The sequence below is a fragment of the Gossypium arboreum genome, chromosome 4 (genome assembly GCF_025698485.1).
Source record: "Gossypium arboreum isolate Shixiya-1 chromosome 4, ASM2569848v2, whole genome shotgun sequence".
Classification (NCBI taxonomy): Eukaryota; Viridiplantae; Streptophyta; class Magnoliopsida; order Malvales; family Malvaceae; genus Gossypium; species Gossypium arboreum.
In genome coordinates, this window is record NC_069073.1 from 6,168,080 (window position 1) to 6,240,168 (window position 72,089).

A 72,089-nucleotide genomic window follows, 5' to 3' on the forward strand; every position below is an offset into this window, starting at 1 on the left:
CGATCGGATTCGGGATCATAGAAGTTGAAGTCAACCACACTATCAAAGCCCTTTTTGGTACTCCTTTAGTTGAGTTTTGGATATGGCATGTATAGGACTACCCTCGGTTATTTTTAAGTACTTGTGATGTATATGTGTACGGCCATGCGAAAATGGTTCGTAATAGTGGAGTATGGAATTAGACCATTTGTGGTTTGTAATTATATATGATTTCATGATGTGATTATGGATTGGAATGGGAGTGTTGGTCACATGATCAGCCATTGGAATGGCTAAATATGATCATATGTGGACCCATGTATGGCAAGACCATAGTTGGCCCATGGAGACTACAAATTAGGTAAAGCCTACCTTAAAAACAGATGCTGCCAGCTGCAGTGACGTGGATGGGGAAAATCACCAAAATTTGTAGGAATGGTGTTAAATAGTGAATAAATTATGTGATCGAACCTTGACGAGCCTATTTTCATATGAAAGTAACGAAACAATCATATGATCAGTATACCGAGAGATATTAAAGTTCTCGTGAGACAGGGCCAGAACGGTTTCTGGGTCCCCTGTCGCGACTTTGAAAATTTGCCATAAATTATCCAGAATGAATTAGAAGTCATGCCTTATATGTGAAGATTCATTTTTGAGTCCAGTTTCATTAGAAATAAACGGAATCAGTATTGAAACCCTGTACAGAGAGATATTCAAGTTGTAACGCGCGAAGGTCAGTGTAGTCGACCCCTGTAACATGGGCGACTTTAACTAATAAACTGTACCAATTGGCCCGACCAAAAATTCTGGAAATAAATCCAGGGATGGATATATGAGTCTAAATTCAGGGAAAATTTACGGAATCAGTTTCTGAGTTTTGTAACTTGAGATATACTTTTTAAGGCAACAGTGACGCAGTTTTTCTAGCTTGCCTGGGAATGTCAAGTTGGTCGGTGCTATAAGTGGTTTTGGCTTGTTAACCCCTCGTGTCCGACACCGGCAACGGTCTCGGGTTCGGGGTGTTACACATAGCGCATAGGGGTAGGCCACACGGGCGTGTGTACTTTCCGTGTCTAAAAGATAGTGTTGTCCACGGGCAAGCAGCACGGGAGTGTGCTTTGGCCGTGTTGATAAGTCAGTGTTGCCCAGGGCTGAAGGGCATGGGCGTGTCCCAAGTCACACGGGCGTGTGTGACCACACGGCCCATTTACACGGGCCTGTGACACTTTAAGATAAGAAAAATTTTCTAAGGAGCCTAAGGTTTATCAAATGTGCACGAATTAGTCCCGCATTGCCTCTAAGGCCTATATAAGGGGCGAGATATTCATGGTTGAATGGTTTTAAATTTGAGCAAAAGTTTGAGATCCCAAATAGTGTGATACAAATGTAAAGTCCCAGTAACGTCTCGAACCCTATCCCGGCGTCGGATACAGGTGAGGGGTGTTACAACAATCCTATACATGCCATATAACCAAAACATAAGCTTAAAAGTACTAAATTGATAGTTGGATAGAATGATGAAGTCTCTGACGATGCCCAGAATCCGAGCTAGCTTTTAAATCACTATAAAACACGATAAAATAAACAAAGTAAGCTATAAAGCTTAGTAAGGTCGTATGAAAAGAATGAGCAAGTCTCACCATTCATTTACATTTAAAAATAAATGACATAAAATTGCATCAAAGCATTAATCACGTTAACATGAAATTTAATCACATAATTGATCATAAGCTCACAATTTCCTTTGACTCATTGCTTGAATAGTTTTCCATACATACCTGTACCGATACATACCTATTTATCATCAATTCACATCTTCAATATACCCGTTGAACCATTCAGAATAAAATTTGGATACTCGAGAGTTTCGCCCCCTAAGTGTCGAATCTTCAAAGTCGGGATTTTCAAAGCCGAATATTCATCGAATGCATCCATAATTTCGTAACTCACAATTGATCCAATATCAAAGCATTTAAAACACAAATATATCAATGCTTATTACATACGAACTTACCTCGGATGTAAAAACGACAACACGAGTCAACTAATCCGAGACCTTGTTTTTTCCCCGATCTAAGTTTCATATTTCGCTTTTCTTGATCTTATAATATCAAATTCAGCTTATTTAATCATCACTCTATTCAATTTAATCTAAAATTCACATTAAGTGATTTTTACATATTTTCCCGTTATGTTTCACTTTTTTATAATTTAGTCCTTATTTTATTAAAACACAAATTCATGCAATTTTACCACAACCCATGCTAGCCGAATTATAATTAGGTCCCTAGCAGCTCATATTTTCCATTTATTTCACATTTTAACCATAAAGTTTCCACATTTCACAATTTAATCCTTAATTTGCATTTTCACTAAAAAATCACTTAACAAAACTTGTATAACTATCATCAAACATTCATAATATATCATCAAATATCAAAACACATGCTTATTCATCAATGGAAACATTCAAAATCTTTAAAAATTTTGCAAAATAGTCCCTGGATTAGCTAGACCTAGCTGCAACGATATCAAAAAAGTAGAAATTATTAAAAACGGACTTACAATTGAGATAAGAAGCTTGGCCGAATGAAAAAGCTCAACAATGGTTTCCAAAAACCTAATTTTTGGTTGAATATGGAGAAATAAAGATGATAATTGGCTTTGTTTTATTTAATTAACCTTCATTTACCAAATTACAAAATTAACCTTATTATTAATTCAAAATTTCAATTATGCCAAACCATTATCATCCACTATCTAATTAATGATCTAATTACCACATAAGAACCTCCACTTTAAAGTTCTATAGCTATTAGACACTTTTAGCTAATAGAACACATGTTTTATACTTTACGCGATTTAGTCCTTTTTATCAAATTGACTAATTAAACGAGAAAATTTCTAAACAAAACTTTCACACAATCACTCAATCATGCTATAAACATTAAAATAATAATAAAATAAATATTTTAACTTTGGTTTTTTGGTCCCAAAACTACTGTTCTGATTTGACTAAAAACGGGCTATTACAACTCTCCCCTACTAGGGATTTTCGTCCTCACAAATCTTACCAAAAAAAGGTTAGGGTACTGTTTTCTCATAGCTTCCTCAGATTCTTATGTAGCCTCTTCAACACCATGTCGTTGCCACAAAACCTTCACCAAAAAGCTATGCTTTTATTTCTCAACTCTTTAACCTCTCGAGCTAAAATTCTGATCGGTTTTCCGTTGTATGTCCTATCGAGTTGAATTTCAATCTCTGCAGGAGAAATTATGTGTAATGGATCCGATCTATATTGACGCAACATCGACACATAAAACACATTGTGAATCTTTTCCAATTTTGACGGTAAAGCTAGCCGATATGCCATTGACCCTATTTTTTCAATGATCTCGTATGGCTTAATGAAACACGGACTTAGTTTACCTTTACGACCAAAACAGAGTATTTTCTTCTATGGTGATACTTTTAGAAATACTTTGTAACCGATCTGAAATTCAATGCCTTTTCATTTCAAATCCGCATACGATTTCTGTCGATCTGAAGCTGTTTTCAAACAATCACGAATTATTTTCACTTTATCTTCGGTTTCTCAAACCAAATCAACCTCGTGAATCTTTTTCTCACTCAGCTCGGTCCAGTACAATGGAGTTCGACATTTGCGACCATACAAAGCTTCATACGGTGCCATCTTTATGCTTAATTGAAAACTATTGTTATACGCAAATTCAACCAACGGCAAATATTTCTCCCAACTACTTTCGAACTCCAACACACAACAACGAATCATATTTTCGAGAATCTGAATTACTCTCTCAGACTGACCGTCGGTTTGCTGGTGAAATGTTGTACTAAAATTCAACCTCATACCCAAAGGTTCTTGCAATTTCTTCTAAAATCGCAATGTAAACCTCAGATCTCTATCCGAAATAATCAAAGCTGGTACCCCATACAATCTAACAATTTTAGAAACGTACAACTCATCCAATTTATTAAGCGAATAATCAGTACGTACTGGGATGAAATGTACAGATTTCGTCAGTCGATCAATGACAACCCATATATTATCTTTCTTCTTTGGAGACAGGGGTAAGCCCGATATGAAATCCATCGAACTCTATCCCATTTCCATTCTGGTATCATCACAGGCTATGGTAATCCCGAAGGTACTTGATGTTTAGCTTTAACTTGATGTTTAGCTTTAACTTGCTGACAAATCAAACACTTCGATACAAACTCTGAAATGTCTCGTTTCATGCCTGACCACCAATACAACTGTTTTAAATTATTGTACATTTTGGTGCTCTCTGGGTGAATAGATAAATAACCACTGTGTGCTTTGTGCAAAATCTTCTGAATAAGTTCAGAATTCTTTTGTACGCAAATTCTATCTTAGAACATTAAACAATTATCGGATCCGATCTGATAGTCAGAATCACTAGTCGACTCACAGTGCACTCTTTTAGCTTGCAACTCTTTGTCACACTTTTGAGCTTCATAAATTTGCTGAAGAAAAACAGGTTTAGCTTTAAACTCTGCTAGAATCGAACCATCATCAGACAAAGATAATTGTGTATTCATCGCTCTCAAAGCAAATAGATATTTTCTAATCAGAACATCCGCGACTACGTTCGCTTCACCCAGATGATAATCAATCACTAACTCATAGTTTTTCAACAGCTTGAGCTATCTCCGTTGTCGCAAATTCAAATCTTTCTGAGTCATTATATACTTTAAACTTTTGTGGTCGGTAAATATATGACACTTCTCCCCGTATAAATGATGTCGCCAAATTTTCAATGCAAATATAATAGCGGTGAACTCTAAATCGTGTGTTGAATAATTTTTTTCATGCGACTTTAACTGTCTAAAGGCATAAGCTATCATTTTTCCTTCTTGCATCAAAATGCAACCCAAACCATTGAATGACGCGTCGTTAAAAATCACAAATTCTTTACCCGACTTAGGTTGAACCAACACTGGTGCTTCGGTTAGCAATGCTTTCAACTAATCAAAACTCTGTTGACATTTCTCAGACCACTCAAACTTCACATCTTTCTGTAGCAATCTAGACATCAGTGTAGCAATCATCGAAAATTCTTTAACAAAATGTCGATAATAGCCATCTAACCTTAAAAAACTTCTGACTTCGGATATATTTCTCAATGGTTTCCAATCAACAACAGATGAAATCTTGCTCGAATCAACTCGTATACTTTCACTGAAACAATATACCCCAAAAATCTAACTTCTCTGAGCCAAAACTTGCATATACTGAACTTAGCAAATAGTTGCTTATCTCTCAATGTTTGTAACACAATTCTCAAATGCTCGGCATGCTTAGACTCATCTCGAGAATAGATCAGAATGTCGTCAATGAACACAACAACGAATTTGTCTAAATACGGTCTAAAAATTTGATTCATCAAATCCATAAAAATTGCAGGAGCATTAGCCAATCCGAAAGGCATAATAAGAAAGTCATAATGTCTGTACCTCGTTTTGAACGCAGTTTTTGGCACATCTAAATCTTTAACTCGCAACTGATAATAACCAAACCGCAAATCAATCTTTGAAAACACTGTTGCTCCTTTCAATTGATCAAATAAATCATCTATTCTTGGCAACAGATACTTGTTCATTATCTTAACCTTATTAAGCTGACGATAGTCAATACATATTCTCATTGATCCATCTTTCTTCTTTACGAACAAGACTGGCGCACCCAGGGTGAAAAACTAGGTTTTGCAAAACCTCTATCTGTTAACTCTTGCAATTGAGATTTCAACTCATTCAGTTCTGTCGGAGCCATTCTGTACGGAACTATCGATATCTGTGAAGTTCCCGGTACTAATTCAGTAGCAAATTTAACCTCTCTTATCGGTGGTAACCCTGGTAATTCTTTTGGAAATACATCTGAATATTCATAGACTACTGTCACTGGTTCAATTTTCGATTCAAACACTTTTGCATCCAGCACATACGCAAGGTAAACTTCGCAACCTTTTCTCACATTTCTAAGCTGATATAGACGAAATCACAACACGCAATTCACTCAATTCATCTAATTTAATTCGAATAATTTACTATTCTGACATTTCAATTCAATAGTCTTTCGTCTACAATTCACAATAGCATCATGTAGCATCAACCAATCTACACTCAGAATTACATCGAACTCATCAAATGGAAAAAGCATCAAATCAGTCGGAAAATAGTAACCCCTAATCATTAAAGGACAATTCTTGCAAACTTTATAAACTAGAATATACTTGCCTAAGGGGTTCGATACTTTAATCACAAACTCAATAGACTCAACAGATAAACTCTTACTAAACACTAAATTCATACAGATATATGAATGAGTTGATCCAGGATCAATCAATGTAATCATATTAGTGTTATAAAGAGAAAATGTACCGGTAATAACATCTGGTGATGACGCATCTTCACGAGCGCAAATAGCGTACGCTCTGGCTGGTGCTCTAGCCTCGTATCTCATAGCAGAGTCTTTTGTCGTACTTTTTCCACTAGACACATTTTTTGCATTTTTAGGTGGTCTTCCTCTAGCGGTTGTATTGCTCGGTCTTGCACTATGAAATTTGTCTTTCTCGGATAACCTAGGACAATCCCGAATAAAATGATCTGGCAAATCACATTTGTAACAAGCTTTATGACTTTTATTCCAACATTCTCTAAAATGTCATCTCCCACACTGTTAACACTCGGGTTTATTGTTTCTCACACTGCCAACACTCGATACTGATATGGCTTGAGTTTTAGGACATGAGTATTGTTTTCCATGATCTTTACTCGAATACCCGATTGAAGCATTTGGACGATTGAACGAATCTCTAGATTTCTTTGACAAAGATTGATATGGTTTATTCATCGGTCTTTTTCTCGAGTCTAGAGTCTCTAGCCTCTGAATTTGTTTTTCTTTTTTCTTTGTTAAGCTCCTCGGCTTTGCAAGCTCTATCAACCAAGACAACAAATTCTTTCAATTCTAGAATTCCAACTAGAAGTTTAATATCTTCGTTCAACCCATCGATGAACCGTTTGCACATGATTTCTTCAGTAGAAACATACTTCCGAGCATACTTACTTAATCTTACAAATTCTCTTTCATATTCGGCCACAGTCATACAGCCCTGTTTCAATTCTAAAAACTCTTTGTGCTTTTGATCGAGAATTTCTAACTTATTTATTTCTTTCGGAACTCAGTCTGAAAGAATTCCCAAGTCACTCTTTCTCTTAGTACCATTGATACTAGAGTATTCCACTGTTGATACGCAGTGACCCTCAGAAGTGATACAAAACATTTTAAACACTCATCAGATGTGCAAGAAAGTTCATCTAATTCTCAAATAATGTTTTCAAGCCAAAATTCAGCTCTCTCGGGATTGTCCTCAATGGTAGCTCTGTACTCTTCTGCTTCATATTTTCGAATCTTATTAACTGACGGCTTATTTAATATTAGAAGTTCCACAACTAGAAGAGCTACGGGAATCGGTTGGGGATTAGGTGGTGGTGGAAGTTGTTGATCAGCCAGATTTGTCCGAACAAACTCTGTGAACCACTCGCTTATCATTTGGAAAAAAGGCTTCTTTAGCCTCTCCTCCATGACTACTCGATACATGTCTAGATTCAGACGGCGCTGGCCCTTGAGTGGGAGCTGGTGCATTACTCTCTACATCGTCAGCTACAGCTCGACTAGGATCCATTTACTATACGAAAACACATTTTAAATTGTCAGGGGTCATCACACTATCACAGGTTATATATGGCATGTATAGCTAGACTCTTACACACACTTTGTTAGTCCGAGAATCGACTAAACTGTAGCTTTAATACCAATAAATGTAACATCCCTCACCCATATTCAAAGCCGGAATAGGATTACGGAGCATCACCGAACATAATAAACAATTTCACATACATTTCACATACTTTATCAAATTTATTTCAGATATCAATCAACAACATCCATATTGTCCCTAATACGAGCCTACGAAGCTCCAAAATATGCATTTGATATGGTTTGGGACTGAACCGATAGCTTTGGAAACTTTTCAAACACTTAGAAAATTTTCTCAAAAACAGGGGACACACGCCCATGTGGCCCAGCCGTGTGTCTCACACGGCCAAAGACACGATCGTTTCACAGGCCGTGTGAACATTCGAAATGGGATCACATGGCTGTGTCCCAGCCTGTGTCCGACTCCGTGTAACTCTTTAACTTGGGTTACATGGTCAATACACACACCCGTGTGGCTAGCCCGTGTGCCCTAAAAATGGCCATACACGCCCGTGTACCAGGCCGTGTGCTAGGCTGTGCCAAACCTATAGGGTATACTAACTTATGCCACATGACAGAGTCATAAGCCTGTGTATGAGGTCGTGTGGAGCATATTGACTTAATTTCTATTTTAACACCAGAGGACACACACTCGTAATCTGACCGTGCGTCACACATGGCTAAGACACACGCCCGTGTCTCTGCCTGTATGGACAAAAATAGGCTATTTACCAAGTCATTTTGCCACCCCAAACTTGTTCACACCTACACAACCCAAATGACACAAATCATAGCATATAAAAGCATCCAATACAATCACAACCAAGACTAAAACATGTCATTTCAATACCAACAACTAACATGCTTATAATATCATGTTTTACTCATTCAAATCAAACCAATTTCACATTCACAAAGTATTTATATGCACAATTTAATCTAAGCATTTCTTTGCTTAAAACCACAAACATATCAATGTCAAACTCTCCACCATTAGCTACCTTCACTACCATATCTCATCTGAGCATTCAAATAGCAAATATAAACCTTATCACCAAATAGCATTAACATATATATATATACATCACCATATTTTCCAAAATAAGCCATCACTCATGGCTATATATATATATACAAAACAAAATATAAACATTTACAAGCCAACTTAAATGGCAAAATTCACTACCAAACTACATATCAAAATGGCCATAATCCTATACATGTCAAATAACCAAAACATAAGCTTAAAAGTACCAAATTGATAATTGGATACTGTGACAAAGTCTCTGATGATCCTCGAATCCGAGCTAGCTTTGAAATCACTATAAAACACGATAAAATAAACAAAGTAAGCTATAAAGCTTAGTAAACTTGTATGAAAAGAATAAACAAGTCTTACCATTCATTTACATTTCAAAATAAATGACATAAATTTGCATCAAAGCATTAATCACAAAGTTAACATGAAATTGAATCACATAATTGATCATAAGCTCACAACTTCCTTGGACTCATTGTTCGAATAGTTTTTCGTACATACCGGTACTGATACGTATCTATTTCTCATCAATTTAGATCTTCAATATACTCGTTGAACCATTCGGAATAAAATTTGGATACTCGAGAGTCTCGTACCCTAAGTGTCAATATCATGGCTCGAAGCCAAATCAATGTAGCTCGCACCCGAAGGGCTAATATTATGGCCCGAAGCCAAATCAATGAAGCTCGCACCAGAAGTGCCAATATCATGGCCCGAAGCCAAATCAATGAAGCTCACACCCGAAGTGCCAATATCAGGTCTTGAAGCCAAATCAATAAATTCCCTAATGACATGTCATTCGTATCCTAATCTATTCCTAAAGTTCAACCGGGATTTTCAACGCCGAATCTTCATTGAATGTATCCACAATTTTGTAACTCACAATTGATGCAATATCAAAGCATTTAAAACACAAATATTGCAATGCTTATTACATACGAACTTACCTCGAATGTAAAAACGGCAACACGAGTCAACTAATCCGAGACTTTGTTCTTTCCTCAATCTAAGTCTGTATTTGGCTTTTCTTGATCTATATAATATTAAATTCAGCTTATCTAATCATCAATCTATTCAATTTAATCCAAAATTCACATTAAGTCACTTTTACATATTTTTCCCCTAATGTTTCACATTTTTACAATTTAGTCATTATTTCATTAAAACACAAATTCATGCAATTTAACCACAACCCACGCTAGCTGAATTATAATTAGGTCCCTAGCAGCCCATATTTTCTATTTATTTCACATTTTAACCACAAAGTTTCCACCTTTCACAATTTAATCCCCAATTTGCATTTTCACTAAAAAATCACTTAACAAAACTTGTATAACTATCATCAAACATTCATATGCTATCATCAAACATCAAAACACATGCTTATTCATCAATGGAAACATTCAAAATCTTTAACAGTTTTGCAAAATAGTCCCTGGGTTAGTTAGACCTAGCTGTAACAATCTCAAAAACGTAGAAATCATTAAAAACAGACTTACAATTAAGCTATGAAGGTTGGCCGAATGAAAAAGCTCAACAATGGCTTCCAAAAACCTAATTTTTGGTTGAAGATGGAGAAATAAAGATGATAATTGGCTTTGTTTTATTTACTTAATCTTTATTTACCAAATTACAAAATTAACCTTATTATTAATTCAAAATTTCAATTATGCCAAACCATTATCATCAACTGTCTAATTAATTGTCTAATTATCACATAAGGACCTCCAATTTAAGGTTTTATAGCTATTAGACACCTTTAGCTAATAGAACACAAGTTTTACACTTTACGCGATTTAGTCCTTTTTATCAAATTAACTAATCAAACGATAAAATTTCTAAACAAAACTTTCACACAATCACTCAATCATGCTGTAAATATTAAAATAATAATAAAATAAATATTTTGACTTCGATTTTGTGGTCCCAAAATTACTGTTCCGATTTGACTAAAAACGGGCTTTTACATGTACTATTTTTTCTCCGTTAAGAGTTTTTTCCATAGGATTTTTATCTTAATAAGATTTTAATGAGGTATATTATTTATCGACGAATATCTAATTAGAGTATTATAAATATTTTATTATTATAAAAGTTTATGTCCATTAAAATACAAGTTTTGTATCATTTATCTTTCTTTATGTCTATAAATACAATTTTTTTGATGACAGAAAAAAAAAAAGTTAAACTAATTACATAGCGACATTCTGAACAGAAGGAGCACTCTTAGACTTATCGATATCAATAAAGGTGCAAACCATTGTAGGGGAGATCAAACACTAGCAAGTTATCTTTTTCGATCAAGGCTTGTTTAATTAAGTAATCTGCAGCTTGATTCTGCTCTCTCGAGATATAACGCAAAAACCACTGATTATCCTGAAATTAAGCAATTTTCAACTTGAATCTTTTCATTATTTATTTTATTTTATTATTATATACTTGAATCATTGGTAATTTTATCACTATCATCATTTTTAATTTTATCAAAACTAAAGTAGAGATAAATCTAGGAAATTTGGCGAGGGCCCGTCCCCTAAAATGTAAAATTATTATTTAGACCATTAAAATTTTTAAAAAATTTTAAATTAATAAAGATAAAATTATACTTTAATCTCTTAAAATTATAAAAATTTGAATTAATTTTTTAAAAATTATAAAAACATAAACTATAAAAAAAATTAAAATTTCATCAAATGCTTTAAAAAATTATTCATAGTTACCCTCAACTAAAGGCACGTCTCATAAGAAGAGGTGTTGGTTCAGCTGCTTGGTCGCTCTATCGTGATATCTAACTATTCGCTTTCACAAACTTAATGACGAAGAAAAAGGGCAAAAAAGGTAAGGTATAAATGTGTAAAGCTGTAATTGGTGGAAAAAAAACATGTAATTGTTTCATTTGGGTTGAATGGCAGAAAGTAAAGTTCCCGCCTCCAATTCCAACGGCTGCTCGGATACTGCTGTTTTCTTCTTCTTTCTTTCTCGACAAAAAGCTTACCCTTGATTTGTTTATACCAAAAGCAAAACAAAGGAACAAAGCCAATCATCCAAACCCATTTCCCTATAAAGCAAAAGCACCCACATTTCTCAATTTTATTTCTCATCGACACATCATTCTTTTCTTCTCCTAAGAGCAACTTCTCTGCCTTTGCCCCACCCTGCACTCAAAGTATCCCTTTTTCATCCCCACAGATAAAAGGGAAAAAATATTTAAGCAAAGAAGAAATTATGAGAGCAAATTTGGTTTGCTTTGCTCTGTTACTGATACTACAGCCATTACCCAAAGGAGAAAAAAAACCCAGAAAAAGAAAAACAAAACAGTAACTTTGTTTAGTGAAGAAGAAGAAGAAGAAGAAGAAGAAGTTATTGGTTGGGGTTCATGGCGAGCTCCAGCGGGCTGGCTCGGACGCCTTCAAAGAGGATGTCTCGAGCTCAAACTATGATGGTGGAAATTCCCAACGAGGATAACACCACTGCTGATAGTGAGCTGGTCCCTTCCAGCTTGGCTTCCATTGCCCCTATTCTTCGTGTTGCCAATGAAATAGAAAAGGATAACCCCAGAGTCGCTTATCTCTGTAATTCTTTCTCTTTCCCCACTTCCCCTTTTTCTTTGCTTTTTTTTTTAAAAAAATATATTTCTAATTGATTTACTGTCAGTCACTTTGAAGAATACAATTTCTGTTGGTTCAGAATAAGGTTAATGGAGCTGTCCATAGTGATCATATTGGTAGTTATATGTTCTATGCTGTGACCCTTGTTTACGGTTTTATTTGATTAGGCCGTTTCCATGCGTTCGAGAAGGCTCACCAAATGGATCCAACGTCAAGTGGACGTGGTGTTCGCCAGTTTAAGACTTATCTGTTGCATAGACTTGAGAGGGTAGGCTTTAACGTTTATTATTGCTTTTACAGTTTACTGGTTTCCTTGGATACTTGTTAAGACAATGAATTCTGTAAGCTCCTTTCACAATAGCAAGACTAACATGTTTAACCTAGTGAAAAAGAAGATATATCATCATGGCACATATTTATCTAAATGCTGTAGCAATTAAGGAACAAAATTAATTGAATTCTGTGACTCAAGTTGAGGATATATCTTCCTGGCAATACATATTCCTGCTAAACTTAGATGTTTGTCCTGAAATTCTAAGATACAAAAAACTGAATACTTCTTGCACTTTCTATTTTTTCTCTGCATCACCAATGAGGGTACAAAATATATTTAAAGTATGACTTGTTTCATAATGAAGAAAGAAAATGATATGGGATTGTTTTCCATTCACAAGATTTTCATCACTTTATTGGGGAACTTTTACATGGAAGGCTTATGAGCCTATATCAATTTTCAACTTCGACTGTTTCTCCAAATAACTTGAAGTATAAATTTAGGGATAATCTTTACATCATAGGTTTCCAGTGATAAGGTTACTATGACATTATTTTACTGCTACTAGATATTGGTTTTGCTTTCTAAGTGAAGTTCATGAATTTATTCACTAGATTTTCTGATATTTTCTTTAGATACTTCTCTGTTGGTGAACATGTAAATCATTGGGTTAGACAACGTCAGATAGCCCTCTTTCAGTCCACCAATTCCAAGACCGAGCCTTAATCTCTAACCATCGGGGTGTCCCCTCAAGGATATACCCTTTAGAATTTACATTCTATTTTAGAAATTTCAAAATTAAGAGCAAATAATTTTTTCTTTCTTTCAGGAGGAAGAAGAGACAATACCTAAGCTTGCGAGAAACGATCCAAGAGAAATTCAGATGTATTATCAGCAGTTTTATTTGAAAAACATCGCAGATGGACAATATACAAAGAAACCGTGAGATCTTTAGTTTCACTTCAGCTAGGCTTGCTATTCATTTTGATTTAGCCTTTTGATTTTTGCTTGCTCTTGAAGGGAGGAGATGGCGAAAATTTATCAAATTGCTTCAGTCTTGTTTGATGTGCTGAGAACAGTTGTGCCTGTTGGAAGAGTTGATGATCAGGTTTGATCTGTATATTATTTGTGTTCCAATACAAATTTATGAAGGACATGTTTCATGTGAAGTATATTTACTTTTAAGTTATTTTGTTATTCCAGACTCAGAGATTTGCAGAAGAGGTTGAGAAGAAAAAGGAGCAATTTGAACACTATAACATTCTTCCATTGTATGCTGTTGGAGTTAAACCAGCTATTATGGAACTTCCTGAGGTTGTATACATAATATATAGTATTAATACATAATATTAGTTAACTTGAATGTAGAATAATCTTTTTAGTCAATTTTCACCATGGTCATGGTCTCTGAAAAATTCTACAGATTCAAGCAGCACTTCGTGCTATACAAAATGTGGAAGGTCTCCCTGTGGCCAGAGACACTTCTGATGATACCCGTCGAGAGAGGGGTAAACCAGTAAATGATGTACTCGATTGGCTTTCTTTCCACTTTGGATTTCAGGTAATAACCTAAATTACTAATTATATTGCAGTTATTTTGCACAGCATTGTACTACTGGTTCTGGCCAGTTGTGAAGTTGGCTGTGTTTTTGTAAACCCACAAAACTTTAATGTCTAAAAGGAGCTAGACTTTGATTTGGATCTCCAAAGGACAGTTTGCTATTTCCACCAGGCCATCACATCCCTCAAATTTGATTTTGCATTTATTTAGAACATTTTAAGGTCTGGATGAAAGTATGGAGCTTTATGAACGTGCTTGAAAATAGTTATAATCATGAGATTGGGGAAGGAAAGCTATAACCTCCAACAGTGAATGGTCCAACTGTCCTGAAAATTTACACATAGGTTTGATTTTTTTCCCTTTTTATAAACCTTAATCTGTAAAAGAAAATAGTTTTTGTTTCTTTTAATTTTTTTTTAAAGCAATGTCATCTTCTATAAATTCTTTCTCAATGAAGTCTAAGAAAACTAATAAGGCCTGGAACCTTTTTGTTTTAGAGTTTGGCTCAAATTTGTGTGCTTAGCCAAAAAGCTTGTTTAGATCTAAGCGACTTTTCTGTATAAGTTAAGTTATCAATAGAATATATTGGCAGGCCATCTATCCTAGTATTTTTACAGCCATAATCTTTCTAAAGCCTCATCTGATCAATTACAAAAATCTCTAGCCAACTTCTAATGACCATTTTTAGCAATATTCTGAAATACTATAGTTCAGTCTGTTTTATGCATCCAACTTCAGGTATCTAGTTGGCTCCATAAGTTCACAGATATTTTAGGGGGGAATATTTCTTTCATGTTGTTTAGCCATACTCTTTTATATATCACATGTTATTCTTATTTCTTCATGGAAAATCTGTTAAACTGACTGATATCATTTATATACATGTATGCACTTCTAAATTTGAAGAAAGGAAATGTAGCAAATCAAAGAGAGCATTTGATATTGTTACTAGCCAACATGGATGTTAGGAAAAAGGAGAATCTTGAAGGTTACACTGAGGTAAATATTTATTCCCCTGAGCTTCTTTATACTTATTTAATTATTCTACGTTAGTAGCAGACCTAAGTTTCATTTATGTCATATTTGTTCAAGCCTGACTTGAAGTTTAATACAGTTAAATGCTAACACTATACGGAAGTTGGTTGATAAAGTTTTCAAGAATTATCGTTCATGGTGCAATTATTTGCGTTGCAAGTCACATTTGAGGTTAGTCTATTAGTTATTGCAGATCAGTAACTACGTAACTGTAGTTGAACACCAAGATTTTACATAAGGGGCATGTATTGTTTTTTACTTTGCAGGTTTCAACAAGGTTGTAATAGACAACAGCTGGAGCTTATCTACATTTCACTATATCTTCTTATCTGGGGTGAAGCTTCAAATATCCGATTCATGCCTGAATGCCTTTGCTACATATTCCATAATGTATGTTGTTTTCTTTACATTTTGAGGAAGCATTGTCCATATTTGGAATTTTATTATTTGTGGATGGTGCTAGTTTTTCATTTATTCCTTTAACATTTTCTCTCTTATATTCAGTGAACTAAAAATGGATTTCATGTTTTTCTCCTTGATCTTATCAATTTAGCATCATTAAAAATCATTGTATTCTTATAGTTTCTCATCTTTAAGTTCTTCCCAGGTTGATTTTATTTTATGTCATTTTCATTTATCTGTCTAACTAGTTAAGTTGATGATGACGAGTGCCTCATTGCAAAATTCAGATAAAGTTTAGGAACTAATAGGAAGGATGAGTAACTGTGTTGGTTTGTTAAGAAGTAACCATTAAGTAGAAAGAGAAAAATCTAACTGATTAGCTTATGAGTAATGTCTATCAATCCCCTCCAAACTAGGTATAATCTTTTGAATGCTGATTCACACATTCTAGTGAAAACTTTGAGCTTATATTATGTTACTCAGCTGATTAAATTAATTATGGAAGAAAAAAAGTGATTCACATTGTGCATAATAATGCAGACCTGGAATTTCCTCTGATCAGACAAACGCTATTTCCAGAAACCCCAATTTGACATTCAAGTTAGGTCTTTGTACTTATAGCTGAATGGTTCTAGGTTAAATGGCTTGTGATTTGCTATTTGTTGTTTCTCACCCCAGATTGTTGTCAATGCCATGCCTGTTTGTTTCAGTTGTTAGTCTTTAGCCCACTTGAGGGGAAGTGTTTAATGGTTTCACCCTCATGTTGTTTAAGTTTGGGGTTTGTTGTGGCTATATATTCAGGTAGGGACTTGGACCTCTCCATCTATTGCTCATTAGTGTGAGGTTGGATACCATTAATGACCTAAGCAACTATTATTTACTGATTATATAACTGTTAAGCAAAATATCTTCCACTTCCTTTGTTTTCCTGTTATTTCTCATTGTTAGAACAATCCTGGTTCAGTTTAATTAGTGAAGCAGCAATTAAATCTGACAATCAAATTAGACATTGTGAATGCTAACAAAAACACTGTATCATACTGATATGACTGTGATGAGTTGTCCTCCTACTTGATATTGGTCAGCTACTGCATATTTTTAATCTATCTTGTTCTCTCATTCTATAAGATGGCAAATGAGGTCTATGGAATTCTATTTAGCAATGCACGTCCTGTGAGCGGGGAAACATACCAGAATGCTCCACCTGATGATGAAGCATTTTTAAGGAATGTTATAACCCCTATTTATAAAGTTCTCCAACGGGTAATTATTATTTGGTTGCACCTCCATACTTTTCTTTGTTATTTATTCATAGCTTTCTAGCTGAAAATTGATTTTATTTTAATTAAAAGGAAGTCAAGAGAAACAAAGGAGGCAAGGCAAGCCACTCAAAATGGAGAAACTATGATGACCTAAATGAGTACTTTTGGTGAGTTTCTTAGATGGTAAAGGAGGTTTTCTAAATAAAGTTGGACAAATAGATAAAACCTCATTTTTCCAGGTCAGGGAGGTGTTTTCAATTGAAGTGGCCTATGAACGTAAAAGCAGATTTTTTTGCGCACTCGGATGATCCACCACCTGCAAATGAGGTATGTATTTGCTGCTTATTTTTTTGGCAATTTTTGTTAAAGTATTTTGGTTAGGGCATCAATATTCTTTTTCCTCTGAAATATTATTTGTTTATCTTTATTTTTTCCCTTAATAAAATAAGGCTAGCGTGTTTGATAAGCATCTAATAATTGAAATAGACATATGTAGTTCATTCAAATTAGAAAGAATGAACAAGAACAAGACCTCAAGGAAGACATAAGTAAATGAAGAGAACATATGATAAAGAGAAAGGTAAGAGGAAAAAAACAAAAATAAAAAAGAATGAAACGGACCAATTAACTCCTTTGCTTATAATTTTGCTTCTTTTACAACCTTGACATTGAACGCTCAACATTTAGGGCCTTTTGCTTATGAATTTTCCTTCCTTTTCAGCTACAGCTATAGTGTGCTATAGAGTTTTAGGATGTGTCTTTTTCAGATTAAATTCTAGATGTTAGGTGAAAATAGTATAGTGAAACAAAGAGATTTATTGCTAAAATGTTTTGGTTAGATCAACTGTTGCAGGGGTCTAGTGTTTCAAGGTGGCTAGAGTTAAAAACAAATATAAAATGTATGAATAATAATTATGGAGTTTGTTATGGATTTACAAGAGAATAAAGCCATCCCAAGTCAGGATAATGCATAGAATTATATAAAGATGAAAGTGCTGCTAGGTCAAAACTTGAATGGTTTTGATTCAAGGGGAGCGAATAGAAGGAAACCTCCCATTTTATGGCTTTAACCATGAGAGGTTCCTTGAAGACTAGGAAAAGCACGAAACTTGAAGGCATTAAGATTCTTTGCTTATGGTTTTGCAACTCTGCTTGATATCGAGTTGCATATTATTGTTTACAAATTGCTCCTCGATTATGAGTATATTTGGCATCTCACTCTTTCAGGATTTATGTATAGAAGGGATGCTTTTACAAACATGATTACAAAGTTTTCATTATTGTGTTTTAGCAGTAGAACTGTTTTGCAAGAAGTTGCTTTCAGCATCAATGATGTCTATTCTGTTAGTTTTGTTGTAATTATGCAGCACCTCCAGGGGTTTAATTGAAAGTTTTCAAGAGAGCATTTAATAAAACTGTTCCGTCTTTTATTAACTAAACAACTGAATTTAAATAGAGAAAAGAGTCATAACCTAATTGGGAAAATAATTTCCTTATTCTAATAAACTACTAAAAGATAAAAAATAATTCCTTTATTCTACTAAAGATAAAAAATAATTCCTTATTCTAATAAACTACTAAAAGATAAAAAATAATTCCTTTATTCTATTCAACTACTAAAAGATAAAATAAAATATTCTAGAATATTTCAAATAATTTATTCTAAAATTTATCTACCTAAATAACTTTAAAATATATCCCAAAATATATGGGTTTCACATATTTCAACACCCTCCCTCAAGTTGGTGCATATATATCAATCATGCCTAACTTGCTTACAAGAAAATCAAAGCTTGTCTTAGAGAGCCCTTTGGTGAGTATGTCAGCAATCTGTTGTTTTGAAGGAACAAACGGCATGCACATTTAGCCTTCTTCAATCTTCCCCTTGATAAAGTGTCTATCAATCTCAACATGTTTAGTTCTATCATGTTGGACTGGGTTGTGAGCAATACTAATAGCAGCTTTGCTATCACAGTACAACTTCATTGGTGAAGTTATTGGTTTCCTCAGCTCTTCCATAATTCCTTTTAACCATATCATTTCACAAATTCTTTGAGCCATTGATCTAAACTCAGCCTCTGCATTACTTCTTGCTACAACATTTTGTTTTTTGCTTCGCCAAGTCACAAGGTTTCCCCAAACAAATGTACAGTATCCTGATGTAGATCTTCTATCTGTTATTGAGCCTGCCTAGTTTGAATCTGTATAAGCTTCAGTTCCTTTTTGTTTGTATTTCTAGAAAAATAAGCCCTTTCCAGGTGAACTCTTCAAGTATCTCAGAATCCGAAACACTGCTTCTTCATGTTCCTCCATTGGGGAGTGCATAAATTGACTCACTAAGCTCACTGCAAAAGCTATGTCTGGCCTTGTATATGATAAGTAAATTAACTTACCGACTAATCTTTGATACTGTCCTTTATCAACTAATCGACCTTCTTTATTTCCGAATTTTACATTTGGATCAATTGGTGTGTCAGCTGGGCGGCAACCGCTCATCCTAGCCTCTTTTAAAAGATTAATCACATATTTTTTCTGAGAGACCACAAGACCCTTCTTTGATCGAGCAACTTTCATTCCAAGAAAGTATTTCAAAGGACCCAAGTCTTTGATCTCAAACTCCAATGCTAGATTCTCATTGAGACGCCTTATTTCATCCACATCATCTCCTGTAAGAATGATACCATCGACATAAACTATAATAATTGCTATTCTACCTCTTTGTGAGTGTCGATAGAACATTGTGTGATCAGCTTGCCCTTGTGAGTAACCTTGTTTTTTCACAACTTGAGTGAACCGTTCAAACCAAGCTCGAGGAGATTGCTTTAGATCATACAAAGATTTCCTGAACTTACATACTCGAGTTCTAAATTTTTCTTCAAAACCTGGAGGAGAATTCATGTAAATTTCTTGTTCAAGTATCCCATTTAAGAAAGCATTCTTCAGATCTAGTTGCTGTAAGGACCAATTAAGATTAACAACAATTGATAAAAGAACTGTAACAGAATTTAGTTTGGCTACTAGAGCAAATGTTTCAAGATAATTTATCCCGTATGTTTGAGTGTACCCTTTAGCCACCAGTCAGGTTTTGTATCTATCTAAAGATCCATCCGGTTTGAATTTGGTTGTGAACACCCATTTACAGCCCACAGTTTTTTTCCCTACAGGTAATTCCATTATTTCCCATGTACTTTTTTTTTTCAAAAGCACGCATCTCCTCTAAAGTAGCCTCCTTCTGCTCAGGTACTTGTAGAGCATTTTTCACATTTTTGGGTATTTTCACAGTATCGAGACACGAAACAAAGGTTGAGAATGTTGAAAACAAGGCTTTATAGGATGCAAAGTTAGACATGAGATTTTTGACAACATTTCTAACACTTTTTTTTTAGCAATTGGAATATCTAAATTAGAAAATTCATTGGTTGGATTATGAGCTTTACCTGGACTTTTGACAAGATCTTGCGGGTCGGATTCTTGGTGATGAATCTGGTGGATTCCACTTCCTTGATTTCGATATCTTCTTGAGTAAACAATTAACTCCTTTGTTTATTCTTTATTCTTATGATCAGACTCTACATCTTCAAACTCCTTTTAATTAACAACATTAACATTATTAATTTCTGTGTTAATTATAAATTCACCTTCCTCATTATTAGAATCCCTATGTTGTATATTCCTAATGTTTTCTTGATCAATTATAGAATCTTCCTTACTATAATTTTCTCCTTGAAGATTAGAATCAAAGTAAGATTGCGTTTCAATAAATGTGACATCCATGGTAACAATAATCTTCCTATCAATTGGATCGTAACATTTGTAACCCTTTTTATGAGAAACATAGCCAACAAAGACGCATTTTTTTGCTCTAGAATCTAGTTTACCTTGGTTGTGAAGATGAATAAAAACACTACACCCAAAAATTCGGAGGGATAAATCTGTGATCAATTTAGAGTTAGGAAAGTTATCTTTAAAGAGACTGAAAGGAGTTCTATAGTTTAGAGTTTTATTAGGCATTCTATTAATAAGATATGTAATTGTTAACAAGGCTTCGCCCCAAAGATAATGTGGTACCTGACTAGTGAACATCAAGGCTCTAGTTACTTCTAAAAGATGTCGATTTTTTCTTCTTGTAACCCCATTTTGTTGTGGTGTATTTATACAAGAGTTTTGGTGAACTATACCATGTTTGGTTAAGAAAACACCTAATTGGTCACTAAAAAATTCCACACCATTGTCATTCCGAAGTACTTCTATTCTCACACTAAATTGTGTATTCACCATAGCATAAAAAGACTGAAACACATTTTTAACTTCAGACTTATCTTTTAATAAAAACACCTAACAAATGCGAGTATGATCATTAATAAATGTGACAAACCAACGTTTTCTTGAAAAAGTTGAGACTCTTGAAGGTCCCCAAATATCACTATGAATTAACAAAAAAGGTTTGGAAGCTTTATATTTTTGAGGAAGAAGGATTTTTATTTTTAAATAGATTAGGTAACAAATATCTTAAATAGTAAAAATTAGGATGTCCAAGCCTATAATGCCAAATCATAACCTTATCAAAACTAGAAGTAGAATTTAAACATAAAGTAGTTGTTGGTTGACTTAGACGGTCGTCGTCAAGAAAGTAAATTCCACCAGATTCTTTAGCATTGCCAATCATCCTCCCCGAGACTATGTCTTGAAATTTACACATAGAGGAGTCAAATATGACATGACAATTCGAGGACTGGGATAATTTACTGATCGATATGAGATTACAAGCTAGATTTGGCACATGTAAAATATCATGTAAAACCAAGGAAGGTGAAATTTTAACAGTGCCTTTCCCGGCTATTGTCGAGAACGACCCATCTGCTACTTTAATTTTTTTGTTTCCTGCATAAGGTGTGTAAGTTGAAAAAAGAAAATGACTACTAATCATGTGATCACTAGCTCCAGAATCAACGATCCACGTGTTTGTTTTACAAGGCTTGACACTGAAAAAAGCAGAAAAATCAGTACCTGATTGGGTAAAGGAGGAAGAAGGATTATTGGATGAGTTAGGAAGATAAGAATTCATCCGAAATTGTGGTGATTGAAAAAGCTTGTGTAGATGCTTTAGTTGTTCCTTAGTGAATAGAGACTCTTCTAGAGAACTTTGGGCTTCATAATTTTCATTAGTTGTTTCAACGGTAAAACTTTCTTCCTCTGTTTGATTGCTGGATCTCTTATCTCCAAGGAAGGCTGTTTTAACCATGATGCTACTAGAGCTAACCTAGCTCAGATGCCATGAAAGTTTTCAAGAGAGCATTTAATAAAATTGTTTTGTCTATTATTAACTAAACAACTGAATTTAAATAGAGAAAGGAGTCATAACCTAATTGGGAAAATAATTTCCTTATTCTAATAAACTACTAAAATATTATTCTAAGATTTATCTACCTAAATAACTTTAAAATATATCCCAAAATACAAAATATATGGGTTTCACATATTTCAACATTGATATTATGTTAAACGAAGGTGAGCAGAACACCTTTCGTCAATTCTCATAGTTATTTAGTGCTAGGCAAACACAACTTGAATTCCATTATTCTTGGCTAACAGATGCAATGTTTCTTTTTGACCAACTTTTAATAGTCATGACTTAGTAAAAAATTTCAACAGTACTTGACTTGGTAAAACTTTTTACTGTCATGTACTGTTAACTGTCTCCTAGATATTGAGAATGCTTTGTATAATTTTCATTCAGTCTCCTATTCTGCATTGTCTTTGGGAAATGTGAAAATTTTATAAACAGCACATGTAATTCTTAGCATTATTTTCTTTTTCTCTCTTTCCACTTCCCACCCTCTCAGCTGTCTTTTGGAAGGTACGTCAGCCACCTTTGCTGATATAGGAAAACAAAATTGTATGTGCCCATTATCGGAAACTCTTGTTGCTTCTCTGGTGTAGAAGTATAGTGGATTAGGTTTGGAAACCCTTTGGATCACTTTCTAAGGGTTAGGATTTATTTGTTTTCTTTATTTATTTTCCATATGGAGGAAAAAAACATTATTGTATTAGTTTCTTGGCATATGCATAACAAATCTGCCTATAAAGCTTGAAGTTGGCTTTGAATTTACAAAAGTAAGAGATTTAGGGTTATTATTTATGAGTTTTGATGTCAAGTCTGGAAGTCAAAAGATTTATTACTGAGATCCTAAGACAGCAATCAAAAGTAGAGACATTGGGTTGGGGTTGGATTTATTCAAAATTTTTATTGTGAAGATGCTGGAAAATGCCCCAATTTTCTCTTTGTGTGTGTGTGAGAGAGAGAGCATACAACTTATGATACTATCCGTTACAAGACTACCAAATTATGCACAGTAAATGTAAACAACTAGAAAACTAGAGTTGATCAGGTAACAAAAACACTATGCCTAATTTACTTAAAGTTATAGAAGTCAGAGAAAGACCTTCATTTCATGATTGTGTCTCCTTTTTATTTGGGTTAAATCTCATCACATTCTTTTGTTGTCTATTTCTGGTTTTCACATTCTACTGTTGCCGGCTACTGTTGAATTTGGCTCTTTCATCTTTATAAAGATCTAAGTTGATTTTTTTTTTTGTTTGCTTACAGACAAATAATCAAATCACTGCTGGAAAGAGAAAGCCCAAAACGAATTTTGTTGAAGCCCGAACATTTTGGCATCTTTACAGAAGTTTCGATCGAATGTGGATATTCTTTATAATGGCTTTTCAGGTGAATTAATGTCTGAACATGCAGTTTTTGTTCCTTTCTATTCGCCTGAAAGAATTTACTCCATCACATGATCTTGTGGTTTTCAGGCTATGCTAATTGTTGCATGGAACTCTGGGTCTCTTCTTGGCTTTTTTGACGAAGATGTGTTCAGAAAGGTGTTGACTATTTTCATTACTGCTGCTTTTCTCAATTTCCTGCAAGGTACTAGGTTGTTCTTGGCTTGTTGAATTTCTTTTTATTAATATTTGGTTACATAGAAGCAAATGCAGTTAATCATCCTCAAAACGATGTATAATCAAGTGGTTGCTTTGCTTCAGAAATTTGTTAATTAATAAGTCATTGCTATTATAGTTTGAAGTTTTAGATATTTCCTATTTTAGTACCAGATTTAAGATTTTTGTGATTCAATATCACTTTTCATGCAGCTACTCTGGATATAATTCTTAGTTTCAATGCCTGGAGAAGCTTAAACTTTTCCCAAATACTCCGGTACCTTGCAAAATTTGCCATAGCGGCTTTCTGGGCAGTGGTTTTACCACTTGCTTATTCTAGCTCTGTACAAAATCCAACGGGTCTTGTAAGGTTCTTCAGCAGTTGGATTAATGATTGGCAGAATGAGTCATTGTATAATTATTGTCTTGCAATATATTTGATACCCAATATACTGGCTGCTATAATATTTCTACTTCCACCTTTACGGAGAGGGATGGAGCGCTCAAACTGGCGAATAGTCACTCTTTTTATGTGGTGGGCTCAGGCAAGTATAACTTATATATTTAGTTTTCAGTGAATTTCTTTCTCTAGTTGACATCGGTATGCCTCTTTTCCTGTACCTAGTTACTTGGTTTTTAGAAGGTTCAGCTCCTTATCTAATTTGTGCCACAATGCAGCCAAAGTTGTATGTTGGTAGAGGCATGCATGAGGATTTCTTCTCACTTCTGAAGTAAGATAACGAGTTTTCTTTTCCCTCCTTATTCAGTGTTGAGAATACTTTCTAACAGGTGGTTGGGGAAGGGGGGGGGAGGTTTTGAGATAATTTCTTTCTATTTACTAGTCATTGTATTTGTAATCATGTTTGTATTTCCCTTCCAAAATTCAAGATCGATACATTTGTGCTATGACATGCACAAGCCTTTTCTCCAGTGAATGGATTCCATTTTTTCATATTTTCAGGTATACAATGTTTTGGATTCTGCTACTAATCAGCAAACTAGCATTCAGCTACTATGTGGAGGTGATTTCTCCTGTTTCACTTTATGCGTAATTTGCCTTAAAGTGGAAAGCTAATAATCAAGCACTTGTTTTAACACACGTGTTTTAAAGAATGCAAATTTCAGTTTGAACAGATCTTCCGAAACCTGAGAAAACTTTTGGTGTATGTGTTTGCTTAGACATATTTATGTATGTATATTGACTCCTAAACTAGGTACAATAGAGTTTCAGTGACTTAAAACTCTCTAATTGTTTAGCAAAAATATACATTTGATAGGCTTATGAAAATTCATTAGTTCTATCCCATGAAAAATATCATCATCCACTCGTAGCTGTCCGATTTCATTAAAGATCACAAGATTGTCATGACGTCCCTTATGATTCAGTTGTTATTTACATTTTAGCTAAATGCATGAGTTCAAAGTTTCTTAATTCCTTTTCCTTCATTGCAAAATTTGCGAGTAAAGGCAGTAGGAAGAGCAACAACCAAAGGGAGCCTCAATGTTTTCATGTTTGAAATGTTCTTGCTATCTTTGCCTGTGGTTTTTTCCCATATATTTGGAGTTAGATGTGCATATGCATTTTCTGCATCTGTATCAGTCATTATTTAAAAAAAAGTATTTTATGCATGTGCTGACAGCCCTGTGCAAGACTGAACATTTAAAGATGCTAGTTACCATATTTCTAGAAGAATTGAAAAAAGTTTAAAATCTTCTCAACTACCTTAAAGTACAGGAATTTCTCAACTACCTTAAAGTACAGGAATCTGAGAGTGGAGGTCTGCAGCAACAATAGCAAGAACATATTGGATTTTTTGAATTTGAGTTAATTGTTAACAAAATATTGCACTTGTGAACACATTTAAAGAAGTTGCTTTTTGCCTTTTTCTTTCTTTCCCTAAAGGATATGTGAAATTTTTTGAGGGTGTTTTTTACGTTATGTGCTGATAGATACTGCCACTAGTTCAACCGACCAAGATAATCATGGAATTGCATGTGGATAATTATCAGTGGCATGAATTCTTTTCAGAGGGTATGACCTTCAACAACACCTTGAACCACCTCTTCCCTCTTTCTGCATCTACTATTCTTTACTTTGTCTTTGTTTTATTTATTTATCCTTTATGTGGCTATGGTCCGTACTAAGTCGTGTTTAATCTTCTGCAGTAAAAACTCACAACATTGGAGTCGTTATTGCTATTTGGTCTCCAATTGTCCTGGTAAGTTAGCATGTAGAAACTTTTGGGAATGACAAAAGTTATGCTGTTTTGAGGTACTTAAAATTATTAAACAGGTTCTTTGTAAATTAACTACTATCGTTTTATTTTCCTATAGGTATATTTTATGGATGCCCAAATATGGTATGCTATATTTTCCACTCTTTTTGGTGGGATTCGTGGTGCTTTCAGCCATTTGGGTGAGGTTAGTGGCCAACTTATTCTTGTACCTTCAAGGCATGTCTGAATAAAAAATTTTAGTTGCCTTATGTGATCTATATTTGATTTTGGTGAAAAGAAATGAATTGATTTCTGTATTTCTGGGGGCTAGACAATACTGATTATCTTTTACTGTTGTTTTCCTTCATTTGGCATTTCCAGATACGGACATTGGGAATGTTGCGGTCTAGATTTGAATCTGTTCCTAGAGCCTTCTGTCGTCGTCTTGTTCCATCACCAAATCAGCATAACAGAAAAAGGACTCCGGTAGTGCTCAAGTGATACAGTACTGTTTATGTGATTACTCATGATTGTCTCAATTATCATCAAAGTCAAAATGTTGTTCTTTTGAGCATAAGGAAGCCAATATCTGGATTTTTTTATGCATAATGTATACATTATGGAGCCTGTACTTCATTTTGTTGTTTCTTTGCTAAAAATGATCATTTCCACATGACAGGATGAGGCAACTGAAAGAAAGAATATTGCAAGTTTTTCTCTTGTTTGGAATAAGTTTATACATTCTATGCGGATGCAGGATCTGATCAGCGATAGGTTGGGCAATTCCTCGCTAAATTGTCTGTCAATGAAGCTTATTCAATCTTAAATGTATTAGATAGGGAATTCTGATATATTCTTTTGCCGTTGTTGTCCAGGGATAGAGATTTGCTACTTGTACCATCTTCATCAAGTGATGTCTCTGTTGTCCAGTGGCCTCCTTTCTTGCTTGCTAGCAAGGTTGGTAGATGTAGTTTTTTATATTAATTTTGATCTCAATGCAAGATCCTGTATCTTATTTTCTGGTTTATAACACGACAGATTCCTATTGCATTGGACATGGCAAAAGATTTTAAAAAGAAGGATGATGCAGGGTTGTTTAAGAAGATAGAGACAGATGATTATATGCATTCAGCAGTGATAGAATGTTATGAGACTCTCAGAGATATACTATATAACCTCCTGGATGATGACGCAGATAGGCTGTAAGGCTGAAGCAGCATATCATGAACTTGAACTACTTTTAAAACATGATCTTAAATAGCATCATGGCTTGTTTAGCAATGAGAATATCCCCTTTATAAAAAAAGTCTAATAAATTCTTTTCTCTTCTCTTTACTTTTAGGATTGTTAAAGAGATTTGTTATGAAGTGGACATGAGCATACGTCAGCGGAGATTTTTGACCGACTTTCGGATGAGTGGGCTGCCTGCACTCAGTAATAGGTTGGAGAAGTTTCTAGGGATCTTGGTAAGATTCTTTCTTCACATTTCTTAACTTCTCTATGGTGTTATAAAACTTATTAATAATGTGGTCTTTTCCCATGCTAAACTCTCTCTATGTGGCAGCTTTCTAATGTAGAAGATGTTGATACATTCAGATCTCAGATAATCAATGTCCTACAGGATATCATGGAAATTATTACACAGGATGTTATGGTCAATGGAAGTGGGTAAGTGCTGTAAAATAAAAACTTCTTTGTAGTTGATGTTGTGTCAATTTTATTGGGAGAAACTAACCTATAAGTTTTCCTTTGTAGAATCATCGCAAGAGCTCACCGTCATCATGAAGGCGATCAAAAGAAAGAGCAGAGATTCGAAAAGATAAATATTAATCTTATACAAATGAAGACGTGGAGGGAGAAGGTCAATTTAAGATGAACTCATATTGGTTTTTCATCATGTAACAATTTTCACACCAATGTTTTGTTCCTAGTCTACTTATATATATATGTCTTTTTTGCAGATCATTAGGCTATATTTGCTTTTGACTGTTAAAGAATCAGCTATAAATGTGCCTCCAAATTTGGAGGCTCGGCGACGCATCACATTTTTTGCGAATTCCTTATTTATGAATATGCCTAGCGCTCCAAAAGTTCGTGACATGCTTTCCTTTAGGTCAGTCATTGAAAACATCAAATTACCGAAATATCACTGCTTGCTTATTGTTGTAAAGATTGAAATTTTGTCTTGTTTTGTTTTGTTCCCTTAGTTACACAATCTGTTTTATAGACTAGAAGTACAAGAGATAAAAGAAGGAAATAAACTCTACCTAAAAATAAATGTTCTAATCCTTAAGCTTTACGAACAAGATATATACAAGAAATGGAAAGATAATATAAAACATGGTATTTTTCATACTCCCCCTCAAGCTGGTGAGTAGGTATCTTCCATTCCTAGCTTGGTGATAATTCAATGGAAAGTGTCATTGTCAAGCCCTTTTGTAGAGACATTTGCTAGTTGCCCCTTCGAAGGGATATATGGAGTACAAATTAACCCATTCTCTAGCTTCTCTTGGATAAAATGTCTATCTTCCTCAATATTCTTAATCCAATCATGTTGCACTGGGTTATGTGCGATTCTAATGGTTGATTTGTTATCACAATATAACCTTATTGGTCCATCTTCAATCTTCCAATATAACCTTCAGCCATAACGACTCACAAATGCCTTTTGCCATTGCTCTAAACTCATCTTTTGCACTTGATCTAACCACAATGTTCTGTTTCTCACTCTGCCATGTCACTAAGTTGCTTCCAAGAAGCATACAATGGCCTAAGGCAGACCTTCGATCTATAGGAGACCTAGCATAATCTACATCGATGTAGGCTTCAAGGATAAGTTTAGAATTTCTCTTGGATAATGTTCCTTTTCCAGGATTAGCTTTTCAGTAATGTAGAACAAGATAGACATTTTGAAGATGAATTCTCTCAGAAACATGCATGAATTGACTTATAACACTTACAGTGTAGGCTATGTCTAGTTGAGTGTGAGTAATATAGATGAGTTTTCCAATCAACCTTTGATACATTTCCTTGTCTATGGTTTGGTCTTCAATAGCCTCGACAAGTTTATGATTAGGCTCGATTGGTGTTGAAACAGAGTTTCTCTCAAGTATTTTTGTTTCCTTAAGAAGATTTGTGACATACTTTTGCTGTGAAACAACGATCCCTTGTTTAGAATGAGCAACCTCAATCCCAAGGAAATATTTTAATCTTCCTAAGGCCTTGATCTCAAATTCTCTGGTCTGACATTGTTGTAGGATTTTCTTCTCTTTTTCATCATTCCCTGTCCCAATAATGTCATTTACGTAGACTATCAAAGTCGTGACTCCCCCTGAAGTCAAGTGTTTGATGAACAGGGTGGGCTCTCCTTGGTTTTTGTCTATATCCCATAACTAGCATCACCTTGGTAAACCTTCCAAACTAAGTAAGAGGTGATTGTTTAAAGCCATATAAGGCTTTCTTTAATTTGCATACCTTGTTCCCTTTGACTCCTCCAAACCTAGGTGGAATGCTCATATATATTTCTTTCTCAAAGTCTCTATAAAGAAAATCGTTCTTTACATCATACAGATGACAACAAGATTCTCACTGTATTCAATGTTCATTTTAGCAACATGTCTTGCTTTGTAACGTTCCAACGACCTATCAGTTTTAAATTTCAAAGAAAACACCCATTTACGCCAATTGTTCTCTTTTCATTTGGTAGATAAACTACTTCCCATGTCTCATTCTTTTCTAAGGCATCCATTTCTTTCTTAGACAATGATTCCAATTAAGTGTTTGGAATAGCAATTTCGTTTAGACTGGTAAGCAAGTTCTTATGGTATGGTGAGAATCTCTGAAAGGATACACAGTGGGATAATGGGTATAAAGGTCTTTTTGTGCATTCTTGGATTCTTTTTCTCGTAGCTATAGGTAAATCATGATTACCAGGTTGAGTTTTAGGAAGTTGTTCAACAATTAAAGGTGGAATAGGTTCAGGTTTGGTGGTGTTATCTCAGTCTCAAAAGTCAGGTTAGAGGATTGAGCCTATGCTAGATCAAAGTGTGAGCCTTTTTCCTTGAGTACTCCTCATATTTGTTATCCTATATTGGATGTATAGTTGGGAAAGATATTAGGTTATCAACTAGAGGTTCAACAATCGAAGTTTAAGGTACTAACATTAGATTGATAATAAGAGACTCAGACTGAGCCATAGATTGATCAAGTGGTGATTGAGATTGAGACTGACTAGGTGGTGACTATGACACAAATTGATTGAAAATTTCGGGTAGAAAGAAATCCTTATCTTCCATAATAGACAACCCCCTTAAAGATAAGACTATGTATGGTTTGTCTTCTACAAATGTGACATTAGCAGAAACATACAGTTTTCTAGTTAGTGGAAGAAAATACTTGTAGCCCTTTGAGTAGAAAGTAACCAAGAAACACACATTTAATGGCTTTAGGGTCTAATTTTCCTCGATTATGGACATGAACAAAGGAAATGCAACCAAATATCCTAGGAGTAAGATTATTAGAGGGACAAATGTCGGAAAAAAAAGGTAGAAAATAAGTCCATTGGACTTACCCTAGACTCTTTGAAGGAAGTCTATTTATAATATAAGTAGAAGTAAGAATTGTCTCTCCTTAATATTATTTTGGTATGTTATGATGAAATAAGAGGGGCCCAGTGAGATGATAATTTTTTCGCTCAACAACACCATTTTGATGGAGTGTGTTAACACAAGAAGACTCATGAATAGTTTCCTCTTTTTAGAAGAAGGGAGATAGAACATGATTAAAAGTAGACATTGGCATTGTCAGATCTAAACCACTTTATTTGGGTACCAAATTGATTTTGAATCATTATATGAAAGGTGGGAAAGACATGATTAACATTGGATTTGTTTTTTACAAGAAAATCCAAGAGACTCGAGTACAATCGCTAATAAACAGAACATACCTGCTAGAAGCAAAAATGTCTTGAACAGGCGATGGTCCCCAGATATCATCGTGAATTTAAAAAAAGATATTTTATTGCTAATGGAAAATGAGACACAAGTATGTTTGACATACTCACAAATTACAAGTGGAAATTACTAATATTGAACCCCTTAAACAAATATGGAAACATAGTTTCTAAAATGGAAAAAGAAGGGTGTTGTAGACGAGAATGATGCAATCAAATGGCATCCTTATTTGTAGAAGAAAGGAAAGATGAAGATAAAGTAGGCTGTGACATTGGGGTTGGTGGATGTCTTAAGGAAATAAAATTCATCCTTTGCTCTAGCACATCCAATTCTCCTAGGATCCTGGTCTTGAAATTCACAGGAAGAGGGGTAAAATGTAACATGACAGTGTAAGTCTCTTGTAACTTCTGAATAGAAACAAGATTAGTAGCTAAGGTAGGAACATGGGGAACATTTTGAAGGACAAGAGTGGATGTGATAGAAATATTTCCTATGTCAGTTGCGATGGTTTCAATACCATCGACGACAATAACTTTTTTTATTACTAGGGCAGGGTGTGTAAGTGGTAAACAAGTTTGAGATAGGGTTCATATGATCAGTTGCTCCAGAGTGTAAAATCCATGAATTCACAAAAAAATTATATGTAGAATCAGAACAAGTGATTGTTGAGATTCGCATGGTGGCAAGGCCCTAATTTTCAGGATTTTTTATGTCCCTATTTGTAATCCTATCCCTCTTTTCTAACTCGAATAAATGAATTAGTAGATCCATTCCACCCAAAATGGGAATGGGCTGGGGTTAGAAACGTGAAAGCCAACAGGTGTGTACCTAAGTAAGCCAATGAACATGTACTTGGAGAAGGTTGCTCAAGATAATTTCAACTATTGAGTCGATGGGCTGCTAGTATATTTTGGAGCTTACTAGTAGGGCGAGAAAGCTATTCTTGTATGATCTGTGTTTGCATAGGAGAGGCAGAAGTAGTTTCCAACATAATGGTAGACGATGAAGGACCCCAAAAAACTGTATGGAAAGGATTGATTTACTGTTGAAAAAGAGATTAGGGTTGTGGTAAAAAAGATGGTTGTCAAAAAAAATAGTGTTGTGGCAATGAAGGAAGGCCTTGGAAAAAATGTTACTAGCACAAGGAAAAAACTGATGGAGAAGAAGAAAAAAGAGCTAGCAGTGAATTTAGAAGGAAGGAGAAAAAATTTCCAGGAAGATCGATTAGTTTGATACCATGTTGTAAAAATTCTGTCTTGTTTTATTCCTTTAGTTTCACATCTATTTTATAGACTAGAAGTTTAAGAGATAAAAGAGATAAAAGGAGGAAAGTAAACTCTACCTAGAACTAAGTGATCTAATCCCTAAACTTTAGGAACAGGATATTTACAAGTTATATACAAGAAATGGAAAGATAATACATGGTATTTCCACACTTATTTGAAACAAGGCCTGGGAAAGGGCAAGTTTTCTTTTAATGATCTATGATGGTAGTGTGCTAAAAAACAGTTTTGCAACCGACAGCGGGAGCTTGTTGCTTTAATTGGATCATAACTGAGGTTTTTAACTTGTTTAAACTACATTACTTTTTTTCTTTTCCTTATAAGTATTGTCATGATCAGCTACTGTGATTTCAATTTTTTTTTTAATATGAACATGGGCACTGTGGTTGTCTCTTTTAGAAGATGTATTATTTAGATGGATGCTCTACTGTCACTTATACTGCTGCTCTGATTCAGTGTTTTGACTCCATACTACAAAGAGGATGTTCTTTATTCAGACGAGGAACTCACCAAGGAAAATGAGGATGGAATATCAATTTTGTTTTACTTGCAGAGAATATATCCAGGTAATTTGTGATGTCTTTCTATTTTATGCCTTTTGCTGTATTAAAAACATATGACCAAAGGACATTTGCAACTGTAAACTAGATGAGTGGAACAACTTTCTAGAGCGAGTGCAACCTTTTGGAAACAAAGATGAGAGTGAGGAAGCTCATCTGAAAGAGGAAATCCGAAAGTGGGTATCTTATAGAGGACAGACACTCTCCAAAACAGGTCTCGAAACGTCAAAAATATCATTTTATTTTCACTAGCTTTAACTACATAGATTCTTACTTGAGCTATGCCATTCTTTCTGCCAGTGAGAGGGATGATGTACTACAGGCAGGCTCTAGAACTCCAATACTGTTTAGAGTTTTCAGATGACTCTGGTTTGTTTTTCCCCTTTGATAATTGCAATTTCAAATAAATATCTTTTGCATGTCCAATTTCTTTTAAAAGATGATATGATGAAACTATCTTTAAGTATTCATTTGTTCCCTTGTAGAAATTTTGGGAGGCTTCCAGGCCTTTGAGAATGATCAAAGATACATGGAGCAAGCACAAGCGTTGGCCAATATGAAGTTCACCTATGTTGTTTCCTGTCAAGTCTATGGGGCTCAGAAAAAATCTTCTGATCAGCGAGACCGCAGTTGTTACCTTAACATTCTAAATCTCATGTTAACGTAAGTGCTCACTATTTCAGTCTCGTAGTTCTCGATGTAGAATAGAAATCTGATTTCATCTTTACATATTTTGAAACTACAAAGGTATCCATCTCTGCGTGTTGCTTATATCGATGAAAGAGAGGAGACAGTTGAGGAAAAATCTCAGAAGGTTTATTATTCTGTTCTTGTCAAGGGAGGTGAAAAGTTGGACGAGGTAGGAAACGACACTTGTCTAATACGGATTTAGCTTACAATATGAGTGTGTGTTTTATCACATCCTATTGTACAAATAACTTTTTGAACTGTGCTTAAGGATGAGAATTTAAGCTGTCTTAACCTAATCATGTTTCAAGTTCTGCATATTGCAAAAAGAATAGTTGGTACAGCATCTCGCATTAATTAACAATGTCACAGGATACCATAGACGATAACCTGTTTCATTGGATGAAATGTATTAATGTTTAGGTAAATATATTAAAATATAACAAACGGTAAGTACATTAATTTTAAATGCTTATTATTTTTTGTAAGAGTATAAATGTGTTAGATGAACTGAATTTGTGTTAAAAGTAGCCTATTTACACAATCAATAGGAGTCAATGTATGTCACTTTTGCTTATGTTGGCCAACTTACATTAGATGGAGGATCGCGATGCATTACCAAGGTGTTACAAGCATGTGAATTCAAGCACGTGAAATTACCTGGGCTGTGTCCATTGTATTATCGGGTTGTCTAACAGATAGTCAGCCCTAGACCTTTACCTTTAGCAGCCTATTCTACGCAGATTTTATTTGGTTGGATGTTTCTAATTGTCACGCTAATGTAGCATGTCAGTGAAGGTTTGAGTATGTAATTTGCTTATATTAGATGGGTGATATGTCCCGTTTATACATGTCCATCTCACAATATGCATGCCTTGATCTTCTTGTCCTTTATGTTATTAAATCCATGGCTTAAGGTACGGAGTACATTTTAAAGCGAATAGGACTGCTTTTTCTAGTTTTATACACTAGTAGTAGTACTTCAAGTCTAATATAAGACAGAAATGTAGTTAAATAAGGTACTAGAGATGTTGAAGAGTGGCCATTTTAATATTGATAATTATCAAAAAGGAAAGAGCACTAGAAATGGTGAAGATTTTAGTCTGAATTAGTCCTCATTTGTGTAAAAAGTTCAAATAACTCCTGAATTCATCTTTGTGAATCAGTGAATACTTTCAAACTTTTACGTAATTAGCTTCATTTGTTATCATGTTATTAATAAATAAATGGGAAATGATAATATTCCTAGGAAATATATCGCATCAGACTGCCAGGTCCCCCGACAGAAATTGGTGAAGGAAAGCCTGAAAATCAAAATCATGCAATTATTTTTACTCGTGGAGAAGCCCTTCAGACGATAGACATGAATCAGGTAGCTTTTTGTTTTACCTATTTTAAGATGCATTCAGAAGTTTTCATTTTTTTCAATGTTTGCAGAGGGTTTATTACTTTGATAATAACTACAAAAATGAGAAATAATTTCTAGGAATTTAACCTCATTTACCAATTTCAAAGATGTCTTAGCAAAATTACACACTGTTTTTCCATGCTTTGTTCTCAGGACAATTATTTTGAAGAGGCTTATAAAATGAGAAATGTTTTGGAGGAATTTCTAAAAGCTCGCCACAAGGAGAGAAAGCCATCAATATTGGGTTTAAGGGAGCATATATTCACTGGAAGGTGAGTTTACTAATACCTTTGCCTTGTTGAACTAGCTTGATATGTTTGGGAATAATAACTGCGATTAAGCTGGTGAAAATGTGACAAGATGTTACACATAACTGTTTGATGGTATTAATATATGTATTTGCTTTTATTTATTTGACAGTGTTTCTTCTCTAGCTTGGTTCATGTCCAATCAAGAGACTAGTTTTGTTACAATTGGGCAACGCATTCTGGCAAATCCTTTGAGGTAGGCCTAAACTTTCTTCCTTAAATCCTTGAAGTTATGTGATATTACATGTAATGATTGACAGTCATATTTAATCCTTATCATTTATACAATAAAGGAGCCAAATGAGACAGAAGAATTCATGAACAAATTCAATTACATGGCTAGTTAGGGGTTCTAGTGGGGTCAGGTTCGATGGGTGAGGTCAGTTTCAGACTTGACTTTGTAATATTGATTCTAATATAATATGCTTCTGGAAATTTGAAGAGGCCCGCTCATCTCAACTTTGGGACACCTCTGTAAATAGAACTGTGGTTACCAACTTTCAGTTAGAACTGTGGAGGCTCAAGGTGGTTTTGGGCTTATTCAAACCAGATTTAAACCACTTTCATAGAGTCATTTAAGTAATAGAAGAATGGATATAGGATGATAATTAAGTAAAGGTTAATGGATTGAGTTTGATGGCAAAAGGTTGGGTTGAATCAAAGAACAAGTTGTCAACTTTTCTGCTGATGACCATAATCAATATGATTTAAGAGTTAATTTAGTGAAGATCTTCACTGATCAAAGGGTGGTTAAGCTGAAAGAATTTGGGTTTATGTTTTGGAAAGGAATGAATCAAATGATTTTGCCATTAGTAAATTGTGCAAAGGGGCAAATATTATCAGGAGAAGAAGAGCAATTGGGGCTGTAGATGGTTCCTTTTGATGGGATGGGGAAACATTAAAAACCAGTAAAACAGGATGTGGTAGGGTGATAACAAAGAGGAAGATTGGAGACTGTTTTAAATATACAGGGTTTTTGGTAGAGAAAGAAACATTGCAAACAAGTGAAAGAGGATGTATGGAGAGACGGTAGTAAAACTGGAGTAGACCTTGAATGCTGAGCATAGCAGTAGGTGTAAGAAGTGGAGAGATGGTGAAATAAGGTTGAATAGTAGAATAAGTCCCCCATTTATGGATGACGGAGAATAGGGGAGAGAATTGCAGAAATAACTGTATAGAGTTTGTGAAATGCCAAGTCCCCCAAAATGAGTTGTGGGCACTCGTATTTATAGGTTTCAAGAGAGAGGAATTACATATCATAGGTATTAAATAGGAATAATAACAATAGAATTTGTTGGTTACTGAGGAACAATAATACGAATAAAACTTTGAGAGCTGCTTGGGTTTATATTGTGCTTTTTTTTGGAAGATGTAGAAAAATGTAGAAATGAAGGCAGCTGGGAATATCCGTCTGTTGCAATATATTAATTGGAAAGAAATCACTGAGAATTTTTCATGAGATATTATATGTTCAGTATGGTATTTAGTACTTATTTTTTGATGATTGTCTTTTATATATGAATCAGTTAAGCCATTAAACATGGCACGATTGCACAAAGTCCAAATTTTATGGCCTTGCAAGGTTTTGGTTGAGCTTGAGCTGCCTTGTTTGTGTTGCTTTATCAGAAGAGTTTCTTTTAACTGTTTATATCTTATCATTCCAGGGTGAGATTCCATTATGGTCATCCAGATATATTTGACAGAATCTTCCATTTAACAAGAGGTGGCATAAGCAAAGCTTCAAAAATTATTAACTTGAGCGAGGATATATTTGCTGGTAATCTTCAGTCAGCCAAAAACCCAACTTAAAGCTATATTGCGCTTGTTAATTATTTTATCTTGTTCAGGATTCAATTCTACTTTGCGTGGGGGTTATGTAACGCATCATGAATATATCCAAGTTGGCAAAGGGCGTGATGTTGGTATGAATCAGATATCTGCTTTTGAGGCTAAGGTTGCCAATGGAAATGGAGAGCAGACACTTAGCCGGGATGTTTATCGGCTTGGGCGTCGGTTTGATTTCTATAGAATGCTATCTTTCTACTTTACAACCGTGGGCTTCTATTTCAGTAGCATGGTATGTTACCTAGAGTAAACTGGAGTTCTCCAAATATTTTGGTGACAAAGTTACTTTGCTAAGAATTTTATATAGCCTAATAAGTTTTCAAGATGAACCTCCGTTTCTTAAATGCTTTAACATTCTTTTTGTAGTATTTGAAGTCTGATCACTTTGTTGTTGAATAGTCATATATCTCTTAAATGCATGGGATGGATTCTCATGTCACCATAAATTTACTTCGGTAATTAAGCAGCAGTAACTGGAAGTATATTAAATTTAGAGTCTTTAATTGTGAAAGAAAACACCCACCCAGCTGTCCTTTATGTAGGTATGGAGATAAATACTGACAGCATTTTGGGAACTACAATGTTTCAGGTTACAGTGCTTATCGTATATGTATTCTTATATGGACGTTTGTACATGGTTATGAGTGGATTGGAACAAGAAATTATTGAGAATGCAACCATACATCAAAGCAAGGCCCTTGAAGAAGCTTTGGCAACACAGTCTGTCTTCCAGCTGGGCTTGTTGCTTGTGCTTCCCATGGTTATGGAAATTGGCCTGGAAAAAGGGTTCCGTACTGCTCTGGGTGACTTTATCATCATGCAACTACAACTTGCCTCTGTGTTCTTTACTTTCCAGCTTGGTACAAAAGCACATTATTATGGAAGAACTATCTTGCATGGAGGTTCTAAATATCGAGCTACTGGTCGTGGCTTTGTGGTTTTTCATGCAAAGTTCGCAGATAACTACAGACTGTACTCCAGAAGTCATTTTGTAAAAGGGTTGGAGCTTCTCATTCTCTTGGTCCTCTATGAAGTTTATGGGCAATCCTATCGCAGTTCAAGCCTTTATATGTTCATAACAGTCTCCATGTGGTTCCTTGTTGGATCCTGGTTGTTTGCCCCTTTTGTGTTCAATCCATCTGGTTTTGACTGGCAAAAAACAGTGGATGACTGGACAGATTGGAAGAGGTGGATGGGAAATCGCGGTGGTATCGGTATCAACCCTGATAAAAGTTGGGAATCATGGTGGGAAGAAGAACAAGAACACCTCAAATTCACAAATATTAGGGGAAGGCTGCTTGAGATTATCCTTGTATTTCGCTTCTTTATTTACCAATATGGGATTGTCTACCACCTTGATATAGCTCATCATAGCAAGAAGATTTTGGTATAATTTTCATACTTCATTTTCCTACACTTTGCTTTTGCCTATGAATAGTTGTGTATCATCGTGGGAATTTTTCTTTGTTCTGGCAGTTCATACCTCCCTCTCCTTATCTTCTAACTTGTTATTTTTGTAGGTTTACGGACTTTCTTGGCTAGTTATGCTAACGGGGCTGCTGGTGTTAAAGGTATGCAATGAATCTGTAAGCAAATTCGTTTAAACACAAATGAGAAACATGGTTAGAGTAGCTTCATGTTTAAAGAACTGGCTATATGCTCCACTGGCACTGGCTACTCATCTCATGTTTTTCTAATATTTTTCAAGTATCATGTATATTAATATTTAACCTTTTCTCTTCCTGCTTATTTGTTCCCGTGTTTATAGATGGTATCCATGGGTAGGCGAAGATTTGGTACCGACTTTCAGCTCATGTTCAGGATTCTTAAGGCACTTCTATTCCTTGGGTTTTTGTCAGTCATGACTGTGCTATTTGTAGTATGTGGCCTCACAATATCGGATTTGTTTGCTGCCATCCTTGCCTTCTTGCCGACTGGATGGGCAATTCTTCTCGTAAGTTTAAAACTTGAGAGATTACGTTGCCACTTATTTTCCATGGCATACAGTAGCAGCTGCTCAGTTTACATGTTGCACATTTAATATTCTTTTAATTAACATGCTCAATATATGACACCAACACTAAAAAGCTTTTGGAATCTCTTATGACGAACAAGTATGACTAGTGCTTTAATTATATGTGCGTCAAACATAATTTTCGTAAATAAATGAAGAGTACAAGCAACATAGTATGCCACTGATTAATTGCAATATTCTCATGAAAGTCCAATGTTGTTTTTCTTGTTTGTTTTCCATTGTGGCATCCCTAGATTGGACAAGCAATGAGGCCAGTGTTGAAAAGCTTAAAGTTCTGGGACTCAATAAAGGAGCTAGCAAGGGGATATGAGTATATCATGGGTCTGATATTGTTCATGCCCATAGCTATCTTGTCATGGTTCCCGTTCGTATCCGAGTTTCAAACTCGATTGCTCTTCAACCAAGCATTTAGCAGAGGACTCCAGATTTCCATGATCCTTGCTGGCAGAAAAGAGAAAGACATTACTTCCCCAGTTAAGTATGCTTGAAAATTCTTTTGCTGTTAACAACCTTAATCAGCAGCCATTTTTATCCTTTTTGTAATCTCTCCATTGAGCCCCTTTTTAGCCTTTCTTATGACAGACTTTGTATTTATTAGATCTTTGTTCTTTAAATCTTTAGGTTCTCCATAAATTAATCGAAAAGAACCTTTCATGTAATCTGTAAAATGCATACATGTGTAGGGATTCCAAGTTCTGGAGTATTTCACCTACAATTTCTTTCCTTTTTTCACTACGACCTATTTTGTTGAATTGATGAATGGGAAACTAGTTCAATTTTCAAATGCAAGGTTAACAATTGTAGCATATTAAATGTGAAAATGAGGGGTAGTTGGGAATTACAATTAGAAAAGGAATGGTTGGAAAGTATTGAATGAGACATGGTGATCTGACTATTATTCCAACAAATATCAGGAGACAGTGAGCAGCATCCATATAAGGGTAACATCTTCATGCCATATAATTATGAGATATGGGCATGGCAATAGTGTTGCATGCAGGTGCCTTCTGAATACGATGGTTTTGAATGAATGGAAGGATGAACCAGAAACTTCATTCTAAACAGACTGTATTTACTGCCTGCTAACTAATGAAAATGGTGGATATATGTGCCTAGTATTGTAACACACACAACGGTGGATATATGAAATTGGGAAGTAGACTTTTATTTATTTATTGTTTTTACATTAGAGAATATTATTATAGTTTTTGGTTAAAATATCTCTATTTTTCATAAATTTAAAATTTAATTCCTTTATTTTTATTTTTAAGAATTTAGTTCTTTACTTTTTCAAATTTTAAATTTAGGTTAATGCTTAATATTCTTAAATTTATTTTTGTTAAATCTGTTAGTTTCACCTTTTGAAATAAAAAAATAAATCAAAATATTCCATAAGTTCCTATACTTTACAAAAATTTAGAATTTAGTTTTTGTGTTTTTATTTTCAAAATTTAGTCTTTCTACTTTTTAAATTTTAAGATTCAGTCTAATTGTTAACATTTTTTTGTTAAATGCAAGTTAATTATTACGTTATTTTTTAATTACATGGCTATTAAGTACGTATTTTTTATTTTAAAATGTCATATCAATAAATTTAACAAAACAAATCAATAATGTTAACAGTTAAATCTTAATTTTGAAATTTGAAAAATAAAACACTAAATTCTTAAAAAAAAAAAGAATAGGGATTTAATTTCAACTTTTGAAAAGTATAAAATTTATAACATATTTTAATGTTAAAGAAATACTCTAAAAATAAAGTTATAATGAATTTTAATTTAATAAAATAATTTTAATCCATTAATGTGAATTTTGAATTTCGGAAAGAATAAATATTTTAAGGCATATATATTATTAGGGAGGGGTGGTTTTTAAAAGGACCTGCAATCCAATTCTTCACAAAGAAACTCTGAAAGCCAAAGGGAGGGCGAGAGTAGTGGAAATAGGAAGGAAAAATGAGCTTAAAACATCACCATAACTCCAACTCCACAGCAGCTGCTCAATCTCTCTCTTTTGATGACATTGCCGACTTCTTCTCTCTTCCCCTTGACGACGCCGCTTCCACTCTTGGTATTTTATTTCTAAGCATTTTATTGGACAATTCAGTTACTTTGGTGTTTTTTAATTTATGATTTCTATATTCAATCTTCATCCCTCAGGCGTTTGCACCTCTGTTCTCAAGAAAATCTGCCGTGAAAATGGTCTCGACAGATGGCCTCACCGCAAGGTAACTTTCTACCCCTTTCTTCGCTCCATCCTTTTGCGTCCCTTGTCTTTTATCCCATGTCTCAAATTCCTATCGAATCGTTAGATATTGTCATCTTCTTTGATGGGTGGTTTAGATTTTTAGTATACAACAGGAAATTTCGACTTTATACCTGCTTTACAGTCTCTACAGTTAAAAAGGCATGGTTTTTTTTTTTCATTCTATTTTCCCCTTTTGTTTGGGAAATCTTTTAATTTTGTATTTTTGAAATTGATATTCTGTTTCAATTTGTGTGATTTTTAAATCTGAGGTTTAGTTTTTAGCTGGAAAGAGCGTCGAAGAAATCAAGAGGCATGCAGCTAGAGAAAGAAGAAGGGAAATCGCTGAGCTTTCAAAGGCTCATCGGCAGAGGTATAACCCCAAAAGAGTTGTTCGATTTGATTGTCTTTGGGATAACTTGGAAGTATTTATGTTAGTTGGGGTTCAAGTTGGTGTTTTTTGTGTGAGATAGTAACCTGTGTGTTTTGTGCTTTTTATGAATTTTGTAAACAAATAATTCACCATAAGTAGTGCTAGCATGCTTTAGAGTTTTTGTTTTTATCAATCAATTATGTAGAAGGGAGAACTCTTTAGTTAAATACTAACAAAAACTATTGAAGATAATGCTAAATAAACCTGTCGATGCCTTTTGTATATCTTGTCATAGGAAAAAATGTATATCATGATTATGTTCCTTGGACTAGGGTGAGGGTCGGATGTATGTTTATAACATGGTTATGTTCAATTTTTTTAAGTTTTTCTATGTACTGAAGGGTTCTTGGAGGGTCATATTCTTGTACCTATGCTTGGATATGTGTTGGCTACTAGTGTTATACGTGAGTATTTCAAGAAAAATCAAGAGTGGGAGCAACATGGCCATAGCCAGCTAGGAGTAGAAAAACATGGAGCCTAGAAAATTTTAAGTTTGAGCTTTTTCTTCTTTTTATTGTTTTCTTTTAAGAAAACAAATCGATGAAAATTATCCAGTGTAAACGAGGATAGACCTGCTATTTTGGCAAATGGATCTTTTGGCCATACTGCTTGAGTAGGCTCCATCTTAGTGCTTTTTTGGAAGTTGAGCTCTAAAAGAAGATTTTGTGCATATTGTTTTTGTTTGTAATATGTTGGGTTCCTTGTAATTTCATGCCTGTTTTCCCTTCAAAAAGATCTCAATAGGATTCCCTAAATGTTGTAGATTAAATGTTCAAACAGATGATGAAATGAGATAATACAAGTATCTTACCATATCATCTCTGTTAAGACTCGGGAATCTCACTTTGTGTGTGTTAAAGATGGTGCTATTTGAGTCCTTCACCTCTTTATTTTACCGAAATCAAAAAGACCTTTTAGAGTATTGATCGTATGGCCGCTCATCCGCTGACCTGCTCCCAGCTTCAAGATGGAAGATTAAAAGTTTAAAGGCCATTCATTGTTGCAAAAACAAAAAAATCACTTTGCTTGGTTGATTCTTCACCCTTGATTGCTGCTCTTCAAACCTTCAGTTGGTTACTGCTTTGCAGTCATTAAGATCGTGTAAAGACTTTCTTTCATGAGAAACCTATGCTTTTCATGCTTCTTTGCAAATGATTACTGTTGTTGAACCACAATTTTCCTCTTCTATTGTTGATAGTTTGAGACTTGTACAAACTGGTATTTCATGGATCTGCATGCTGCAGCTCTCAACCTCAACCACAAAACAATGAACAACCCAAATTACAAGGTGGCTCAGCATTACCGAACTTACAGCAGCAAGGGATAAGAAACATACAAACAGCTCAGGCCCTGAATTTTAGCCATCAAAGCTTGATGACGGGAGCGGCAATGTCAGATGAATTTAAGTTTGGATTCCCATCCGATGGCTTATCGGTCATTACAAACAAATGGTGGGGCAGTAGCAAGTCTGACTGTAATGAAGTCAGTGATGCTGATGGAGCTGAAACTGAGGGAGAAGACAAGCATCAAACTATTGAAGAGCCTGATGACATGGCTAATGACAAACCCGGCCAAAATGGAAAAATAGAGGATGGCATTAGCCGTCAAGGTTCATCTCTGCTAGCAGCTGTTAGAAAAAGGTCAATGGAAGAAGGACGAGAAGCACTTGAACTTGGTGTCTACAAGGGCCGTGGAATGAAAAGGCAAGGTAGCAGAAAGGCATCATTGCTGCTTCGAATATTCAAATCTTCATTACCTGATGTTTGGATCCACGACCCTTCCTAATTTTATCAAGAACAAGAAGATCCAGATATAAACAACTACAGTGAAAGGTAAGACTGAAAAGCCGGATACCGACTTAATCAGCTTTTATTTATGTCCTTTTAAAATTACTGGCTAACATCATCTGCTTTTCTTTTTGGTTGAACAATGGTGCATTAACTGTTAGAGGTTGTATTTTAGACACAAACTAAGCAAGTGATAGGTTCAGTGCTTTAGGTTTACCTAGTCATGGTGCCAAGGTATTATTAGTTTTGGTCCATTGGATCTCACGGTGTCTTAGGTTGAAGACGGTATATGCATGCACAGCCAAGTGATCTTAATTGGTATGTGTGGGACTTTGATGAATGAGTTAGGTCCATATTGGTTGATGTATAATGGTAGCTAAGCAGTTGACAGTGAAGAAATTTTTGTCATATTGCTTTGATCTTTTGATTTCATGTAATGCGATCACAATACTGTTTTAACTTTGTTATTATTGCATTGAATAGTATTTAAGGAGAGATTAACTTGTAAAACGATATATATATAATATTGGTCCTTAAACTATAACCATCATTCTAAATTGGTCCCAAAACTTTTAAACATTTTAATTATTACCTTAATCTATCAATGTTATATCAATAAGGTACTTTTTACTAAAATTGTTAATTTAACGAGATTTGACATAATTTAAAATGAAAAATTAAAGAAAAATGGATGTAAAAATCTTGGTTTAATGTTTTTATAGAAACTATTGTTAACTATAGTATTTTACTTTTTTAAAAACTTATATTGCATAAAGATTTTATATGTGATTTAGTAGTTAAATTGATGGAAAGAGCATGTAATTTAAAATGTGAGTCATGAAACGTTTGGAGCAATCTAACTCTTTAATAAATTTTATTAAAGGGAATGAAAAACAAAAAGCAAAAGGTAAATAAATAATAAAATATAAGACTAAAATGATATTAAAAGTAAACTCATGGATTTTAGTTGAAAAAAAAGAAATTTCAGTTGCATTTTCCTTTATATTTGTACCTGCCTTTTGCTTTTATATAAAAATATTATCCAAATTCAAAGCTTACATAATAACAATATTTAGATTGATTAGCAAGAAAACTTTTGCATTAACAAAGTATGAAATAGGAAATATTTAGTATTCATAAAATAAGGGGTCTTTTTATGTATAGAAAAAAATACTGAAAAAGGGAGTGAAATTCAGCTGCATTGCACGTGACTCGTGAGGTTTCTGATGCACAAAAACACATGAAACCCATATGATGTGAGTAATTCTAGACTTTAGATTTGACAACACAAAGTTGAAGATCACATGATTTATAATTATCACATTCATCCTTTACTTTGCCTTAATCTCCTATTTTCACCTTTATTAATTTCCTAATTACAAATGCTCCATTAATTGTGTTTATTATATTATTTTCATATCTATAACATATCATCTTTATTCATATTTAGTATGTTTTTCCTTTTTAAAAAAATTAACCAAAATATACATTTCTTTTGGTTTATAAAATATATATATAAACTCAAGGAATAGTAATTAAAATATGGATTATTGTTTATATATAATGGCTGATAAATAAGCAAGCGAAGAAGATCGTATTCAAATTGTTCAATTTGAGAAAGAAAAATTAAATCGACTTGAAAGAAGAAAATAAATAGATTTAAGAAAACAAATAAAAATAAATAAAATAATGAATTTAAGAATAAAAATAAATATTCAAAATAATAACTAAATAAAGAAAATATAGAATAAAAAGTGAAAGATGGATCTAATCAACCCAACAAATTCAATTAATGGCTCTAATCAACTTTTTAAAAAATCGAGAAAAAATTGCTTCTAAAAATCACAAGAAAGCAATCTTGCAAAAAAAAATTCCAAAATTTGGAATAAATAAATAGTAAAACCTAATAAATACAATAAAAATTAAACTTAAAAATCAAAGCCAATAGTATTTGAACATGAATTAAAAACTCGAAACTCATAATTTTTATAATAATCTCGTTCAGAAATTTTTTTACGCATTTTTACTAAAATAGTTATAACTTGAGCTCTCAAACTCGAAATCGAGTGATTCAAAGTGTGTTTTGAAGCTAAGAAATAGATCTTTATGAAGACATCTTAACCCAGAAATGCTTGGATCTCATCAAAAAAGTCGTCACAAGTTGATTGATTGCTTTTCTAAACTTGAAAATTGACAGCTTCGGTGATTGAAATTTAATAAATTTCACCACACTCGCACATGTATCAATGGTAGTGAGATTGAAAACATGATAGTCAATATCAATAGATGGTTAGAATGAGTGAAAATGGATTTCTTCTCCAAAATTTTGAACCAAGTTTAAATCTTAGTCTTAAACTGTAAAACGAATGAAAACACCGTGATTATATTAAAACAAAAAAAAGGTAGCCAATTTTGTTCCCGTACAGACTTGAATGCTCTTTTTGGTAGTAAATCGAAACAATAAACTCTAGGTTTTTTTTCGAAGCAATTCCAATTGGTATCAGCTGTACTAGTGCTTACCAGTTGATTTTGCCCATATTGGTTGTGTGAAAAATAAAATAGAATAAAATAAATAAAAATAAAGAACACATAAATTTTACGTGGAAACCCTTTCGGGAAAAAAACCACGGGCAGAGGAGAAGAAAATTCACTATGTCGAAAAATTTTTACTCAAATACAAGAGGAATAGACTATGTCTATTTATAGGCTTGCAAAGCCATATTCTAGTAGGATTGCAACACCTTATCCTAATCAATATAAAATAGATGGAGTTTAATAAGGTTTAAAACCTTATTCTAAAATAAAATAAAAGAAGTCTAGTTCTATATGGATTTTACTTTTATTTTATTTTCCATCGTATTTTATTTAAATAAGAATTTGGGTCACTTAATTCTAACAATCTCCACCTTGACACAAATTCTCAATGAACAAGTTCTTCATCGCGAACTTTCAATAAACAAGTTCTTCACCTCTTCCAAAAACCCTTAAGGGTTTAACTTCAACAATGAACACCAACCAAGTCTAAGCAATGCTCAAACTTGGTTATAGGAAGTGACTTAGTCATCATATCTGCAGGATTTTCATGAGTGCTAATTTTGCTAACAACAATATCACCACGAGCAATAATATCACGAACAAAATGATACCGAATATCAATGTGTTTTGTTCTCTCATGAAACATTTGATCTTTTGTAAGAAAGATGGCACTGACTGTCACCCTTTGCAACAAGCCTTGCTTTATATCCGGGTTCTTCAACTCCTGAGTCCCTTCTTTCTTTTAAACACCCATTTACAACGAATGACCTTTTTACCTTTAGGAAGTTTTACAAGATCCCATGTTCTTTTTGTGGAGTGATTCCATCTCCTCTTGCATAGCAAACATCCACTTTTCTCGAGTCTTCACACTAATCGCCTCGAATAATTAAATGGCTCTTGATTCGCATCTATATCTTCACCACATTTAAAGCATAAGCAACTAGATCAACCTCGGCATACTTCTTTGGAGGTTTAATTTCTCTTCTTGTCCTGTTTTTGGCGATAGAGTATTGCGGTGAAGAAGCAACTCTATTCTCAATTTTTGTCTTGGCTTGAGGAGTTGATTCGTATTAATCGATGCTCCACCGCTTTTGGTTTTCTTTATTGGAAGAGTCTTTAAGAGATAAGTTAGGTAGCATAGCAGTTTCATCAAAACAACATCTCTGCTAATCACAACTTTTCTATTTTCAGGACACCATAACTTATAGCCTTTTACACCACTTTATAACCAAGAAAACGCATTTAATGGATCTTGGTTCCAATTTTCCATTATCAACATGAGCATACGCAGGACACCCAAAAATCTTTAAATCGAATAATTAGCGGGATTACCGGACCATACCTCTTGTGGAGTCTTTTCTCAATGGCAGCGGATGGAGATCGGTTGATCAAAAACATGCGAGAGAGGTCGCTACGCCCAAAATGACTTGGTAAGTTGGCATTTGACAACATACATCGAACCTTCTCCATGATCGTTCGTTCATTCGTTCGCAACGCCGCTTTTGTTGTGGAGTATGACGAATCGTCTTGTGTCTCATGATCCTTCCGACTTGCACAATCTATTAAACTCATCGAGCGAACTCTAAGCCATTGTGCACGGAGATATTTTATCTGCTTTTCCCGCCTTTTTCAATCATAATTTTCCAAGACTTAAATGTGGAAAACACATCGCTTCGCTTTCGTGAAGAACGCCCAAACTTTTCGGAAAAATCATCAATAAAGGTTAGCATATAATTAGCTCCACCTCTCGAAGGCACTCTGGACGGCCCCACAGATCGAATGGATATACTCCAACGTTTCCTTCGTGTTATGGATTCCTCTAGTGAATCGAACTCTCTTTTGCTTCCCAAAACACAGTGCTCACGAAATTCGGTTTGCAAATTCCTTGCCCATTAAGAAGTCCTCTTTGCTTAATTCGCCATGTCATTCTCACTCATATGCCCTAGGCGCATATGCCAAAGTTTAGTAATATCATCATCGACAAGGAAGAGGAAGCGGCAATTGCATCACCGAGAATGATGAGAACCACCTCAAAACATATAACTTGGCAATCTTTCTTTGCCCTTTCATCACAACAAGGGCCCTTTGAAATCTTTAAAACCCCACTTTCATTTGTGTATCTGCCCTTTTGAATCAAGAGTGCTCAACGAAATTAAATTTCTTTTCAATTCGGAACATGCCGCACGTCACTAAGTGTTCGACAACTCCATCAAACATCTTAACTTTAATTGTTCCAACACTGCGATTTTACATGAAGCATTATTTCCCATCAAAACAACACCTTGAGATCTTTGTTTCATAAGTTGTAAACCAATCCCGATTGGGACTCATGTGGAAGGTGCAGCTGAATCAAGTATCCACTCCTCGCCACTTTAGAATCATTGATGAAGCAACTAGAAGTTCACCATCGTTGTAGTCTTCTACAACATCACTTCACCGAATTTTAATTTGTTTTCCTTTTGATTCGCACCTCCTTTTAATCTTATTTTGTAGCTTATAGCACTCAGATTTAATGTGCCCTTTCTTCTTGCGAAGTTGCAAGTTTTACCTCTGTTTGAAGATTTCGATCTACCCTTAGATTTACCACGAGGATTCCGTTCTGTGTTCTACCACGATCATCATCAACATTCGGTCTTGTCTCCCACGAACAATGAGACCCTCTCCACGAGAGTTGGGTTTAACCACAAGATGCTTCATCTTATCATACGAGGTTAAAGAATCATAAACCTCATCAACTGTGAGAGACTCGCGGCTATATAAAATCGTGTCTCTAAAGGTTGAATAAGGCAGGGCAACGAACAAAGTAGAATCAACCTAGATCTTCCTTATCATCTTGAACCTTCATGGCCTCCAAGTTTGAGAGAATTTCTTTAAACACCTTTGTTAAGTGTTCGTGTACTGACGCACCTTCCTCCAAACGATGAGCATAAAGACGCCGCTTCATATGCAACTTGCTTGTTAGAGTTTTCGATATACATATTTGTTCTAGCCTCTTCCATAATGCAGCGGCAGTTTTCTCTTTCATCACATCCTGCAAAATTTCGTTGGACAAATGCAGATGTAATTGTGTTAATGCCTTTCGATCCTTACGCTTCTTCTCTTCATCTGTTAATGTCGAAGGCATCTTATCTATCCTAGCAAGGCATCCTCTAGATCCATCGTGCAAGAAGCGCTTGCATCTTAATTTGCCACAACGCAAATCGGTGTTGCGATCCAACAGCGAAATTTCATACTTCAAAGACGCCATTACCGTGATCGAGATGAATAACCCGGAAGCTCTGATACCAATTTGTGAAAAATAAAATAGAATAAAATAAATAAAAATAAAGAACACATAAATTTTACGTGGAAACCCTTTCGGGAAAAAACCACGGGCAGAGGAGAAGAAAATTCACTATGTCGAAAAATTTTTACTCAAATACAAGAGGAATAGACTATGTCTATTTATAGGCTTGCAAAGCCATATTCTAGTAGGATTGCAACACCTTATCCTAATCAATATAAAATAGATGGAGTTTAATAAGGTTTAAAACCTTATTCTAAAATAAAATAAAAGAAGTCTAGTTCTATATGGATTTTACTTTTATTTTATTTTCCATCGTATTTTATTTAAATAAGAATTTGGGTCACTTAATTCTAACAAGTTGAAATATGGTGTAGGTACAAGAAAAATGAATTTTAAAATATAAAATATTATATATAATATTTATTATTTATTTTAAATTTATTGAATAATGAATTGTCATATGCATAGTATGAGATAATCTTATTATTTAATTCATGAAATATTTGTAAATATTTATTATATATATATATATGTATATATCAAATCTTTTTAAAAAATAATGATAAATTTGAAGCAATACATCAAAATAGATCGATACAAAATGTCCATTGATAAAGTATTTACTCCTTAATTAAAAAAAACCTAATTATGTCTTTTGAGTATAATTAAAATCTAAAAATTAAATAAATTAAACAGTTGTATTCTTTGTAATTGTGTTTATGAAAATTTTATTTTTAAATAAATTTAATAACATTTTAAGCTTTGAATTCTGTTTATAGAGTTTTTTTCCAACAATTTCATTATAAGTTTTGATATAATACTTAGCATTACTCATTCTACGCTTTAATATATTCAAATTCATGTCTCTTTGTATTGACAACAATGCTCATATCAATCGAGCTAAAGCTTAATCGACGCTTTTTAACTCAATTTATGAAATAAAATAATTATTTAAAAAATATTATCGAATTATTAGAAAATTAAAGAAAAGCTTGAGACTCATGAAATCTTGATAGTTCCGTTATCAAACATTAGAACAAAAGACAGAATTGTATGAAACTACAAAAGAAGAAGAAGAAGAAGACTGATTTCGTTAAATATTTAAGAATCTTAACCTAGAAGAGAAATGCAACTCATTATTATTATTATTACATTTCCCCCCTTTTTCTTTGTAATAATTCAATAATGTAAATGTGATAGAAGAAAAAGAGGAGATTTGGGGGAAAAAAAAGAGATTAGATTTAATTGAGACAAACTTTATGGAAAAAGTTATGCTTCAGATCAAAGTCTGTATTAACTTCCCCCATTAGGGGCTTTATTTTTTCCCTAAACCCATAATTATATACCCAATAGAAGTCACTTTTGTTTACTTAGGAAAACTAATAAAATATTAACACAAGATTAGGTATTCATGTTTGGTCCAATTTTGATTGACATTATTACCCCTATGAATCATTGCAAAAAAAAAAAATGATAAAAGTAGCATAGAGGTCCTTGTACTAAGACTCAAATTGTTTTTTGCTCCTCTCTATTAAAAAAATAGACAAATTAATTTCCATATGTTAAATCAAAGAAAAAAATGAATCTATTTGTACTGTTTAAAATAGGTGTGATTGATAAAATAACCAAATAGTAACACGTGGCATGCTACATGTACCTCATATAGAGATACAATGACCAATTTATAATAGTAGAAATTGATGAAATTTTTAACAAAATGACTAGTTTACTATTTAATTTAACGTACAAGGACTAATTTATCTATTTTTTTAATTGAGGGGACAAAATACAATATAACCCTAATACAGGGAACTTTCATGGTACTTTTATCAATTAATTTTTGAAACTTTTTTTGGGTCAATGATTTTTACTTAATAGTTGAATTAGTTAAATTTTAATAATATTTAAATATGAATAATATATATTAAACTTTATAATAAACATGAAATTGCATGAAGCATAAATAGTTTAAAAAGGTGAGTGATGTGATCTGTTTCTGTTTAATCATAGATTAATTGGGTTCTTACCAAATCTTAGTAAGATGTCTTAGTTGAATGGTTGAAGATAGTGACTCTTCCTTTAATTTAATCAACCATTTTAAAACATGAAATCAATAAGAATTAAATATGTAAATGCATATCCATTCATATTTATTACAAAAATAAAAAATTGATAGTATGAAATGTTTAAAGTGAATTTACTCGAGAATTTTTCTACTATTAAATAAATTAATTTAGTCTTTAAATTATTAAAAAGAATTAAATAAAGTTGAATTGGAGTAGCGTTATCACTTATTATTTAGCAGGGTTAGTATTTTCAAAGTTTTTATAATTTTATAAATGAAATCTTTTGTATGGAATTGATTTATAATTGAAAAAAATTCAAGATAATTTTTATATAATACGTGTTATCTCGTATTATAATTGGACTTATTTAATTCTTTTTACTAATATGACTAAATTAATCTATTTAATAATAGATGGACTAATTTGATTTAATATTTTAACCGATATCTTAACATCCATTATCATCTTTTTATGAGTGGAGGTTATATGTTGAGTCAAATCGTAATTTTTTTTTAAAATTCAAATCGGTCTCAATTCAATTCACTCAAACGTAATAAAATATTAAAATATAAATTTATATTAATATTTGTATAATTAAATTAAAAATAGAATTATCTTTAAAATTATTTAATTTGAATAAATCTCTATATAAATAAAAATTATAAAATTATTTTAAAGTACAGTGGAGTTGTCTATGGATGAGAGGGTTGAATCATACCTTCAAAGCCATTTTCATGAGAGATTAAGACATTATAACTCCTTGAAAATGAAATTTAAGAATTAATTCTTTCAATTGAAAATTAAATAATTTATTGGTTGAAAAATAATTTTAGACAAATTAAATAAGTAAACATCAAGGCAACCTTAGATTTTAGGTGCTGGATTTGGGTTTGACTTCTTTTTGTTGTTTTTTCTTTAAATCCTCAATTTCATGTCTTTAAAAAACCTTTTTTTTTATTCATGTCTTTATTTGAATATTACTTAAATATCATTTAGTTATTTAATTTTATCTTTTCTATGATAACATAAGAATAGAATAATTAAAAATCGAGTGATAAAAAATAAAATTAAACAGTTGAGTGATCATTATAATTTTTATAAATTAAGTAGTTAAAAAATACTAATAATTGAATAATTATTTATGTAATTTACTCTTAGAATTAAAATTAATTAGAACTTTTATAAAATAAATATTTTATGGAGTGAAATTAAATTCAAAACTTTTTGTTCATTAAATTAAATTCAAATTGTGTTGATATAAATTATCCATTGACACAGGATTGGATTGAATTTTTTATTATCCCAAAATATAAGTGCCCACTTCCATGAGTTCACCTCAATTTTGCTTTTCCTTCACTGTTTCCTTTCTTTTTTTCCTCTCTCTTTTTCTGTGGTTTCCTCCATTGCAAACTAAGCTTCCTTTCCAGCTTTCTTTGAGGTCCCTCTCTTCCCCTCAAACACCCAAGACCCACCAACCATTTTACCCACCCTTCTCCTTTTCTTTTCCCCCTTTTTTTTTTTTCATTATATATTTAGCCTTTTTCCCTCTTTATATATGTAATATATATGCATTTTTGGTTGAAGCTGAATTCTTTCTTTTTGCCCACTTGGAAGGCAAACAACAACAACAACTACAAAAGAAAGGGTCTCTACTTGTAAACTACTCTTTCCCTTTGCAACTGCAGCTTTACCCTTTTTCAGGCATTTGGGGGGGGGGGTTTGTTTTGTTTTGCATTGCCTTGACTTATCTTTTTTGCTCATTCGGATGCTAAAGTTTAAGGGTTTTGTTTTTTCTTTGCTTCTTTGACTGCTCAAGGAAGAAGATCGAGGTAAATGCTCTCTCTTTCTTTCTCTTTTTATATTACTTTATCTGTCTCTTACTTGGATCATAAGTGATTCTTTTGTTTTTTTTACAAGTTTATTCATTTTCAAGAGAAATGGAGTTGGTTTGGGTGTATTTAATCATGGAATATAAGTTTATTGTAAAATTTTAATTGGTCTGACTTGTTTATTGAATGATTTTTCTTGATTGTTTAAGTTCATAAAAAATGTGGGGTTTTTTTTCTTCTTTTCTTTTTTGTTTTTCACTCATGAACTTCATTAAATGAGGTATCAGATTCTCCTGTTATTATTATTATTTTTTTACTTTTCCTTTTCATCTTTTTCTGTTCTTTTCGGTGGGTGAAGATTAAGCCAAGAATCTTATGGGATTTATTTACTTTTTTCGGTCTTTAGATTTGAATGCAAGGATGGGTTTTATGAGAATGGATGAAATGTCAATCACATCTAGCTTGTTCTCCATAGCATTTCTCCAAAAATGAGTCTATGGATCTTTAAAAGGATTAAACATGTCAACTTTTTGATATTTCTGGTGTTATATGACATGTTCTGGCATGCAGGTAGGAATGTCTTAAGATTCTGATATTGTATAAAAGAGGCCGAATATAATTTTTGACTCTTAAAGCCCAGAAGATCAGAGATGTCATCTCAGGGTGCCTTAAATGCTGAGTTATCAAAGAAGACATCATTTTTGGGTCTAAAACTTTGGGTTTTGATTGGTATATCTGTTGGGGCATTTATAGTGTTGATTCTTGGTATTTTGTCTGTTTGGGTTACATTTCGGAGAAGATCCAGACGATCGGTAGACAAGTTCTCGCTTTCTCAGATACCAAATGTCTCAAAGGAAATCAAGGTTGACAAGGTTGGAGTTCAGAGATTCAATGATCAACCAGAAAGTTTATTCCTTTCTGTTAATGATAAATCCAATGATAAGAATTCTGAGAGAATGTTAGCTCATCTGGGGATGAGCAAATCGAGTGATCCTGATAATGCAAGTCAATGCAGCTCAATTTACCATCACGAGAGAGGTTTTAGTTCTCATTCAGGAGAAGAAGGGAGCTCCGGAACGGTTCGAAAGCAGTCTTCCTTGTCATATGGAGGACTAGTGACGGCCTCTCCCTTAGTTGGTCTGCCAGAAATTTCACATCTTGGGTGGGGTCACTGGTTTACTCTTAGGGATCTCGATCTTGCCACAAATCACTTCGCAGCAGAGAATGTGCTTGGAGAGGGTGGATATGGGGTGGTTTACAACGGTAGACTGATCAATGGAACTGAAGTAGCAGTTAAGAAAATTCTTAATAATCTGTAAGGATATATTTGAGACACTTTTTATTTTCTTTTAATACTTGGTTCTTAAAAAGGATGTTTTGTAATAAATTGCGCATTTGGATGTCTAGGGGACAGGCTGAAAAAGAATTTAGGGTGGAAGTGGAGGCCATTGGTCATGTTCGTCATAAGAATCTTGTGCGGCTTTTGGGTTATTGTATAGAAGGAGTTCACAGGTGAACTCAAATGTGTTTCATTGGTTTATTTGTCAATTTCTTGCAGATTCACTTTTAACCGTAATTGTTTATTAACATGTTAATGCAGGCTAGACTTTTGTCATCCTATCTGTCTTCATAGTTATTTGAGTATGATTAGCTGGAAATGAGGTTATAACTGTAATTAATGGTTGATTATCATAGGATGCTGGTATATGAATATGTGAATAATGGTAACTTGGAACAATGGCTACACGGGGCAATGCGCCAGCATGGGACCCTTACTTGGGAGGCTCGCATGAAGGTTATTATTGGTACTGCCAAGGCGTAAGTCACCATTCAAACTTGAAGCTTCTTGTTTTGTTTACTTTTTGTTAGTTAAAAATTGAAGTGTGACAAAAAGCTGGTGTTTCTGGTTGCAGACTTGCTTATTTGCATGAAGCAATAGAACCCAAAGTTGTTCACCGGGACATAAAATCAAGTAACATCTTGATTGATGATGATTTCAATGCCAAGGTTTCTGATTTTGGACTGGCCAAGCTCTTGGGTTCAGGAGAGAGTCATATCACAACTAGAGTTATGGGGACTTTTGGGTAACTCTTTTAAGTTCTTGTTCTCTCCAGCAATTATTTATTATTTTATTTGAATTGCAAGTATCTGCGGATTGAAAAATTTTGTATGTGACTTGCAGTTATGTGGCACCAGAATATGCTAACACTGGCTTGTTAAATGAGAAGAGTGATATTTACAGCTTCGGTGTTCTTCTGCTTGAAGCTGTCACTGGAAGAGACCCTGTTGACTATGGCAGACCAGCAAATGAGGTGATAATTAATACATGCTAACACTTTTTCCATCAAATTCTCATCTCTTGGCCCCCTCACTGTGTTCGATTGTATATCGCTAAGTTCTTCAAGAATTTCTCATAAGCAAACCATATGCCTACTGCAGGTTAACCTTGTTGAGTGGCTTAAGATGATGGTTGGAACAAGAAGAGCAGAGGAAGTTGTGGATCCGAATCTTGAAACTAGACCTGCCACACGTGCTCTTAAACGTGCCCTTTTGGTGGCACTTAGGTGTGTTGATCCTGATGCAAATAAGCGACCCAAAATGACTCAGGTTGTGCGAATGCTTGAAGCTGATGAATATCCATTTCGTGAGGTATAAGTTTCCTGTTTTTTGGAATTTAATGTTATTTTCATGTATATGCGGTGTGGTTTTTTTTTCATGAATTATTAATGTACTAGGTGTAGTGCATTTCTTTTGAATTACGGTTTACAAATTTCAGCATATTTGGTAGTGAGCCGGATACTCGGTATCTTTGATAGAGTATTTCATCCTTGCATCTCCTGCCATCCCTTCACTCTAAACGATTCACTGAGAAAAAGAAAAGACAGTGGGGAATCCTACTAGGCAGAAAACCTATCCCGAGTATGAGTTCGCGTGAATGTCTCCATGCTAGTTAATTTGTTTTAATTACTACGATATAAAGGCTTAGCACAAATTATGAAGTCCCTGAAGTATTTTTGATATTATTTGAATTTCTGATGCTCAAGGTTGTTGTCATGCTCTTACATGACATTCATTATGACCTAGTGTTTACCGCGCATCTATCTTGCGATACATACAATACTATTCTTTTGGCTTGTAAAACCCGAGTCCATCTATAAACCAGACAGTTAGTACTATAAAGTGCTTTCAATGTCTTAGCATTCTACTTCCTACCACTTGATTGTTGATGGTCGTTTACCGGAGCTTTTTTCTTGAGTTCTATTAGCCCTAAAATAACGGTATTTTGTAGTTTCTGAATCTCATTCTAGTTTGTTTTGCTTCTTGTAGCTCCTTGTACCATTCTCAACTTGGCCTTAAACTTATTTTCATTCATATATGGTTATGTTGTCCTACACTTGTGCTTGTTTTTGCATGATCATTGTACTCTACAAGCTCCGTTGACAAAACCCTGATATCATTCTTCTTCAATCTTATCATTCAGGACCGGAGGAACAGAAAGAGCCGAACAGCCAGCATGGAAATCGAATCATTGAAGGAACCAACGGACGCGGAGAGCAAGGCCGGGGAATCACAGAGCAGCGTAACCAAGACGACGCATGAGTAATAGGACTACTGACAAAAAAGCAATGACATGGTGAATAATTGGTGTAGTATTTAAAGCTTTTCAGCTACCCATTGATACATGTACATCTCAAAGTTTGTTTGTTTGTTGGAGAAATTTGGTGCATTGGAAGAGATGAATCTCTCTCAGCATGAAGAAAAAAAAGCAGGTTAGGGGTTTTGAATTACAGGCATGAGCATCATCAGCTGTTTTCTTGGGCAAATCAGAGGGATGAAAGGCAGCTTTCAAGCATATGAAAGGCTAACATCCAAAAAAGAAAAAAAAGAGAGATAAAATGGTTCTTGTTGTACAGGTGTGTCTCTGGGATTGGTGGGCTGTTTTTTATTATGCTACTATATAATATGATTATTATTTATTTTATTTATATTTTTCTTGTTTTCCCCCCTCTTGGGGATTCAATTAATGTTCTTTGGATGATAATGATCATTTTGATTTGCACTTTGTAATGATTGCATGTGTGGGTATTCAATCTTTCTTTTTCAGTCTTTGATTCATGATTTATTGTCGCCTCAGAGCTCACAGTAATCAGTTTCCTGTTTCAGATTTCATCATATGCTTTCCTTCTAAGCTGGCCTTCCCAGATCACAATCTCTACATGTATGCTATTAGTATAAAGTTGCAAATACAAGAGTAATCATATAATTATACATAAAAGAAGTAAGAATTAAGGTTTGAGAAGTAGAAAAGGAATGTTTGGTTGGTTGGTTACAGGTAAAATGTCATCTAAGTGTATATTTTACGTTTTAGATTAGTTGTCTGAATTTCCTGTTGTAAAGTGTAATAATAATGTTTGACTTGTAATGCGTGCCTTGTAACACTTTTTCTGTTGAGTGGTCTACCCGCCGTTTGCAGTTTCTAGAGGTTTAGGGGTATATTATTAATATATAAAGAAAATTTCATAAATAGATTTAGATGCTATGTATTTTTTTTTAGTGTAATCTATAAAAATAGTTATTTTTATTTGTTTCAGGTTATATTTTAGTTATTTATGTTTAAAATATTACGTTTTAGTTACTTATGTTACTATTTTGTTACGAAGTGATCACTCTCTTGTTAAGTTCTGTTATCTCTCTAATGGTAATCCTACGTGGCAGTCTAATTAGATTTTAGATATCAACTTAGATTTCTAAATGGGATGAAAATATATTTTAATTAAAAATTTAATTAATTAAAATTTTAAATCTAAATCTTAACTAAAAAATTATTCATATTCTTTTTAATTTTTCTTCGATCTCCTTTTTTCAATGTTTTTTTTATTTGACTGAAAAACTATTATTAAGATTAAAATAGTTAAAATCAAATTGACTGTTTCATAAAGATGGAGGTATGTCTTCTTTGCATTTCTCTATCTCTTTTATTCAATATTGAAAATAAAAGATTAAATTTTTTATTATTTAATGAAAACCTTAAATTAAAATTCTTGATATGAATATTAACAACTAAAAGAAGTTCAGATCAAAAAAAAGGGATACCCACAAAAGGATGTGAACAAACAAGCTGATTCAGATCAGAAAAAATCGGATTGAGAAACTAATTATTCAAAAACATGAAGAATTGGAAAATACAATGATTAGGAACAAAAACAATTACCACCTTCTTATTTGTCGACAACCACTTCATTTTAAGTTTTAGAACATAAATTTGTCAGTGAAGAAGACAAACCTGGACTCTTCATTGAATTCTCTTTTGTTTTTGTACGTGAATACAAAATTTTGATGATAATAGTTTTTTGAGTCAATTGAAAAAGAAAACTAAAAAAAGGGAGAGATGAATGGGTTTTTAACTAAGATTTAGGGTTTAAAATTTTTAATTAATTAAATTTATTTAATAAAAAATCTATTCACATCCCATTAGGAAATCCAATTTGGCACTTAAAATCTAGTTAGACTGCCACGTAAGATTACCGTTAGGGAGAAAACGAAACTTAAAGGAAGAGTGATCACTTTGTAACAAAATAATAACATAAGTGACTAAAATGTAACATTTCAAATATAAGTGACTAAAATGTAACTTGAAACAAACAAAAGTAATTATTTTTATAGTTTACCCCTTTTTTTTAATAAGGATATATATTATCATATTTTACACTACTTTTAGTTTTTCTATTTCATTCATTCATCTTAACTAAATTCAAGAAAAGAATCATAGAAATCTTTATATTAAGAGTTAGATTATATTTATCTCTTTTACTTAAAAAGTAGATAAATTAGTTAATATATATTAAATTAAAAAGTAAATTTGTTCTTTTGGTTAAAATTTCATCCATTTCTATTATTAAAAGTTGGTGTAGTTGGTAGAATAGCAGACAGCTTATATATGATGTGTCACGTGTACTTCATGTCTAATATAAATTGACTAATTTTTAATAATAGAAATGTATGAATTTTTTAACAGAAGGGTTAGTTTGCTTATTTTATCTAATGTACATGGACTAATTTGCCTATTATTTTTACTAGAGGCGGCAAAATGTAATGTGACTCATAATATAAAGGTATCTGTCGTAATTTTACCAAATAAACTCATATGGTAATACAATTTTTTTTTTTATAATTTTGATAAACATTTGTCTAATTGAACATAGAAAATTTAATGAAAAGGTTAAAAAAATAAGGATAATGCTCAATTTGGGCTTACATTGTGTAAAATAAAATAAAATAAAGAACACATAGATTTTTACGTGAAAACCCTTTCGGGAAAATACCACAGGCAGAGGAGAAGAAAAATTCACTATGTCGAATTCAAATTTTTTTACAAGAGGAATAGACTATATCTATTTATAGGCTTGTAAAGCCATATTCTAGTAAGACTGAAACTCCTTATTCTAATTAATATAAAATAGATGGAGTTTAATAAGGTATAAAAAACCTTATTCTAAAATAAAATAAAAGAAGTGTAATTCTATATGGATTCTTCTTTTATTTTATTTTACCACAGTATTTTATTTAAATAAGGATTTGGGTCACTTAATTCTAACAATCTCCACCTTGACACGAATTCTCAATGAACAAGTTCTTCATGGCGAACTCTCAACGAACAAGTTCTCCACCTCTTCCATAAAACCACTTAAGGGTTTAACTTTAACAATGAATACCAACCAAGTCTAAGCAATGCTCAAACTTGGTTATAGGAAGTGACTTAGTCATCATATCTGCAGGATTTTCATGAGTACTAATTTTGCTCACAACTATTGTAACGCCCCAATTTTCGGGAATTCTGTGAATGTTGGCATAGGTTTAATTATGTTAGTGGGCCTCTAGAAGGCCCAAGCTTAAGATAGAACCCGGCAATTTTAGTTAATTTTTGTTCCATAAGAAAAAGGGGGTGAAATTATGAAATAAAACCTATGTGAAAATGTTTGAAAATGCTATAGGCTAAATTGAAGTGGCCAAATAAATAGGAGTGCAAAATAGGAGGATTTGCATGACAAACCTCCCATTTTACATGAAGTGGCTAGCCATCATGTTGTTGTAGACAATATGAGCACTTGATATCCATAATTTATGGTACAAATTGATACAAATTGATAATGGGTTAGGTAAATGTTCCATGACAATGGATTAGGTAAATATTCCATGATAACGGGTTAGGTAAATGTTCCATGATAATGGTTTAGGTAAATGTTCCATGATGGGAATTTCATGTCTTTTGTATTAAAGAATTAAATGGATGAAATATGAAATTTTATTAAAAGAAAAAGGGGTGAAAAGAACAAAGTTTTGTCCATCTTTGTTCATCATAGCCTAAAGTTAGAGAAGAGAAAGGAGAGGAGAAAGCTCTTAAATGTTTGGTCACTTGGGGAAGAAAATTGAAGGTAAGTTCATGGTAGTTTGCTTCTATCTTGATGTTCATGAGTTCTTCTTGATTCTACCTTAACTCTTGAAGCATATTTTGGTTTTTGGTTGTATTGTGAGCATTTGGTCATGAATTAAAATGAAGGAAATGGTTGTTGTTTCATGTTCTTTTGATGAAAAATGGAAGATAGGTGAAGTTGAGCCAAACAAATGAACATGCATGTGCCTTAGATGCTAAAGGGAAAAATCGGCTAACATGTTGTGCTTTAAAATGATGAAATGGAGATTATACTTAAGTAAAATCATAGATATGTGATGATTAATTGGTGATATACATGTTTAAATAACATGCATGCAAGTTATGTGTGAAAGAGTGAATTTGGTAATAAATCTGCTTGGGACAGTAGCAGTAATGTGACTTTGGAAAATCACCATAAATTGTGGGAGATGAATTAGAAGCTGAATAAATTATGTAATTAAAGCTTGTTGAGTCTAGTTTCAAATGAAATAAATGAGAACATATTTTGAATTCTGTACAATGAGAAATTTGATTCGCAATGAAGAGTGGGCAGATTAGTCAAACAGTGAAACATGCAAAACTTTGAGAAAAATCTGGTATTGATTGGCCAAACCAAAAATTCTGAAAATTTTATGGATATAAGATATATGAGTCTATTTTCAGGGAAAATTAAGGGCACTTGATTTGGAGTTTCGTAGCTCTAGTTATAAATGATTTAGTGACTGTTGCTCAGGAAGACAGCTTGCAGTGAAATTATGAGTATGTGGTAAACATTGACAAAAATTTGTTAATGAGTTGTTTATTGATTTCTTATAAGCTTACTATAATCTGTAGGTGTGGTTGGCCGAATATTGTAAGGGGGTTAACACGTAGTTTGTATTTGAATAGTTAGATTAACGTGTTAGTAATGCAATTGTAGGCGGTTCGTGTGTGTAACTAACACCCTCTTTCTTAGTTTGGATCGGCAAAAGTCGAAAAGCCGAAATGCCGAAAACCGGTATTTTGTAGATTTACAGAAAAGTAATGCTCGTGAGGTAAATCGATTAATGTTTTGGTAAACTGCAAAATTTGGATTGCAAAGTGCATGATTTCTGTGCCCTCGATATTTTTGGGCTTAATGGGCCAACATTGGAATGATGGGCCAACGGGCCCAATTCGATAAGAACCCTTGGTAGTGATTTTGCTAGTACGTGAAAGGTAGGAATATGCATGAAAAACCCTAAAATAGATATATTATTGAAATATCTTTAAAAGTGAAAATTTACGATTTTACCCCTAGGAGATAAATTACCAAATACCCCTAGGTTAAATTGACCTAAATGCATGTTTGATCGTTGTTATTTACTGCATGCCATGTTGTTATTATCTGATGCATGGGACTAAGATATTGACGGAGGAAGTACTGAAAGTGGCTTGTCCACGTACTGGAGGCTTTGCCTCAATTTATCGTTAATCGAGCAAAGAAGGTCAGAATCTGTGGAGTGTTAAATGGGTGAGTTGAGCTATTCCCCACATGGAGTGTATGGCTGGTACGGGTGGAGTGTAGTGGTTGGTGGGTTGAGTAGTCTCCCCAAATGGGCTTGCATATGTTTACTGATGTTGCATGTATTTTGAAATGGGCCTATGGGCCATACTGTTATCTGAATAAGGGGCTAAGGCCTAGTTTATTGTAATCTGAAAAGGGCTCTGGGCCAGTACCACTATTACCTTAATGGGCTTAGGCCCAATGGGCTTAGGCCCAATAGGCTTGAGCTGACTTGGGCTTTGAATGGGTTTTCCTTACACACTGAGTTTCCCAAACTCACCCCTTTTATTTTCATCCACGCAGAAATCCCCAACCATAGTGGGCTTGGAGTCGTGAGGGAATTTGAGTGGCCACCCGCTCGAAAGTTTGGTTTTCTTCTGGTGAACTGGACATCCTTTTATTTACGTTTGAAGTTTTGGGTTTTTAAATGTAATAAGGCCACTTAATTATTTTTAATGGTTTTAATATGTATTACTAATATAGGTATTACTTATTTTAACTGTTGAAATTGGATAGCTTTAGGGTGCGTTTTCAAAAACAACAGTTGATTTCAAAATAACACGACAACAAGCAAAACTTCCGCAATGAAAGTATTTTCCAAAATTAAGCACTTTTCCTAAAAATGACTTAATCAAATCGGTTTCCTAGAAATATCCATGACGTTAAGGTGTGGCAATGGCGGTATGCATGTCTAGGATTGGATCTGAAGGGAGCTTGGTACTTAAGCAGTCCGATGGACTCACCACCTCTTTTCCGGTTTCCTACCTGGTGCACAGCTTCCATTCACTTTAACCTATAATGAAATTATCTTTTAAAACACTAAGTAAGTTTTTCTGGACCAATAATATAAAATGTTTTGAACGCATGTCGGATCTGGCCATAACGTCTGTGCCGGGTTTGGGGTGTTACAACTATATCACCACGAGCAATAATATCACGAACAAAATGATACCGAACATCAATGTGTTTTGTTCTCTCATGAAACATTTGATTTTTTGTAAGAAAGATGGCACTCTGACTGTCACAAAATATTGTGCTGATTTGAAGGTCTTCATTGAGTTCACTAAAGAGTCCTTTCAACCAAATAGCTTATTTACAAGCCTCAGTAATCGCCATGTACTCAGCTTCAGTAATAGACAAAGCGACTGTAGTTTGCAAAGTGGCTTTTCAACTGATTGCACAACCTCTGATTGTAAAGACATAACCTGTGAGAGATCTTCTTCTATCAAGGTCTCCAGCAAAATCAGCATCAACATACCCAATGACTCCATCTCTAGTTCTTCCAAACTGTAAGCCAACATCAGTAGTACCTCGTACGTATCTTAAAATCCACTGAACTGTTTTCCAATGTTCTTTATCGGGATTCGCCATATATCTGCTAACTGCATTAACTGCATATGATAAATCTGGATGTGAACAAACCATAGCATACATGAGAGATCCCACTGCACTAGAGTATGGAACATGTGACATGTACTCAATCTCATCATCTGATTTTGGAGACAAAGCCGATGAAAGTCTGAAATGGGCTACTAAATGAGTACTAACAGGCTTAGCACTCTGCATATTGAACCTGCAAAAAACTTTCTCAATGCACCCCTTCTGACTTAAGTACAATTTACTTACTTTTTTATCTCTGAGAATCTCAATACCAAGTATCTTTTTTGCTGGTCCCAAATATTTCATCTCAAATTCTTCACTTAGTTGGGCTTTGACCTTTCTTATCTCGCATTTATCTTTTGCTGTGTCATCAACATAAAGAAGTAGATACACAAAAGAACCATCACTGTTTTTCTTAAAGTACACACAACTGTCAAAACTATTTCTTTTGAAATCATAAGAAGTCATAAATGAATCAAACCTCTTGTACCACTGTCTTGGTGACTGTTTCAAACCATAAAGGAACTTTTTTAGCAAGCAAACATAGTCCTCTTTTTCTGAGACTATAAAACCCTCTGGTTGTTGCATTTAAATATCTTCCTTAAGTTCTACATGCAAAAATGCAGTTTTTACATCTAACTGCTCAAGCTCCAAATCATGCATGGTCACAATACCAAGCAAAGCTCGATTCGAACTATGCTTAACAACTGGGGAGAACACATCTGTAAAGTTCACTCTTGGAATTTGCCTGTAACGCTTTACAACAAGCCTTGCCTTATATCTGGGTTCTTCAACTATTGGAGTCCCTTCTTTCTTTTTAAACACCCATTTACAACGAACAGTCTTCTTACCTTTAGGAAGTTTCACAAGATCTCATGTTTTGTTTTTTTGGAGTGATTTCATCTCCTCTTACATAGCAAACATCCATTTTTCTGAGTCTTCACAACTAACCGCCTCAGAATAATTAGATGGCTCTTGATTCGTATCTATATCTTCAGCCACATTTAGAGCATAAGCAACTAGATCAGCTTCAGCATACTTATTTGGAGGTTTAATTTTTCTTCTAGTTTTGTTTTTGGCGATAGAGTATTGCGGTGAAGAAGCAACTCTATTATCAATTTTTGTACTGGCTTGAGGAGTCGACTCAGATTAATCGATGCTCCACCGCTTTTGATTTTCTTTATTGGAAGAGTCTTTAAGAGATAAGTTAGGTAGCATAGCGCTTCATCAAAAACAACATCTCTCGCTAATCACAACTTTTCTATTTTCGTGGCACCATAACTTATACCCTTTTACACCACTTTATAACCAAGAAAATACATTTAATGGATCTCGCCCAATTTTCCATTATCAACATGAGCATACGCAGAGACCCAAAAATTTTAAATCGTAATAATTAGCGGATTACGGACCATACCTCTTTTGGAGTCTTTTCTCAATGGCAACGGATGGAGATCAGTTGATAAAAAAACATGCAGTAGAGGCTGCTTCGACCCAAAACGACTTTGGTAAGTTGGCATTTGACAACATACATCGAACCTTCTCCATGATCGTTCTATTCATTCGTTCTGCAACGCCATTTTTCTGTGGAGTATGGCGAACTGTCAAGTGTCTCACGATCCCTTCTGACTTGCACAATCTATTAAACTCATCGGAATAGAACTCTAAGCCATTGTCTGTGAGGAGGTATTTTATTTATTTTCCCGTCTGTTTTTCAATCATAATTTTCCAAGACTTAAATGCAGAAAACACATCGCTTTTCTACTTCAAGAAGAATGCCTAAACTTTTCTGGAAAAATCATCAATAAATGTTAGCATATAATTAGCTCCACCTCTCGAAGGCACTCTGGATGGCCCCCATAATCAGAATGAATATACTCCAATCCTTTTGTGTTATGGATTCCTCTGGTGAATCGAACTTTCTTTTGCTTTCCAAAAACACAGTGTTCACAAAAATTCAGTTTGCAAATTCCTTATCCATCAAAAAGTCCTCTTTTGCTCAATTCTGCCATGCCATTCTCACTCATATACCCTAGATGCATATGCAAAGTTTAATATATCATCATCTGACAAGGAAGAGGAAGCGACAGCTGCATCACCAGTAACAGTAGAACCCTGCAAAACATATAACTTGGCAATCTTTCTCTGCCCTTTCATCACAACAAGGGAACCTTTGGAAATATTTAAAACCCCACTTTCAGCTGTGTATTTATACCCTTTTGAATCAAGAGTACTTAACGAAATTAAATTTCTTTTCAATTCTGGAACATATCGTACGTCACTAAGTGTTCTGATAACTCCATCAAACATCTTAACTTTAATTTTTCCAACACCTGTGATTTTACACGAAGCATTATTTCCCATCAAAACAACACCTTCGATAATCGTTTCGTAAGTTGTAAACCAATCCCGATTGGGACTCATGTGGAAGGTGCAAACTGAATCAAGTATCCACCTCGCCACTTTAGAATCATTGATGAAGCGACTAGAAGTTCACCATCACGTAGTCTTCTACAACATCGCCTTCACCGTAATTTTTCGGTTGTTTTCCTTTGATTTGCAGCCTCCCTTTTAATCTTATTTTGTAGCTTATAGCACTCAGATTTAATGTGCCCTTTCTTCTTACAGAAGTTGCAAGTTTTACCTCTGTTTGAAGACTTTGATCTACCCTTAGATTTACCGCAAGGATTTTGTTCCTGTGTTCTTCCACGATCATCATCAGCATTTCGATCTTGTCTCCCACGAACAATGAGACCCTCTCTCTGAGATTCGGGTTTAACCATAAGATGTTTCATCTTATCATACGAGGTCAAAGAATCATAAACCTCATCAACTATGAGAGACTCGCAGCTATATAAAATCATGTCTCTAAAGGTTGAATAAGACGGGGGCAACAAACAAAGTAGAATCAACCCTAGATCTTCCTTATCATACTGAACCTCCATGGCCTCCAAGTTTGAGAGAATTTCTTTAAACACTCATTATGTTCATGTACGACGCACCTTCCTCCAAACGATGAGCATAAAGACGCTGCTTCATATGCAACTTGCTTGTTAGAGTTTTCGACATACATATTTGTTTTACCCTCTTCATAATGCAGCGGCGGTATTCTCTTTCATCACACCCTGTAAAATTTCGTTGAACAAATGTAGATGTAATTGTGTTAACGCCTTTCGATCCTTACGCTTCTTCTCTTCATCTGTTAAAGTCGAAGGCATCTTATCTATCCCTAGCAGGGCATCCTCCAGATCCATCTGCGCAAGAACTGCTTGCATCTTAATCTGCCACAATGTAAACCTGGTATTGTGATCCAACAGCGAAATTTCATACTTCAAAGATACCATTACCGTGATCGAGATGAACAACCTGGAAGTTCTGATACCAATTTGTTTAAAATAAAATAAAATAAAGAACACACAGATTTTTACGTGGAAACCCTTTCGGGAAAATACCACGAGCAGAGGAGAAGAAAAATTCACTATGTCGAATTCAAATTTTTTTACAAGAGGAATAGACTATATCTATTTATAGGCTTGTAAAGCCATATTCTAGTAAGACTGAAACTCCTTATTCTAATCAATATAAAATAGATGGAGTTTAATAAGGTTTAAAAAACCTTATTCTAAAATAAAATAAAAGAAGTGTAATTCTATATGAATTCTTCTTTTATTTTATTTTACCACGGTATTTTATTTAAATAAGGATTTGGGTCACTTAATTCTAACAAACATTTTAGAGTTTGCTCATATAAAGATTAAACTTTTTAAAATGATCATGTAAGGGTCTAACTATTACAAAAAGTAGTTAAATAAAAGTCAAATATTTCAAAATAGTCAAACAAAGGCTAAACCTTTTCGAAAGTGCTAAAATAAGGGTCAAACTTTTTCGAATATGCTCAAATAAGGGCTTTTCATATGTCATATATCTTGTTTCAAATCATGTTTTTTATTATTTTCTTTTTAAGTAATATCCAATTTAGTTGTTAGGTAACACTCCTAACCCGTATCCGTCGCCGGAATAGGGTTTCAGAGCATTACCAAAATTTACAATCAAATAGACAGAAATTTTAAATATTTCACAATATATAATATTTAGGTCTGAAACCAATCAAATTCATACATATTGTCCCTTATTTGAGCCCTCGAGGCCTAAAATACGGGTTAGAAATAAGTCAGAACTAATTTGGAAACTCAAATTTTTTTTTGGAATACATTAAAAAATTTCAAAGTTGCAAGGTTCACACGGCCGTGTGGTCAGGCCGTGTGACTCACATGGCCAAGTCACACGCCTGTGTGTCTGGCCGTGTGGGCATTCGAAGTAGGGACACATGGCTGTGTCCTAACCTGTGTCTGTGCCTGTGTAACTATCTGACTTAAGTCACACGACTAAGCCACATGCCTGTGTGTTAGCCGTGTACCCTTTGAAATGGTCTTGCACGCCCGTGTGCTAGCCGTTTGTCTCACATGGCCAAGTCACATACCCGTGTGTCTGGCCGTGTGGACCTAAAATGTGCCTTAAACAACCAATTTACCATTTTCTAAGTGTTCGAGCATTAAACAACTTAAAAACCATTCGTTTAACCTGTTTAAAACACAATCAAACACATTCAAATCATGCTAAAACAATCATCCTAAGTGCCTAACTAATGTACCCTCATTGGTACCTCATTTATATCATCAAATCATATTATCAAAGCATTATTTTAATCCAAATTATAAACCTACCAAATTCAATCCATTTTGCCTAATACATAAACCCTTAAGCATCAACTTAAATTCACATGCACCTATAAAATTTTGTTGGATCCAAAATTAATGGAGACATATGTCTTGCTGGTAGTGCTACCACACATATGATACTCAAAGAGAAAAAAATATTTTTCTCATTTAACAATAAGTGATGCTCATATTAATACAATATCGGATAGTTCAAAACTTATTGAAGACTTCGGAAGAGCAATTTTATTATTACCTAAAAGTACAAAATTTATCATTGATGATACTTTATTTTTCACTAAGTCTTAAAGAAATTTATTGAGTTTTAAAGATATTCGTATTAATGGATATCATATTAAGGCTATGAATGAGAAAAATATTGAATATCTATATATTACAGATGTTGAATGTTGAAAGAAATGTGTTTTGGAAAGACTACCTGCTTTTTCATCAGGTTTATATTATACGCATATTAGTACAATTGAGGCACACGTTACTACGAACCAGAAGTTTGTAGAACCACATACTTTTACTATTTGGCATGACCGGCTAGGCCATCTAGAATCTATTATGATGCGAAAAATAATTGAGAATTCAATTGGGCACCTATTAAAGAACCAGAAGATTCTTGAATTTAAAAATTTCTCTTATAATGCTTGTTATAATGGTAAACTGATTATTAGACCATCACCAGCTAAAGTTGGGATTGAATCTTCCGTATTTCTAGAACGTATTCAAGGTGATATATGTGGGCCTATTCATCCACCATGTGGACCATTTAGATATTTTATGGTATTAATAGATGCATCTAGTAGATGGTCACATGTACGTTTATTATCGACTCGCAACCTGGCATTTGTGAGACTACTTGCTCAAATAATTCTATTTAGAGCACAATTTTCGGATTATGCAATAAAAACTATCCGTCTTGATAATGCTGGTGAGTTTACATCTCAAGCTTTCAATGATTATTACATGTCAATTGGGATAAAAGTTGAACATCCTGTAGCTCATGTTCACACACAAAACAGTTTAGCTGAATCATTTATCAAACGCCTCCAACTAATAGCTAGGCTATTACTTATGAGGACAAAGCTCCCTATTACAGCTTGGGGATATACTATTTTGCATGCAGCAGCACTTATGCTCATCAGGCCAACAAGTTATAATAAATACTCCGCATTGCAATTGGCTTTTGGTCAGGAGCCAAATATTTCCATCTTAGAATTTTTGGATGTGCAGTATATGTTCCAATTTCTCCACCATAACGAACAAAGATGGGTCCTCAGAGGAGGTTGGGAATATATGTTGGTTATAAATCTTCTTCTATAATTAAGTATGTTGAACTATTAACTGGAGATTTATTTACTACATGATTTGTTGATTGTCACTTTAATGAAACAATATTCCCAACATTAGGGTTAGAGAAAATACAGCCGGTAAAAGAAATTACATGGAATGGATCATCATTATCTCAATTAGATCCTCGTACAAGTCAATATGAACAAGAAGTTCAAAGGATCATACATTTGTAAAACATCGCCAATCATCTGCCAGATTCATTTACTGACCTAAAGAGAATTACAAAATCTCACATACCAGTTAAAGATGCTCCAATATGATATCCCAATAGGGTAAACTGTTAATGCAAAAGAAAGTAATCCATGCCTGAAGCGTGGAAGACCGGTTGGTTCCAAAAATAAAAATCCTCGTAAAAGGAAAGGAGCAAATACTCAAGGTGATTATATTATGGAGACAAATTCCCAAGAAGAGGCCAAAGATATAACTAATTATAATCATAAAACCCTAGAAGGAATTCAGTTAGCTGAAAATGATGATAACAAAGAGATCTCGATAAGTTATGTTACTTTAGAGAAAAGATGGAACCGGAAAAATATAGTTGTCGACAACAAATTTGCATATAATGTTGCTATTGAAGTAGAAAAAGAAAATGATGATCTTGAGCCTAAATCTATTGATGAATGTAGAAATAAAAAAGATTGGCCAAAATGGAAAGATGCAATTCAAGCAGAATTAAATTCACTTTCTAAACGTGAGGTTTTTGGACCTGTAGTCCAAACACCTAAAGGTGTAAAGTTGGTAGGATATAAATGGGTATTTGTGCAAAAACGAAATGAAAAAATGAAGTCGTAAGATATAAAGCACGGCTTGTAGCACAAGGATTTTTGCAAAGGCTCAGCATTGATTATGAAGAGACATATTCTCCTGTGGTGGATGCAATCACGTTTAGATATCTTATTAGTCTGGCAGTATGTAAAAAACTCGACATGCATCTAATGGATGTTGTTACAACCTATTTGTATGACACACTTGATAGTGAAATTTATATGAAAATCTCTAAAGGATTTAAGATCCCTGAAGGATATAGAGTTTCTCGGGAAAATTGTTCGATCAGATTAAAGAAAAGTTTATATGGATTAAAACAATTTAGACGTATGTGGTACAATCATCTTAGTGAATACTTGTTAAAAGAAAGTTACAAAAACGATCCAATTTGTCCACGTGTCTTTATAAAAATGTATGGATCAAAGTTTGTGATAATTTCTGTTTATGTTGATGATCTAAATATTATTGGAACTCCTAAAGATCTCCAAAATATGGTAAATTATTTAAAGAAAGGATTTGAGATGAAAGATCTTCGAAAAACAAAGTTTTGTCTTAGCTTACAAATCAAGCATTTAAAAGATGGAACTCATGTTCATCAATCAACTTATACAGAAAAGATATTAAAGAAATTTTACATAGATAAAGCACACCCATTAAGTACTCCGATGATTGTACGATCGTTAGATGTGAAAAAAGATCAATTTCGTCCTTACGAGGATGGTAAAGAGTTTCTTGGTCTTGAAGTACCATATTTAAGTGCCATAGGGGCATTGATGTATCTTGCAAACAACACAAGACCTAATATAGGTTTTGTTGTAAACTTGTTATCAAGATTCAGTTCTTCTCCAACATGTAGACATTGGAATGAAATTAAACATGTATTTAGATATCTCAGAGGGACTATTGATATGGGGTTATTTTATTCAAATGATTAAAAATCCCTATTAGTTGGCTATGCTGATGCTGGATACTTATCGGATCCATATAAATGTTGATCTCAAACAGGATATTTATTTACATGTGAGGATACTGCCATATCATGGCGTTCAACAAAGCAAACATCAGCTGCTGCTTCTTCAAATCATGCAGAAATAATTGCAATGCATGAGGCAAGTCGAGAGTGTGTTTGGCTAAGGTTATTAACCCAACATATCCAGAAGGCATGTAATTTGCCTTTACAGGAAAAGATGCCAACTATCTTATACGAAGATAATGCAGCATGCATAGCTCAATTGAAGGTTGACTATATCAAAGGTGACAGAACGAAACATATTTCACCAAAATTATTCTTCACCCATGATCTTGAGAAAAGAGGCGATATAAATGTTCAACAAATTCGTTATAGTGAGAATTTAGCAGATCTTTTTACTAAGGTATTGCCAACTTCAACATTTAAAAGACTATTACACAAGATTGGAATGCGTCAACTCAAAGATGTAATGTAATGTTGTCATCAGGGGGAGTCTAAAAACAAGTTGTACTCTTTTCCTTTAATCAAGGTTTTGTCCTATTGGGTTTTCCTGGTAAAGG

The 72,089-nt window shown here is 34.0% G+C and overlaps 3 protein-coding genes across 4 annotated transcripts; all 3 read left to right on the plus strand.

Moving 5' to 3' along the window:
• The first annotated feature begins 11,622 nt into the window (after positions 1–11,622).
• On the plus strand, positions 11,623–40,013 carry LOC108460272 (callose synthase 7-like). Its single transcript, XM_017759710.2, has 42 exons — positions 11,623–12,394; positions 12,598–12,698; positions 13,534–13,646; positions 13,725–13,812; positions 13,908–14,018; positions 14,128–14,265; positions 15,172–15,264; positions 15,380–15,471; positions 15,567–15,690; positions 16,831–16,965; positions 17,055–17,131; positions 17,204–17,291; positions 23,572–23,694; positions 23,781–23,895; positions 24,120–24,451; positions 24,585–24,637; positions 24,868–24,928; positions 25,857–25,938; positions 26,073–26,125; positions 26,241–26,327; positions 26,504–26,608; positions 26,802–26,896; positions 26,998–27,079; positions 27,161–27,324; positions 27,465–27,588; positions 27,687–27,790; positions 27,878–27,983; positions 28,084–28,235; positions 32,814–32,923; positions 33,006–33,131; positions 33,218–33,286; positions 33,403–33,580; positions 33,665–33,776; positions 34,854–34,976; positions 35,166–35,284; positions 35,433–35,516; positions 36,985–37,097; positions 37,168–37,397; positions 37,755–38,552; positions 38,686–38,736; positions 38,934–39,119; positions 39,434–40,013. The coding sequence occupies exons 1-42, from the start codon at positions 12,199–12,201 to the stop codon at positions 39,686–39,688; spliced, it is 5,748 nt and encodes a 1,915-aa protein (XP_017615199.1). The 5' UTR covers positions 11,623–12,198; the 3' UTR covers positions 39,689–40,013.
• Positions 40,014–41,056: 1,043 nt separating this feature from the next.
• Positions 41,057–44,159, plus strand: LOC108457638 (uncharacterized). Of its 2 annotated transcripts, XM_053027224.1 has the most exons (5): positions 41,057–41,270; positions 41,360–41,427; positions 41,723–41,817; positions 43,122–43,709; positions 43,826–44,159. In XM_053027224.1, the coding sequence occupies exons 1-4, from the start codon at positions 41,156–41,158 to the stop codon at positions 43,660–43,662; spliced, it is 819 nt and encodes a 272-aa protein (XP_052883184.1). In that variant the 5' UTR covers positions 41,057–41,155; the 3' UTR covers positions 43,663–43,709; positions 43,826–44,159. The 2 variants fall into 2 exon arrangements, with proteins under 2 accessions (XP_052883184.1, XP_017612182.1); XM_017756693.2 differs by having other exon boundaries at positions 43,122–44,159.
• Positions 44,160–52,825: 8,666 nt separating this feature from the next.
• On the plus strand, positions 52,826–57,492 carry LOC108460604 (probable receptor-like protein kinase At2g42960). Its single transcript, XM_017760164.2, has 8 exons — positions 52,826–53,380; positions 53,951–54,695; positions 54,788–54,892; positions 55,076–55,198; positions 55,294–55,464; positions 55,563–55,692; positions 55,820–56,029; positions 56,862–57,492. The coding sequence occupies exons 2-8, from the start codon at positions 54,031–54,033 to the stop codon at positions 56,982–56,984; spliced, it is 1,527 nt and encodes a 508-aa protein (XP_017615653.1). The 5' UTR covers positions 52,826–53,380; positions 53,951–54,030; the 3' UTR covers positions 56,985–57,492.
• Positions 57,493–72,089: the final 14,597 nt, after the last annotated feature.

What these genes read in the sequence shown, in the direction of transcription:
- LOC108460272 (XM_017759710.2), top strand. Translation starts at nt 12,199, where the DNA reads ATGGCGAGCTCCAGCGGGCTGGCTCGGACGCCTTCAAAGAGGATGTCT. An exon ending in ATCCACCACCTGCAAATGAG is followed by an intron (nt 17,292 to 23,571) that starts GTATGTATTTGC and finishes GTTTGCTTACAG; the next exon opens with ACAAATAATCAAATCACTGC. An exon ending in GCTTCTATTTCAGTAGCATG is followed by an intron (nt 37,398 to 37,754) that starts GTATGTTACCTA and finishes ACAATGTTTCAG; the next exon opens with GTTACAGTGCTTATCGTATA.
- LOC108457638 (XM_017756693.2), top strand. Translation starts at nt 41,156, where the DNA reads ATGAGCTTAAAACATCACCATAACTCCAACTCCACAGCAGCTGCTCAA. An exon ending in CGACGCCGCTTCCACTCTTG is followed by an intron (nt 41,271 to 41,359) that starts GTATTTTATTTC and finishes TTCATCCCTCAG; the next exon opens with GCGTTTGCACCTCTGTTCTC. An exon ending in TCAAAGGCTCATCGGCAGAG is followed by an intron (nt 41,818 to 43,121) that starts GTATAACCCCAA and finishes TGCATGCTGCAG; the next exon opens with CTCTCAACCTCAACCACAAA.
- LOC108460604 (XM_017760164.2), top strand. Translation starts at nt 54,031, where the DNA reads ATGTCATCTCAGGGTGCCTTAAATGCTGAGTTATCAAAGAAGACATCA. An exon ending in AAGAAAATTCTTAATAATCT is followed by an intron (nt 54,696 to 54,787) that starts GTAAGGATATAT and finishes TTGGATGTCTAG; the next exon opens with GGGACAGGCTGAAAAAGAAT. An exon ending in ATGGCAGACCAGCAAATGAG is followed by an intron (nt 55,693 to 55,819) that starts GTGATAATTAAT and finishes TGCCTACTGCAG; the next exon opens with GTTAACCTTGTTGAGTGGCT.